General features: G+C 46.7%; 2 protein-coding genes across 4 annotated transcripts in view; both read left to right on the top strand.

Moving 5' to 3' along the window:
- prss12 (serine protease 12) overlaps nt 1-23,078 on the top strand; it is a 74,309-nt gene extending 51,231 nt beyond the window's left edge. Inside the window, exons 9-14 of one of the 2 annotated variants that reach the window (XM_071408499.1) lie at nt 1,428-1,633; nt 6,040-6,130; nt 7,590-7,712; nt 14,814-14,841; nt 16,178-16,445; nt 22,549-23,078. In XM_071408499.1, the coding sequence (XP_071264600.1) occupies nt 1,428-1,633; nt 6,040-6,130; nt 7,590-7,712; nt 14,814-14,841; nt 16,178-16,445; nt 22,549-22,859 (1,027 nt within the window). In that variant the 3' untranslated portion in view covers nt 22,860-23,078. Of the gene's footprint in view, nt 1-1,427; nt 1,634-6,039; nt 6,131-7,589; nt 7,713-14,813; nt 14,842-16,149; nt 16,446-22,548 lie in introns of both variants that reach the window. The other variant, XM_071408498.1, reaches the window with a different exon arrangement.
- A 14,383-nt stretch (nt 23,079-37,461) lies between these two features.
- mettl14 (methyltransferase 14, N6-adenosine-methyltransferase non-catalytic subunit) lies at nt 37,462-62,337 on the top strand. Of its 2 annotated transcripts, none has more exons than XM_071408496.1 (12): nt 37,462-37,671; nt 41,218-41,306; nt 41,576-41,663; nt 45,059-45,136; nt 45,266-45,353; nt 45,765-45,855; nt 49,949-50,090; nt 51,842-51,934; nt 56,956-57,072; nt 60,162-60,372; nt 61,106-61,198; nt 61,763-62,337. In XM_071408496.1, the coding sequence occupies exons 1-12, from the start codon at nt 37,606-37,608 to the stop codon at nt 61,972-61,974; spliced, it is 1,368 nt and encodes a 455-aa protein (XP_071264597.1). In that variant the 5' UTR covers nt 37,462-37,605; the 3' UTR covers nt 61,975-62,337. The 2 variants fall into 2 exon arrangements, with proteins under 2 accessions (XP_071264597.1, XP_071264598.1); XM_071408497.1 differs by lacking the exon at nt 37,462-37,671 and adding an exon at nt 37,792-37,831.
- The last annotated feature ends 9,486 nt before the right edge of the window (nt 62,338-71,823 follow it).

Below are 71,823 nucleotides of genomic sequence, written 5' to 3'. Positions count from 1 at the left end.
AGTCTGTCTCTCTGATCTGTGATGGCTGATAGGGAGCCCTAGTCTGTCTCTCTGATCTGTGATGGCTGATAGGGAGCCCTAGTCTGTCTCTCTGATCTGGGCTGGCTGATAGGGAGCTCTAGTCTGTCTCTCTGATCTGTGATGGCTGATAGGGAGCCCTAGTCTGTCTCTCTGATCTGGGCTGGCTGATAGGGAGCCCTAGTCTGTCTCTCTGATCTGGGCTGGCTGATAGGGAGCCCTAGTCTGTCTCTCTGATCTGTGATGGCTGATAGGGAGCCCTAGTCTGTCTCTCTGATCTGTGATGGCTGATAGGGAGCCCTAGTCTGTCTCTCTGATCTGGGCTGGCTGATAGGGAGCCCTAGTCTGTCTCTCTGATCTGGGCTGGCTGATAGGGAGCCCTAGTCTGTCTCTCTGATCTGTGATGGCCTATAGGGAGTCCTAGTCTGTCTCTCTGATCTGGGCTGGCTGATAGGGAGTCCTAGTCTGTCTCTCTGATCTGGGATGGCTGATAGGGAGCCCTAGTCTGTCTCTCTGATCTGGGATGGCTGATAGGGAGTCCTAGTCTGTCTCTCTGATCTGGGCTGGCTGATAGGGAGCCCTAGTCTGTCTCTCTGATCTGGGCTGGCTGATAGGAAGTCCTAGTCTGTCTCTCTGATCTGGGCTGGCTGATAGGGAGCCCTAGTCTGTCTCTCTGATCTGGGCTGGCTGATAGGGAGCCCTAGTCTGTCTCTCTGATCTGTGATGGCTGATAGGGAGCCCTAGTCTGTCTCTCTGATCTGTGATGGCCTATAGGGAGTCCTAGTCTGTCTCTCTGATCTGTGATGGCTGATAGGGAGCCCTAGTCTAAAGATGTAGACACTCGTATTATAGTTGATTCAACCGTACCATAGTTGATTCATTGGTATCGTAGTTGATTCATTGGTTTCGTAGTTGATTCATTGGTTTCGTAGTTGATTCATTGGTTTCGTAGTTGATTCATTGGTTTCGTAGTTGATTCATTGGTTTCGTAGTTGATTCATTGGTTTCGTAGTTGATTCATTGGTATCGTAGTTGATTCATTGGTTTCGTAGTTGATTCATTGGTTTCGTAGTTGATTCATTGGTTTCGTAGTTGATTCATTGGTTTCGTAGTTGATTCATTGGTTTCGTAGTTGATTCATTGGGATCGTAGTTGATTCATTGGTATCATAGTTGATTCATTGGTTTCGTAGTTGATTCATTGGTATCGTAGTTCAACCGTATCATAGTTGATTCAACCGTATCATAGTTGATTCAACCGTATCATAGTTGATTCAACCGTATCATAGTTGATTCAACCGTATCATAGTTGATTCATTGGTATCTTCAGTGTTTAAGTGTAGCTCTGTTGTGTGGAAGTGTATTTTACGCTCATCCAGTCTGTCTGCGATGTTTGTGTCTATTCTTCAGTGGAGTGGCGAAGGCTCGTGTGATGGCGTATTTTGGCGAGGGGGAGGGGCCTATCCATGTGGACAACGTGAAGTGTTCTGGCGAGGAGCGTTCATTGGTCGACTGCCTCAAACAGCCGACCGGGACGCATAACTGTCGCCATAGCGAAGACGCCGGGGTCATCTGTGACTACGGCCAATCACAGTTCAGCGACACAGAGGGCAAAGGTCAGTGGTGATGTCACAAACATATTTATCTTCCGTCAATCTGTTCCAGGGGAAATCAACCATGAATTAGGGATTGAGCGATTCACATCGCACTCCGGTTCAAATGTTAAAGATACGACTCTATCGGTCCGTGGACCCCCAACCCAGCCAAATGTAGCACGCATCGATCAGGAAATACGACTGTATCGGTCCGTGGACCACCAACCTGTGTCCTGTCCACTAGACTGACTGTGTCCTGTCCACTAGACTGACTGTGTCCTGTCCGCTAGACTGACTGTCCTGCCCGCTAGACTGTGTCCTGTCCACTAGACTGACTGCGTCCTGTCCACTAGACTGACTGTCCTGTCCTGTTCGCTAGACTGTGTCCTGTCCACTAGACTGACTGTCCTGTCCGCTAGACTGACTGTGTCCTGTCCACTAGACTGACTGTGTCCTGTCCACTAGACTGACTGCGTCCTGTCCACTAGACTGACTGTCCTGTCCGCTAAACTGACTGTGTCCTGTCCACTAGACTGACTGCGTCCTGTCCACTAGACTGACTGTGTCCTGTCCACTAGACTGACTGCGTCCTGTCCACTAGACTGACTGCGTCCTGTCCACTAGACTGACTGCGTCCTGTCCACTAGACTGACTGTCCTGTCCGCTAGACTGTGTCCTGTCCACTAGACTGACTGTGTCCTGTCCGCTAGACTGACTGTCCTGCCCGCTAGACTGACTGTCCTGCCCGCTAGACTGTGTCCTGTCCACTAGACTGACTGCGTCCTGTCCACTAGACTGACTGTCCTGTCCTGTTCGCTAGACTGTGTCCTGTCCACTAGACTGACTGTGTCCTGTCCGCTAGACTGACTGCGTCCTGTCCACTAGACTGACTGAGTCCTGTCCGCTAGACTGACTGTCCTGTCCGCTAGACTGACTGTGTCCTGTCCACTAGACTGCGTCCTGTCCACTAGACTGACTGCGTCCTGTCCACTAGACTGACTGTCCTGTCCTGTCCACTAGACTGCGTCCTGTCCGCTAGACTGACTGCGTCCTGTCCACTAGACTGACTGTCCTGTCCGCTAGACTGACTGTCCTGTCCACTAGACTGACTGTCCTGTCCACTAGACTGCGTCCTGTCCACTAGACTGACTGCGTCCTGTCTGCTAGACTGACTGCGTCCTGTCTGCTAGACTGACTGCGTCCTGTCCGCTAGACTGACTGTGTCCTGTCTGCTAGACTGACTGCGTCCTGTCCGCTAGACTGACTGTGTCCTGTCCTGGGTTAGGGTTAACATTAGGGTTAAGGTTTCTGTCTGTCTGTGTTAGATACTAAATTAACGTTCTTGTCTGTCTGTGTTAGATACTAAACTAACATTCCTGTCTGTGTTAGGTACTAAACTAACGTTCCTGTCTGTCTGTGTTAGATACGGTGGAGTCTGTGTTAGATACTAAACAAATTTTCCTGTCTGTCTGTGTTAGATACTAAACTAACGTTCCTGTCTGTCTGTGTTAGATATTAAACTAACGTTCCTGTCTGTCTGTGTTAGGTACTAAACTAACGTTCCTGTCTGTCTGTGTTAGATACTAAACTAACGTTCCTGTCTGTCTGTGTTAGATACTAAACTAACTTTCCTGTCTGTCTGTGTTAGATACTAAACTAACGTTCCTGTCTGTCTGTGTTAGATACTAAACTAACGTTCCTGTCTGTCTGTGTTAGATACTAAACTAACGTTCCTGTCTGTCTGTGTTAGATACTAAACTAACGTTCCTGTCTGTCTGTGTTTGGTACATAAAACTAACGTTCCTGTCTGTCTGTGTTTGGTACATAAAACTAACGTTCCTGTCTGTCTTTGTTAGGTACTAAACTAACGTTCCTGTCTGTCTGTGTTAGGTACTAAACTAACGTTCCTGTCTGTCTGTGTTATGTACTAAACTAACGTTCCTGTCTGTCTGTGTTAGATACTAAACTAACGTTCCTGTCTGTCTGTGTTAGGTACTAAACTAACGTTCCTGTCTGTCTGTGTTAGGTACTAAACTAACGTTCCTGTCTGTCTGTGTTAGATACTAAATTAACGTTCCTGTCTGTCTGTGTTAGATACTAAACTAACGTTCCTGTCTGTCTGTGTTAGGTACTAAACTAACGTTCCTGTCTGTCTGTGTTAGGTACTAAACTAACGTTCCTGTCTGTCTGTGTTATGTACTAAACTAACGTTCCTGTCTGTCTGTGTTAGATACTAAACTAACGTTCCTGTCTGTCTGTGTTAGATACTAAACTAACGTTCCTGTCTGTCTGTGTTAGGTACTAAACTAACGTTCCTGTCTGTCTGTGTTAAGTACTAAACTAATGTTCCTGTCTGTCTGTGTTAGGTACTAAACTAACGTTCCTGTCTGTCTGTGTTAGATACTAAACTAACGTTCCTGTCTGTCTGTGGTAGGTACTAAACTAACGTTCCTGTCTGTCTGTGTTAGATACTAAACTAACGTTCCTGTCTGTCTGTGTTAGATACTAAACTAACGTTCCTGTCTGTCTGTGTTAGATACTAAACTAAAGTTCCTGTCTGTCTGTGTTAGATACTAAACTAACGGTCCTGTCTGTCTGTGTTAGATACTAAACTAACGTTCCTGTCTGTCTGTGTTAGATACTAAACTAACGTTCCTGTCTGTCTGTGTTAGATACTAAACTAACGTTCCTGTCTGTCTGTGTTAGATACTAAACTAACGGTCCTGTCTGTCTGTGTTAGATACTAAACTAACGTTCCTGTCTGTCTGTGTTAGATACTAAACTAACGTTCCTGTCTGTCTGTGTTAGATACTAAACTAACGTTCCTGTCTGTCTGTGTTAGGTACTAAACTAACGTTCCTGTCTGTGTTAGATACTAAACTAACGTTCCTATCTGTCTGTGTTAGATACTAAACTAACGTTCCTGTCTGTCTGTGTTAGGTACTAAACTAACGTTCCTGTCTGTCTGTGTTAGGTACTAAACTAACATTCCTGTCTGTCTGTGTTAGGTACTAAACTAACGTTCCTGTCTGTCTGTGTTAGGTACTAAACTAACGTTCCTGTCTGTCTGTGTTAGATCTAAACTAACGTTCCTGTCTGTCTGTGTTAGATACTAAACTAACGTTCCTGTCTGTCTGTGTTAGGTACTAAACTAACGTTCCTGTCTGTCTGTGTTACATACTAAACTAACGTTCCTGTCTGTCTGTGTTAGATACTAAACTAACGTTCCTGTCTGTCTGTGTTAGGTACTAAACTAACGTTCCTGTCTGTCTGTGTTACATACTAAACTAACGTTCCTGTCTGTCTGTGTTAGATACTAAACTAACGTTCCTTTCTGTCTGTGTTAGGTACTAAACTAACGTTCCTGTCTGTCTGTGTTAGGTACTAAACTAACGTTCCTGTCTGTCTGTGTTAGATGCTAAACTAACGTTCCTGTCTGTCTGTGTTAGATACTAAACTAACGTTCCTGTCTGTCTGTGTTATGTACTAAACTAATGTTCCTGTCTGTCTGTGTTACATACTAAACTAACGTTCCTGTCTGTCTGTGTTAGGTACTAAACTAACGTTCCTGTCTGTCTGTGTTAGATACTAAACTAACGTTCCTGTCTGTGTTAGGTACTAAACTAACGTTCCTGTCTGTCTGTGTTAGGTACTAAACTAACGTTCCTGTCTGTCTGTGTTAGATACCAAACTAACGTTCCTGTCTGTCTGTGTTAGGTACTAAACTAACGTTCCTGTCTGTCTGTGTTAGATACTAAACTAACGTTCCTGTCTGTCTGTGTTAGATACTAAACTAACGTTCCTGTCTGTCTGTGTTAGGTACTAAACTAACGTTCCTGTCTGTCTGTGTTACATACTAAACTAACGTTCCTGTCTGTCTGTGTTAGGTACTAAACTAACGTTCCTGTCTGTCTGTGTTAGGTACTAAACTAACGTTCCTGTCTGTCTGTGTTAGATACTAAACTAACGTTCCTGTCTGTCTGTGTTAGATACTAAACTAACGTTCCTGTCTGTTTGTGTTAGATACTAAACTAACGTTCCTGTCTGTCTGTGTTAGATACTAAACTAACGTTCCTGTCTGTCTGTGTTAGATACTAAACTAACGTTCCTGTCTGTCTGTGTTAGATACTAAACTAACGTTCCTGTCTGTCTGTGTTAGGTACTAAGCTAACGTTCCTGTCTGTCTGTGTTAGATACTAAACTAACGTTCCTGTCTGTCTGTGTTAGGTACTAAACTAACGTTCCTGTCTGTCTGTGTTAGGTACTAAACTAACGTTCCTGTCTGTCTGTGTTAGATACTAAACTAATGTTCCTGTCTGTCTGTGTTAGATACTAAACTAACGTTCCTGTCTGTCTGTGTTAGGTACTAAACTAATGTTCCTGTCTGTCTGTGTTAGATACTAAACTAACGTTCCTGTCTGTGTTAGGTATGGTGGAGTCTGTGTTAGATCATGTGTGTGGGTTGAGGCTGATACATACACGCCAACGCAGAATCATAGGAGGAGAAAACTCACTGAGGTAAGGATTTACATTTACATTTACATTTAAGTCATTTAGTAGACGCTCTTATCCAGAGCGACTTACAAATTGGTGCATTCACCTTATGATATCCAGTGGAACAACCACTTTACAATAGTGCATCTAACTCTTTTAAGGGGGGGGGGGGTTAGAAGGATTACTAAGGAGAGAGAGATATATTAATATATATATACTATATATATACATATACTGTATATATATATATATATAAATATATATACTGTATACTACTATGTGTACAAGTGTCTTCCTTTCATGTGACCAGGCTCGCTAAGGCAGCAGCACCATATCATGTGTGTGTAGTGACATGTGTTTGTGGTTCCTGTAGCAGCTAGTTGATCTGGTGGGTTGATGGGTGTTGTAGTTTAATATAATCCAGATGTGTTATATTATTAGGCATGGCGTGCTGATGGGTGTTGTAGTTCTATTATGAGGGTCTGATGGGTGTTGTAGTTCTAGTATGAGGGTCTGAAGGTGTTGTAGTTGTAGTATATGTGTGTGATGGGTGTTGTAGTCCTAGTATGAGTCTCTGAAGGGTGTTGTAGTTCTAGTATGAGGGTCTGGTGGGTGTTGTAGTTCTAGTATGAGGGTCTGAAGGGTGTTGTAGTTCGAGTATGAGGGTCTGAAGGGTGTTGTAGTTCTAGTATGAGGGTCTGAAGGGTGTTGTAGTTCTAGTATGAGGGTCTGAAGGGTGTTGTAGTTCTAGTATGAGGGTCTGAAGGTGTTGTAGTTGTAGTATATGTGTCTGATGGGTGTTGTAGTCCTAGTATGAGTCTCTGAAGGGTGTTGTAGTTCTAGTATGAGGGTCTGGTGGGTGTTGTAGTTCTAGTATGAGGGTCTGAAGGGTGTTGTAGTTCTAGTATGAGGGTCTGAAGGGTGTTGTAGTTCTAGTATGAGGGTCTGAAGGTGTTGTAGTTGTAGTATATGTGTCTGATGGGTGTTGTAGTTCTAGTATGAGTCTCTGAAGGGTGTTGTAGTTCTAGCATGAGGGTCTGGTGGGTGTTGTAGTTCTAGTATGAGGGTCTGAAGGGTGTTGTAGTTCTAGTATGAGGGTCTGAAGGGTGTTGTAGTTCTAGTATGAGGGTCTGAAGGGTGTTGTAGTTCTAGTATGAGGGTCTGTTGGGTGTTGTATTTCTAGTATGAGTCTATGAAGGGTGTTGTAGTTCTATTATGCCGGTCTGATGGGTGTTGTAGTTCTAGTATGAGGGTCTGATGGGTGTTGTAGTTCTAGTATGGGGGTCTGATGGGTGTTGTAGTTCTAGTATGCGTGTCTAACCCTCATCAGGTCTATTATTTCTTTATAACAGCTTGTGTGTGTGTGTGTGTGTGTGTGTGTGTGTGTGTGTGTGTGTGTGTGTGTGTGTGTGTGTGTGTGTGTGTGTGTGTGTGTGTGTGTGTGTGTGTGTGTGTGTGTGTGTGTGTGTGTGTGTGTGTGTAGGGGAGGCTGGCCATGGCAGGCAGCGGTGCGTCTCAGAGGCTCTCGGGGGGACGGAAGGTTGGTGTGTGGAGCGACTCTCATCAGCTCCTGTTGGATACTGACCTCAGCCCACTGCTTTAAGAGGTAACTCACCTCACTGCTTTAAGAGGTAACTCACCTCACTGCTTTAAGAGGTAACTCACCTCAGCTCACTGCTTTAAGAGGTAACTCACCTCACCTCACTGCTTTAAGAGGTAACTCACCTCACCTCACTGCTTTAAGAGGTAACTCACCTCACCTCACTGCTTTAAGAGGTAACTCACCTCACCTCACTGCTTTAAGAGGTAACTCCCCTCACCTCACCTCACTGCTTTAAGAGGTAACTCCCCTCACCTCACCCCACTGCTTTAAGAGGTAACTCACCTCACCTCACTGCTTTAAGAGGTAACTCCCCTCCCCTCACTGCTTTAAGAGGTAACTCACCTCACCTCACCTCACTGCTTTAAGAGGTAACTCACCTCACCTCACCTCACTGCTTTAAGAGGTAACTCACCTCACTGCTTTAAGAGGTAACTCACCTCACCTCACTGCTTTAAGAGGTAACACAAACCAGACAGTGGTTGAAAGACTGAATATTTGAATGTATCGTATTGTAAATCTGCCTGGAATATTCTGGAGTGGCAGATGGATGTAGTCTGAGTCTTCAGGCTCTTCCATTGGTCACGTATCATGTATAAATCCAGGAAGTAGGGGTGCTGCAGCACCCCCTGATAAAAATAAATAATAATGAGTGAACTAGGCCTTTATTAGTCCTGTATGAGCTGAGATAAGTACTAGTCAGCACCTCCGACAGAAACCACAACATCTAGTTTAGAGAGACAGACACCTCAACATTCATCTAGTTTAGAGAGACAGACACCTCAACATTCTTCTAGTTTAGAGAGACAGACACCTCAACATTCATCTAGTTTAGAGAGACAGACACCTCAACATTCATCTAGTTTAGAGAGACAGACACCACAACATTCATCTAGTTTAGAGAGACAGACACCTCAACATTCATCTAGTTTAGAGAGACAGACACCTCAACATTCATCTAGTTTAGAGAGACAGACACCACAACATTCATCTAGTTTAGAGAGACAGACACCTCAACATTCATCTAGTTTAGAGAGACAGACACCTCAACATTCATCTAGTTTAGAGAGACAGACACTTCAACATTCATCTACTTTAGAGAGACAGACACCTCAACATTCATCTAGTTTAGAGAGACAGACACCTCAACATTCATCTAGTTTAGAGAGACTGACACCTCAACATTCATCTAGTTTAGAGAGACAGACACCTCAACATTCATCTAGTTTAGAGAGACAGACACCTCAACATTCATCTAGTTTAGAGAGACAGACACCTCAACATTCATCTAGTTTAGAGAGACAGACACCACAACATTCATCTAGTTTAGAGAGACAGACACCTCAACATTCATCTAGTTTAGAGAGACAGACACCTCAACATTCATCTAGTTTAGAGAGACAGACACCTCAACATTCATCTAGTTTAGAGAGACAGACACCTCAACATTCATCTAGTTTAGAGAGACAGACACCTCAACATTCATCTAGTTTAGAGAGACACACACCTCAACATTCATCTAGTTTAGAGAGACAGACACCTCAACATTCATCTAGTTTAGAGAGACAGACACCTCAACATTCATCTAGTTTAGAGAGACAGACACCTCAACATTCATCTAGTTTAGAGAGACAGACACCTCAACATTCATCTAGTTTAGAGAGACAGACACCTCAACATTCATCTAGTTTAGAGAGACAGACACCTCAACATTCATCTAGTTTAGAGAGACAGACACCTCAACATTCATCTAGTTTAGAGAGACAGACACCTCAACATTCATCTAGTTTAGAGAGACAGACACCACAACATCTAGTTTAGAGAGACAGACACCTCAACATTCATCTAGTTTAGAGAGACAGACACCACAACATTCATCTAGTTTAGAGAGACAGACACCACAACATCTAGTTTAGAGAGACAGACACCTCAACATTCATCTAGTTTAGAGAGACAGACACCTCAACATTCATCTAGTTTAGAGAGACAGACACCTCAACATTCATCTAGTTTAGAGAGACAGACACCTCAACATTCATCTAGTTTAGAGAGACCGACACCTCAACATTCATCTAGTTTAGAGAGACAGACACCTCAACATTCATCTAGTTTAGAGAGACAGACACCTCAACATTCATCTAGTTTAGAGAGACAGACACCTCAACATTCATCTAGTGTGTGTGTGTGTGTGTGTGTGTGTGTGTGTGTGTGTGTGTGTGTGTGTGTGTGTGTGTGTGTGTGTGTGTGTGTGTGTGAGGTTACAGGAAGGTGAAGATGGGGGAGCCCATGTTGAGTGTGATGTATATCTCCAGGTTTCATATGATGTTCTGAGTTCGATGTAAAGACTGTGTCTCTCAGCGCCTCCACAGATCTTATCTGGGATATTTTCAAATGTTTGAGTTCGTTATGAAAACCAGAGACAGATCAGGTTACACACACCCTCCACTCACACACACACACATACACACACTCACACACACACACATACACTCACACCCTCCACTCACACACACACACACACACACACACACACACATACACACACTCACACACACACACACACACTCAAACACACACTCAAACACACACACACACACACACAAACTCACAATATATCTGGTTCTACAGTTGACTGATCAGGTTCTGATAATCCCTGGTTCTACAGTTGACTGATCAGGTTCTGATATTCCCTGGTTCTACAGTTGACTGATCGGGTTCTGATATACCCTGGTTCTACAGTTGACTGATCAGGTTCTGCTATTCCCTGGTTCTACAGTTGACTGATCAGGTTCTGATATTCCCTGGTTCTACAGTTGACTGATCGGGTTCTGATATTCCCTGGTTCTCCAGTTGACTGATCGGGTTCTGATATTCCCTGGTTCTACAGTTGACTGATCAGGTTCTGATATTCCCTGGTTCTACAGTTGACTGATCGGGTTCTGATATACCCTGGTTCTACAGTTGACTGATGAGGTTCTGATATTCCCTGGTTCTACAGTTGACTGATCAGGTTCTGATATTCCCTGGTTCTACAGTTGACTGATCCGGTTCTGATATTCCCTGGTTCTACAGTTGACTGATCAGGTTCTGATATTCCCTGGTTCTACAGTTGACTGATCGGGTTCTGATATTCCCTGGTTCTACAGTTGACTGATAAGGTTCTGATATTCCCTGGTTCTACAGTTGACTGATCAGGTTCTGATATTCCCTGGTTCTCCAGTTGACTGATCAGGTTCTGATATTCCCCGGTTCTCCAGTTGACTGATCAGGTTCTGATATACCCCGGGTTCTACAGTTGACTGATCGGGTTCTGATATTCCCTGGTTCTACAGTTGACTGATCGGGTTCTGGTATTCCCTGGTTCTACAGTTGACTGATCCGGTTCTGATATTCCCTGGTTCTACAGTTGACTGATCGGGTTCTGATATTCCCTGGTTCTACAGTTGACTGATCCATTTGTTGGACATTTTAATAGTGACAGGATTGTTTTTCTAATCCTAGATCGTCCCTTTAAACCAGTGCAGTTTAACAGGTCGTTATATCGCTGCAGGTCGACACTCGCTGTCTAAATTGGGGACTTCCGAATTTGAAGTGTCACCTTTCAATACTGCTGAAATAGAGATGGCATACACACATAGAAGCACACACACACACACACACACACACACACACACACACACACACACAGATGTAGACGCAGGAATAGATATTATATCAGATAGGAAAGCAAACGGTCTGTCCCCCAGAGTAGGAGAGACTATGTCCTGTTAAATGTGTTCTGCTGTGGACTGATCCCTGTGTCTGTGTGAGCTCTATCTGTGGGGTGATCCCTGTGTCTGTGTGAGCTCTATCTGTGGGGTGATCCCCGTGTGAGCTCTATCTGTGGGGTGATCCCTGTGTCTGTGTGAGCTCTATCTGTGTGGTGATCCCTGTGTCTGTGTGAGCTCTATCTGTGTGGTGATCCCTGTGTCTGTGTGAGCTCTATCTGTGGGGTGATCCCTGTGTGTCTGTGTGAGCTCTATCTGTGTGGTGATCCCTGTGTCTGTGTGAGCTCTATCTGTGTGGTGATCCCTGTGTCTGTGTGAGCTCTATCTGTGGGGTGATCCCTGTGTCTGTGTGAGCTCTATCTGTGGGGTGATCCCTGTGTCTGTGTGAGCTCTATCTGTGGGGTGATCCCTGTGTCTGTGTGAGCTCTATCTGTGGGGTGATCCCTGTGTCTGTGTGAGCTCTATCTGTGGGGTGATCCCTGTGTGTCTGTGTGAGCTCTATCTGTGGGGTGATCCCTGTGTCTGTGTGAGCTCTATCTGTGGGGTGATCCCTGTGTGTCTGTGTGAGCTCTATCTGTGGGGTGATCCCTGTGTCTGTGTGAGCTCTATCTGTGGGGTGATCCCTGTGTCTGTGTGAGCTCTATCTGTGGGGTGATCCCTGTGTGTCTGTGTGAGCTCTATCTGTGGGGTGATCCCTGTGTGTCTGTGTGAGCTCTATCTGTGGGGTGATCCCTGTGTCTGTGTGAGCTCTATCTGTGGGGTGATCCCCGTGTCTGTGTGAGCTCTATCTGTGGGGTGATCCCCGTGTCTGTGTGAGCTCTATCTGTGGGGTGATCCCTGTGTCTGTGTGAGCTCTATCTGTGTGGTGTTGTAGAAAGTTCTGCCAGGGAAGTGCGTCGGGTTCCCAGGTCAAGTTCTGTTTCCGGAACGATCTGTGTTTTTGTAACAGGAGACAGGGTTTGGCAGGAAGGCTCTTCCGCTCGTCTCTCCTCCTCTCTCCTCTCTTCTCTCTCCTCTCTCCTCTCTCCTCTCTTCTCTCCCCTGTCTTCTCTCTCCTCTCTCCTCTCTCCTCTCTCCTCTCTCCTCTCTCCTCTCTCCTCTCTCCTCTCTTCTCTCCCCTCTCTCTCTCCTCTCTCCTCTCTCCTCTCTCCTCTCTCCTCTCTCCTCTCTCCTCTCTCCTCTCTCCTCTCTCCTCTCTTCTCTCTCCTCTCTTCTCTCTCCTCTCTTCTCTCTCCTCTCTTCTCTTCTCTCTCTTCTCTCTCCTCTCTTCTCTCTCCTCTCTTCTCTCCTCTCCCTTCTCTTCTTCCTTCTCTCCTCTCCCTTCTCTTCTCTCCCTTCTCTCTCCTCTCTTCTCTCTCCTCTCTTCTCTCCTCTCCCTTCTCTTCTTCCTTCTCTCCTCTCCCCTCTCTTCTCTCCCTTCTCTCTCCTCTCTTCTCTCTCCGCTCGTCTCTCTCCGCTCGTCTCTTCTCCTCTCTCCTCTCTTCTCTCTTCTCTTCTCTCCTCCCCTCTCTTCTCTCTCCTCTCTCCTCTCTCCTCTCTTCTCTTCTCTCCTCTCCCTTAGTTTAGTTCAGTTTACAGGGAGCTAAACACACATCCCCCTTTCTCTCTCCTCCAGCCACATCTCCAGTTAAATCAGATAGCAGACGCTCTGATAGAGAGACAGGAACAGGAACCAGAGAATAGACACTCTGATAGAGAGACAGGAACAGGAACCAGAGACACTCTGATAGAGAGACAGGAACAGGAACCAGAGAATAGTGGTTCTGGTACTATCTCCAGATACATTCAGACACTCTGATAGAGAGACAGGAACAGGAACCAGAGAATAGACACTCTGATAGAGAGACAGGAACAGGAACCAGAGAATAGACACTCTGATAGAGAGACAGGAACAGGAACCAGAGACACTCTGATAGAGAGACAGGAACAGGAACCAGAGACACTCTGATAGAGAGACAGGAACAGGAACCAGAGAATAGTGGTTCTGTTACTATCTCCAGATACATTCAGACACTCTGATAGAGAGACAGGAACAGGAACCAGAGACACTCTGATAGAGAGACAGGAACAGGAACCAGAGAATAGTGGTTCTGTTACTATCTCCAGGTACATTCAGACACTCTGATAGAGAGACAGGAACAGGAACCAGAGAATAGTGGTTCTGTTACTATCTCCAGATACATTCAGACACTCTGATAGAGAGACAGGAACAGGAACCAGAGAATAGTGGTTCTGGTACTATCTCCAGGTACATTCAAACACTCTGATAGAGAGACAGGAACAGGAACCAGAGAATAGTGGTTCTGGTACTATCTCCAGATACATTCAGACACTCTGATAGAGAGACAGGAACAGGAACCAGAGAATAGTGGTTCTGGTACTATCTCCAGATACATTCAGACACTCTGATAGAGTGACAGGAACAGGAACCAGAGACACTCTGTTAGAGAGACAGGAACAGGATCATTTAAGGTTAAATGCCTTGCTCGAGGGCACATCGACAGATGTTTCACCTAGTCGTCTCGGAGATTCAAACTGGCCCAACGCTCTTAAAACCACCTAACCTGCCACCCCAAACTAAAACTCTGTACTTTACAGGTCTATCAAACTTTAAAACGACTTAACTCTCCTCTCTCTCCTCCAGGGATGGTAACAGGTACTAAACAGTACAAGGTGAGGGTAGGGGACTACCAATCTCTGGTTAACTCTCCCCTCTCTCCTCCAGGGATGGTAACAGCACTAAACAGTACAAGGTGAGGGTAGGGGACTACCATTCTCTGGTTAACTCTCCTCTCTCTCCTCCAGGGATGGTAACAGCACTAAACAGTACAAGGTGAGGGTAGGGGACTACCATTCTCTGGTTAACTCTCCTCTCTCTCCTCCAGGGATGGTAACAGCACTAAACAGTACAAGGTGAGGGTAGGGGACTACCATTCTCTGGTTAACTCTCCTCTCTCTCCTCCAGGGATGGTAACAGCACTAAACAGTACAAGGTGAGGGTAGGGGACTACCATTCTCTGGTTAACTCTCCTCTCTCTCCTCCAGGGATGGGTACTAAACAGTACAAGGTGAGGGTAGGGGACTACCATTCTCTGGTTAACTCTCCCCTCTCTCCTCCAGGGATGGTAACAGTACAAGGTGAGGGTAGGGGACTACCATTCTCTGGTTAACTCTCCCCTCTCTCCTCCAGGGATGGTAACAGTACAAGGTGAGGGTAGGGGACTACCATTCTCTGGTTAACTCTCCCCTCTCTCCTCCAGGGATGGTAACAGTACTAAACAGTACAAGGTGAGGGTAGGGGACTACCATTCTCTGGTTAACTCTCCCCTCTCTCCTCCAGGGATGGTAACACCACTAAACAGTACAAGGTGAGGGTAGGGGACTACCATTCTCTGGTTAACTCTCCCCTCTCTCCTCCAGGGATGGTAACACCACTAAACAGTACAAGGTGAGGGTAGGGGACTACCATTCTCTGGTTAACTCTCCTCTCTCTCCTCCAGGGATGGTAACAGTACTAAACAGTACAAGGTGAGGGTAGGGGACTACCATTCTCTGGTTAACTCTCCTCTCTCTCCTCCAGGGATGGTAACAGTACTAAACAGTACAAGGTGAGGCTAGGGGACTACCATTCTCTGGTTAACTCTCCTCTCTCTCCTCCAGGGATGGTAACAGCACTAAACAGTACAAGGTGAGGGTAGGGGACTACCATTCTCTGGTTAACTCTCCTCTCTCTCCTCCAGGGATGGTAACAGTACTAAACAGTACAAGGTGAGGGTAGGGGACTACCATTCTCTGGTTAACTCTCCTCTCTCACCTCCAGGGATGGTAACAGCACTAAACAGTACAAGGTGAGGGTAGGGGACTACCATTCTCTGGTTAACTCTCCCCTCTCTCCTCCAGGGATGGTAACAGCACTAAACAGTACAAGGTGAGGCTAGGGGACTACCATTCTCTGGTTAACTCTCCTCTCTCTCCTCCAGGGATGGTAACAGTACTAAACAGTACAAGGTGAGGGTAGGGGACTACCATTCTCTGGTTAACTCTCCCCTCTCTCCTCCAGGGATGGTAACAGCACTAAACAGTACAAGGTGAGGGTAGGGGACTACCATTCTCTGGTTAACTCTCCTCTCTCTCCTCCAGGGATGGTAACAGCACTAAACAGTACAAGGTGAGGGTAGGGGACTACCATTCTCTGGTTAACTCTCCTCTCTCTCCTCCAGGGATGGTAACACCACTAAACAGTACAAGGTGAGGGTAGGGGACTACCATTCTCTGGTTAACTCTCCTCTCTCTCCTCCAGGGATGGTAACAGCACTAAACAGTACAAGGTGAGGCTAGGGGACTACCATTCTCTGGTTAACTCTCCTCTCTCTCCTCCAGGGATGGTAACACCACTAAACAGTACAAGGTGAGGGTAGGGGACTACCATTCTCTGGTTAACTCTCCTCTCTCTCCTCCAGGGATGGTAACAGTACAAGGTGAGGGTAGGGGACTACCATTCTCTGGTTAACTCTCCTCTCTCCTCCAGGGATGGTAACAGTACAAGGTGAGGGTAGGGGACTACCATTCTCTGGTTAACTCTCCCCTCTCTCCTCCAGGGATGGTAACAGCACTAAACAGTACAAGGTGAGGGTAGGGGACTACCATTCTCTGGTTAACTCTCCTCTCTCCTCCAGGGATGGTAACAGCACTAAACAGTACAAGGTGAGGGTAGGGGACTACCATTCTCTGGTTCCCGAGGAGTTTGAGGAGGAGTACGCCGTCGATCAGATCGTCCTGCACCCTAGCTACCGTTCCCACAGCAACGACTACGACCTGGCCTTGGTGCGTCTGTCGCCGGGAGTGGCGGGGAAGGGCCGTGGTCGATGTGTGGCGTTCGGTCGGCACGTCCTGCCCGCCTGTCTGCCGCTACGCAAGGAGAGAGTCCTGAAACAGGCTTCCAACTGTCACATCACAGGCTGGGGGGACACGGGTGAGCTGGGGAAGGGTGTGTGGGGGGGGTGATTTAGTGTGGAAGACGAGGGGGATGTTAGTGTGATTTAGTGTGGAAGATGAGGGGGTGTTAGTGGGTGATTTAGTGTGGAAGACGAGGGGGATGTTAGTGGGTGATTTAGTGTGGAAGACGAGGGGGTGTTAGTGTGATTTAGTGTGGAAGACGAGGGGGATGTTAGTGGGCGATTTAGTGTGGAAGACGAGGGGGATGTTAGTGGGTGATTTAGTGTGGAAGACGAGGGGGATGTTAGTGGGTGATTTAGTGTTGAAGACGAGGGGATGTTAGTGTGATTTAGTGTGGAAGACGAGGGGGATGTTAGTGGGTGATTTAGTGTGGAAGACGAGGGGGGTGTTAGTGGGTGATTTAGTGTGGAAGACGAGGGGGATGTTAGTGTGATTTAGTGTGGAAGACGAGGGGATGTTAGTGGGTGATTTAGTGTGGAAGACGAGGGGGGTGTTAGTGGGTGATTTAGTATGGAAGACGAGGGGGGTGTTAGTGGGTGATTTAGTGTGGAAGACGAGGGGGGTGTTAGTGGGTGATTTAGTGTGGAAGACGAGGGGGGTGTTAGTGGGTGATTTAGTGTGGAAGACGAGGGGGGTGTTAGTGGGTGATTTAGTGTGGAAGACGAGGGGGATGTTAGTGGGTGATTTAGTGTGGAAGACGAGGGGGGTGTCAGTGGGTGATTTAGTGTGGAAGCCGAGGGGGTGTTATTGGGTGATTTAGTGTGGAAGACGAGGGGGATGTTAGTGGGTGATTTAGTGTGGAAGACGAGGGGATGTTAGTGGGTGATTTAGTGTGGAAGACGAGGGGGATGTTAGTGGGCGATTTAGTGTGGAAGACGAGGGGGATGTTAGTGGGTGATTTAGTGTGGAAGACAAGGGGTTGTTAGTGTGATTTAGTGTGGAAGACGAGGGGGGTGTTAGTGGGTGATTTAGTGTGGAAGACGAGGGGGGTGTTAGTGGGCGATTTAGTGTGGAAGACGAGGGGGATGTTAGTGTGATTTAGTGTGGAAGACGAGGGGGGTGTTAGGGTGATTTAGTGTTGAAGACGAGGGGGGTGTTAGTGTGATTTAGTGTGGAAGACGAGGGGGGTGTTAGTGGGTGATTTAGTGTGGAAGACGAGGGGGATGTTAGTGTGATTTAGTGTGGAAGACGAGGGGGATGTTAGTGGGTGATTTAGTGTGGAAGACGAGGGGGGTGTTAGTGGGTGATTTAGTGTGGAAGACGAGGGGGGTGTTAGTGGGTGATTTAGTGTGGAAGACGAGGGGGTGTTAGTGGGTGATTTAGTGTGGAAGACGAGGGGGGTGTTAGTGGGTGATTTAGTGTGGAAGACGAGGGGGGTGTTAGTGGGTGATTTAGTGTGGAAGACGAGGGGGGTGTTAGTGGGTGATTTAGTGTGGAAGATGAGGGGGGTGTTAATGGGTGATTTAGTGTGGAAGACGAGGGGGATGTTAGTGGGTGATTTATTGTGGAAGACGAGGGGGGTGTTAGCTGGTGATTTAGTGTGGAAGACGAGGGGGGTGTTAGCGGGTGATTTAGTGTGGAAGACGAGAGGGGGTGTTAGTGGGTGATTTAGTGTGGAAGACGAGGGGATGTTAGTGTGATTTAGTGTGGAAGACGAGGGGGGTGTTAGTGGGAGATTTAGTGTGGAAGACGAGGGGGGTGTTAGTGGGTAATTTAGTGTGGAAGACGAGGGGGGTGTTAGTGGGTGATTTAGTGTGGAAGACGAGGGGGGTGTTAGTGTGATTTAGTGTGGAAGACGAGGGGGATGTTAGTGGGTGATTTAGTGTGGAAGACGAGGGGGGTGTTAGTGGGTGATTTAGTGTGGAAGACGAGGGGGGTGTTAGTGGGTGATTTAGTGTGGAAGACGAGGGGGATGTTAGTGTGATTTAGTGTGGAAGACGAGGGGGGTGTTAGTGTGATTTAGTGTGGAAGACGAGGGGGATGTTAGAGGGTGATTTAGTCTGGAAGACGAGGGGGATGTTAGTGGGTGATTTAGTGTGGAAGACGAGGGGGATGTTAGTGGGTGATTTAGTGTGGAAGACGAGGGGGATGTTAGTGGGTGATTTAGTGTGGAAGACGAGGGGGGTGTTAGTGGGTGATTTAGTGTGGAAGACGAGGGGGATGTTAGTGGGTGATTTAGTGTGGAAGACGAGGGGGATGTTAGTGGGTGATTTAGTGTGGAAGACGAGGGGGGTGTTAGTGGGTGATTTAGTGTGGAAGACGAGGGGGGTGTTAGTGGGTGATTTAGTGTGGAAGACGAGGGGGGTGTTAGTGGGTGATTTAGTGTGGAAGACGAGGGGGATGTTAGGGTGATTTAGTGTTGAAGACGAGGGGGGTGTTAGTGTGATTTAGTGTGGAAGACGAGGGGGGTGTTAGTGGGTGATTTAGTGTGGAAGACGAGGGGGATGTTAGTGGATGATTTAGTGTCGAAGACGAGGGGGATGTTAGTGTGATTTAGTGTGGAAGACGAGGGGGATGTTAGGGTGATTTAGTGTTGAAGACGAGGGGGGTGTTAGTGTGATTTAGTGTGGAAGACGAGGGGTGTGTTAGTGAGTGATTTAGTGTGGAAGACGAGGGGGATGTTAGTGTGATTTAGTGTGGAAGACGAGGGGGGTGTTAGGGTGATTTAGTGTTGAAGACGAGGGGGGTGTTAGTGTGATTTAGTGTGGAAGACGAGGGGGGTGTTAGTGGGTGATTTAGTGTGGAAGACGAGGGGGGTGTTAGTGGGTGATTTAGTGTGGAAGACGAGGGGGATGTTAGTGGGTGATTTAATGTGGAAGACGAGGGGGGTGTTAGTGTGATTTAGTGTTGAAGACGAGGGGATGTTAGTGTGATTTAGTGTGGAAGACGAGGGGGGATGTTAGTGGGTGATTTAGTGTGGAAGACGAGGGGGATGTTAGTGGGTGATTTAGTGTGGAAGACGAGGGGGGTGTTAGTGGGTGATTTAGTGTGGAAGACGAGGGGGGTGTTAGTGGGTGATTTAGTGTGGAAGACGAGGGGGGTGTTAGTGGGTGATTTAGTGTGGAAGACGAGGGGGATGTTAGTGGGTGATTTAGTGTGGAAGACGAGGGGGGTGTTAGTGGGTGATTTAGTGTGGAAGACGAGGGGGTGTTAGTGGGTGATTTAGTGTGGAAGACGAGGGGGATGTTAGTGGGCGATTTAGTGTGGAAGACGAGGGGGATGTTAGTGGGTGATTTAGTGTGGAAGACGAGGGGGGTGTTAGTGGGTGATTTAGTGTGGAAGACGAGGGGGTGTTAGTGGGTGATTTAGTGTGGAAGACGAGGGGGGTGTTAGTGGGTGATTTAGTGTGGAAGACGAGGGGGTGTTAGTGGGTGATTTAGTGTGGAAGACGAGGGGGATGTTAGTGGGCGATTTAGTGTGGAAGACGAGGGGGATGTTAGTGGGTGATTTAGTGTGGAAGACAAGGGGTTGTTAGTGTGATTTAGTGTGGAAGACGAGGGGGGTGTTAGTGGGTGATTTAGTGTGGAAGACGAGGGGGTGTTAGTGGGTGATTTAGTGTGGAAGACGAGGGGGGTGTTAGTGGGTGATTTAGTGTGGAAGACGAGGGGGGTGTTAGTGGGTGATTTAGTGTGGAAGACGAGGGGGGTGTTAGTGGGTGATTTAGTGTGGAAGATGAGGGGGGTGTTAATGGGTGATTTAGTGTGGAAGACGAGGGGGATGTTAGTGGGTGATTTATTTTGGAAGACGAGGGGGGTGTTAGCTGGTGATTTAGTGTGGAAGACGAGGGGGGTGTTAGCGGGTGATTTAGTGTGGAAGACGAGAGGGGGTGTTAGTGGGTGATTTAGTGTGGAAGACGAGGGGATGTTAGTGTGATTTAGTGTGGAAGACGAGGGGGGTGTTAGTGGGAGATTTAGTGTGGAAGACGAGGGGGGTGTTAGTGGGTAATTTAGTGTGGAAGACGAGGGGGGTGTTAGTGGGTGATTTAGTGTGGAAGACGAGGGGGGTGTTAGTGTGATTTAGTGTGGAAGACGAGGGGGATGTTAGTGGGTGATTTAGTGTGGAAGACGAGGGGGGTGTTAGTGGGTGATTTAGTGTGGAAGACGAGGGGGGTGTTAGTGGGTGATTTAGTGTGGAAGACGAGGGGGATGTTAGTGTGATTTAGTGTGGAAGACGAGGGGGGTGTTAGTGTGATTTAGTGTGGAAGACGAGGGGGATGTTAGAGGGTGATTTAGTCTGGAAGACGAGGGGGATGTTAGTGGGTGATTTAGTGTGGAAGACGAGGGGGATGTTAGTGGGTGATTTAGTGTGGAAGACGAGGGGGATGTTAGTGGGTGATTTAGTGTGGAAGACGAGGGGGGTGTTAGTGGGTGATTTAGTGTGGAAGACGAGGGGGATGTTAGTGGGTGATTTAGTGTGGAAGACGAGGGGGATGTTAGTGGGTGATTTAGTGTGGAAGACGAGGGGGGTGTTAGTGGGTGATTTAGTGTGGAAGACGAGGGGGATGTTAGGGTGATTTAGTGTTGAAGACGAGGGGGGTGTTAGTGTGATTTAGTGTGGAAGACGAGGGGGGTGTTAGTGGGTGATTTAGTGTGGAAGACGAGGGGGATGTTAGTGGATGATTTAGTGTCGAAGACGAGGGGGATGTTAGTGTGATTTAGTGTGGAAGACGAGGGGGATGTTAGGGTGATTTAGTGTTGAAGACGAGGGGGGTGTTAGTGTGATTTAGTGTGGAAGACGAGGGGTGTGTTAGTGAGTGATTTAGTGTGGAAGACGAGGGGGATGTTAGTGTGATTTAGTGTGGAAGACGAGGGGGGTGTTAGTGGGTGATTTAGTGTGGAAGACGAGGGGGGTGTTAGTGGGTGATTTAGTGTGGAAGACGAGGGGGATGTTAGTGTGATTTAGTGTGGAAGACGAGGGGGGTGTTAGTGTGATTTAGTGTGGAAGACGAGGGGGATGTTAGAGGGTGATTTAGTCTGGAAGACGAGGGGGATGTTAGTGGGTGATTTAGTGTGGAAGACGAGGGGGATGTTAGTGGGTGATTTAGTGTGGAAGACGAGGGGGATGTTAGTGGGTGATTTAGTGTGGAAGACGAGGGGGGTGTTAGTGGGTGATTTAGTGTGGAAGACGAGGGGGATGTTAGTGGGTGATTTAGTGTGGAAGACGAGGGGGATGTTAGTGGGTGATTTAGTGTGGAAGACGAGGGGGGTGTTAGTGGGTGATTTAGTGTCGAAGACGAGGGGGATGTTAGTGTGATTTAGTGTGGAAGACGAGGGGGATGTTAGGGTGATTTAGTGTTGAAGACGAGGGGGGTGTTAGTGTGATTTAGTGTGGAAGACGAGGGGTGTGTTAGTGAGTGATTTAGTGTGGAAGACGAGGGGGATGTTAGTGTGATTTAGTGTGGAAGACGAGGGGGGTGTTAGGGTGATTTAGTGTTGAAGACGAGGGGGGTGTTAGTGTGATTTAGTGTGGAAGACGAGGGGGGTGTTAGTGTGATTTAGTGTGGAAGACGAGGGGGGTGTTAGTGGGTGATTTAGTGTGGAAGACGAGGGGGGTGTTAGTGTGATTTAGTGTGGAAGATGAGGGGGGATGTTAGTGTCCAGCTATTCCTCTGACATAGAGACAGACAGACATAATACTAGTTAGTCTAACTCACCATGAAGAAAGACACAGCACAGTGACAGACAGACAGGCAGACAGGCAGACAGGCAGGCAGACAGACAGACAGACAGACAGACAGACAGACAGACAGACAGACAGACAGACAGACAGACAGACAGACTTCGTGGGAAGCACCAGTTGAATGTTAATTGTCTGATTAAAACAGATTAAAGGACCAGTTGAATGTTAATTGTCTGATTAAACAGATTAAAGGACCAGTCGAATGTTAATTGTCTGATTAAACAGATTAAAGGACCAGTTGAATGTAAATTGTCTGATTAAACAGATTAAAGGACCAGTTGAATGTTAATCGTCTGATTAAACAGATTAAAGGACCAGTTGAATGTTATTTGTCTGATTAAACAGATTAAAGGACCATTTGAATGTAAATTGTCTGATTAAACAGATTAAAGGACCAGTTGAATGTAAATTGTGTCTCTGCGTACGTTTGTGTCCTCCAGGTCGGTCCTACTCTAAGACCCTCCAGCAGGCTCCTCTCTCCCTCCTCCCCCGTCGTCACTGCCAACAGCGTTACCATGGAGCCTTCACTAGCCGCATGCTCTGCGCCGGGACAGACAGCCAATCGGAGCGCCGCGTGGACAGTTGCCGCGGAGACAGCGGCGGCCCGTTGGTGTGTGAACGTCCGGGCGGAGGGTGGGTAGTGTACGGTGTGACGTCATGGGGTCACTCCTGTCGCACGCAACACTCGCCTGGCGTCTACACTAAAGTCTCCGCCTTCACACCCTGGATACGCAAGGTGATTGGACAATGAGAGGGATACAGGAACTGGATCTGCAAGGTGATTGGACAATGGGAAGAATACAGGAAGTGGATCTGCAAGGTGATTGGACATTGGGATAAGGGCATGAAGAGATGACAGCCAATGTGAGACAGTGGTAGATAATAGACTGGCCAATTGAGAAGAACTTTATTTGGAGCTTGTGATTTGATTGGTCAGTAAATAAATGGTTTCAAACCAGTTGAAAGGCTTGACCAATCTCACCCCTGTCTCTCTTTCATATCCACCCCCTCCCCCCTTTACCCTCCCTCTCTCTACCTCCCCCTTTACCCTCTCTCTCTTCCTCCTCGTTCCCTCTCTCTCTTCCTCCTCGTTCCCTCTCTCTCTTCCTCCTCGTTCCCTCTCTCTCTTCCTCCTCGTTCCCTCTCTCTCTCCCTCCTCGTTCCCTCTCTCTTCCTCCTCGTTCCCTCTCTCTCTTCCTCCTCGTACCCTCTCTCTTCCTCCTCGTTCCCTCTCTCTTCCTCCTCGTTCCCTCTCTCTCTCCCTCCTCGTTCCCTCTCTCTCTTCCTCCTCGTTCCCTCTCTCTCTTCCTCCTCGTTCCCTCTCTCTCTTCCTCCTCGTTCCCTCTCTCTCTCCCTCCTCGTTCCCTCTCTCTCCCTCCTCGTTCCCTCTCTCTTCATCCTCGTCCCCTCTCTCTCTCCCTCCTCGTTCCCTCTCTCTCTTCCTCCTCGTTCCCTCTCTCTCTTCCTCCTCGTTCCCTCTCTCTCTTCCTCCTCGTTCCCTCTCTCTCTCCCTCCTCGTTCCCTCTCTCTCTTCCTCCTCGTTCCCTCTCTCTCTTCCTCCTCGTTCCCTCTCTCTCTTCCTCCTCGTTCCCTCTCTCTCTTCCTCCTCGTTCCCTCTCTCTCTTCCTCCTCGTTCCCTCTCTCTCTTCCTCCTCGTTCCCTCTCTCTCTTCCTCCTCGTTCCCTCTCTCTCTCCCTCCTCGTTCCCTCTCTCTCCTTCCTCCTCGTTCCCTCTCTCTCTTCCTCCTCGTTCCCTCTCTCTCTTCCTCCTCGTTCCCTCTCTCTCTTCCTCCTCGTTCCCTCTCTCTCTTCCTCCTCGTTCCCTCTCTCTCTCCCTCCTCGTTCCCTCTCTCTCTTCCTCCTCGTTCCCTCTCTCTCTTCCTCCTCGTTCCCTCTCTCTCTTCCTCCTCGTTCCCTCTCTCTCTCCCTCCTCGTTCCCTCTCTCTCTCCCTCCTCGTTCCCTCTCTCTCTTCCTCCTCGTTCCCTCTCTCTCTTCCTCCTCGTTCCCTCTCTCTCTTCCTCCTCGTTCCCTCTCTCTCTTCCTTCTCATTCCCTCTCTCTCTCCCTCCTCGTTCCCTCTCTCTCTTCCTCCTGGTTCCCTCTCTCTCTTCCTCCTCGTTCCCTCTCTCTCTCCCTCCTCGTTCCCTCTCTCTCTTCCTCCTCGTTCCCTCTCTCTCTTCCTACTCGTTCCCTCTCTCTCCCTCCTCGTTCCCTCTCTCTCTTCCTCCTCGTTCCCTCTCTCTCTTCCTCCTCGTTCCCTCTCTCTTCCTCCTCGTACCCTCTCTCTTCCTCCTCGTACCCTCTCTCTTCCTCCTCGTTCCCTCTCTCTCTTCCTCCTCGTTCCCTCTCTCTCTCCCTCCTCGTTCCCTCTCTCTCTTCCTCCTCGTTCCCTCTCTCTCTCCCTCCTCGTTCCCTCTCTCTCTCCCTCCTCGTTCCCTCTCTCTCTCCCTCCTCGTTCCCTCTCTCTCTCCCTCCTCGTTCCCTCTCTCTCTTCCTCCTCGTTCCCTCTCTCTCTCCCTCCTCGTTCCCTCTCTCTTCCTCCTCGTTCCCTCTCTCTCTTCCTCCTCGTACCCTCTCTCTTCCTCCTCGTTCCCTCTCTCTTCCTCCTCGTTCCCTCTCTCTCTCCCTCCTCGTTCCCTCTCTCTCTTCCTCCTCGTTCCCTCTCTATCTTCCTCCTCGTTCCCTCTCTCTCTCCCTCCTCGTTCCCTCTCTCTCCCTCCTCGTTCCCTCTCTCTTCATCCTCGTCCCCTCTCTCTCTCCCTCCTCGTTCCCTCTCTCTCTTCCTCCTCGTTCCCTCTCTCTCTTCCTCCTCGTTCCCTCTCTCTCTTCCTCCTCGTTCCCTCTCTCTCTCCCTCCTCGTTCCCTCTCTCTCTTCCTCCTCGTTCCCTCTTTCTCTTCCTCCTCGTTCCCTCTCTCTCTTCCTCCTCGTTCCCTCTCTCTCTTCCTCCTCGTTCCCTCTCTCTCTTCCTCCTCGTTCCCTCTCTCTCTTCCTCCTCGTTCCCTCTCTCTCTTCCTCCTCGTTCCCTCTCTCTCTCCCTCCTCGTTCCCTCTCTCTCTTCCTCCTCGTTCCCTCTCTCTCTTCCTCCTCGTTCCCTCTCTCTCTTCCTCCTCGTTCCCTCTCTCTCCTCCTCCTCGTTCCCTCTCTCTCTTCCTCCTCGTTCCCTCTCTCTCTCCCTCCTCGTTCCCTCTCTCTCTCCCTCCTCGTTCCCTCTCTCTCTTCCTCCTCGTTCCCTCTCTCTCTTCCTCCTCGTTCCCTCTCTCTCTTCCTCCTCGTTCCCTCTCTCTCTTCCTTCTCGTTCCCTCTCTCTCTCCCTCCTCGTTCCCTCTCTCTCTTCCTCCTGGTTCCCTCTCTCTCTTCCTCCTCGTTCCCTCTCTCTCTCCCTCCTCGTTCCCTCTCTCTCTTCCTCCTCGTTCCCTCTCTCTCTTCCTACTCGTTCCCTCTCTCTCCCTCCTCGTTCCCTCTCTCTCTTCCTCCTCGTTCCCTCTCTCTCTTCCTCCTCGTTCCCTCTCTCTTCCTCCTCGTACCCTCTCTCTTCCTCCTCGTACCCTCTCTCTTCCTCCTGGTTCCCTCTCTCTCTTCCTCCTCGTTCCCTCTCTCTCTTCCTCCTCGTTCCCTCTCTCTCTTCCTCCTCGTTCCCTCTCTCTTCCTCCTCGTTCCCTCTCTCTTCCTCCTCGTTCCCTCTCTCTCTTCCTCCTCGTTCCCTCTCTCTTCCTCCTCGTTCCCTCTCTCCTCCTCCTCGTTCCCTCTCTCTCTTCCTCCTCGTTCCCTCTCTCTCTTCCTCCTCGTTCCCTCTCTCTCTCCCTCCTCGTTCCCTCTCTCTCTCCCTCCTCGTTCCCTCTCTCTCTTCCTCCTCGTTCCCTCTCTCTCTTCCTCCTCGTTCCCTCTCTCTTCCTCCTCGTTCCCTCTCTCTTCCTCCTTGTTCCCTCTCTCTCTTCCTCCTCGTTCCCTCTCTCTCTTCCTCCTCGTTCCCTCTCTCTCTCCCTCCTCGTTCCCTCTCTCTCTTCCTCCTCGTTCCCTCTCTCTCTTCCTCCTCGTTCCCTCTCTCTCTCCCTCCTCGTTCCCTCTCTCTCTTCCTCCTCGTTCCCTCTCTCTCTTCCTCCTCGTTCCCTCTCTCTTCCTCCTCGTTCCCTCTCTCTCTTCCTCCTCGTTCCCTCTCTCTCTCCCTCCTCGTTCCCTATCTCTCTCCCTCTTCGTTCCCTCTCTCTCTCCCTCCTCGTTCCCTATCTCTCTCCCTCTTCGTTCCCTATCTCTCTCCCTCTTCGTTCCCTATCTCTCCCTCCTCGTTCCCTCTCTCTCTTCCACCTCGTTCCCTCTCTCTCTTCCTCCTCGTTCCCTCTCTATCCCTCCTCGTTCCCTCTCTCTCTTCCTCCTCGTTCCCTCTCTCTCTTCCTCCTCGTTCCCCCTCTCTCTTCCTCCTCGTTCCCTCTCTCTCTTCCTCCTCGTTCCCTCTCTCTCTTGCTTCTCGTTCCCTCTCTCTCTTCCTCCTCGTTCCCTCTCTCTCTCCCTCCTCGTTCCCTCTCTCTCTCCCTCCTCGTTCCCTCTCTCTCTTCCTCCTCGTTCCCTCTCTCTTCCTCCTCGTTCCCTCTCTCTCTCCCTCCTCGTTCCCTCTCTCTCTCGCTTCTCGTTCCCTCTCTCACTCCCTCCTCGTTCCCTCTCTCTCTCCCTACTCGTTCCCTCTCTCTCTTCCTCCTCGTTCCCTCTCTCTCTTCCTCCTCGTTCCCTCTCTCTCTCCCTCCTCGTTCCCTCTCTCTTCCTCCTCGTTCCCTCTCTCTCTTCCTCCTCGTTCCCTCTCTCTCTCCCTCCTCGTTCCCTCTCTCTCTTCCTCCTCGTTCCCTCTCTCTCTTCCTCCTCGTTCCCTCTCTCTCTTCCTCCTCGTTCCCTCTCTCTCTTCCTCCTCGTTCCCTCTCTCTCTTCCTCCTCGTTCCCTCTCTCTCTTCCTCCTCGTTCCCTCTCTCTCTCCCTCCTCGTTCCCTCTCTCTCTTCCTCCTCGTTCCCTCTCTCTCTCCCTCCTCGTTCCCTCTCTCTCTCCCTCCTCGTTCCCTCTCTCTCTTCCTCCTCGTTCCCTCTCTCTCTTCCTCCTCGTTCCCTCTCTCTCTCCCTCCTCGTTCCCTCTCTCTCTCCCTCCTCGTTCCCTCTCTCTCTTCCTCCTCGTTCCCTCTCTCTCTCCCTCCTCGTTCCCTCTCTCTCTTCCTCCTCGTTCCCTCTCTCTTCCTCCTCGTTCCCTCTCTCTCTTCCTCCTCGTTCCCTCTCTCTCTTCCTCCTCGTTCCCTCTCTCTCTCCCTCCTCGTTCCCTCTCTCTCTTCCTCCTCGTTCCCTCTCTCTCTTCCTCCTCGTTCCCTCTCTCTCTTCCTCCTCGTTCCCTCTCTCTCTCCCTCCTCGTTCCCTCTCTCTCTCCCTCCTCATTCCCTCTCTCTCTTCCTCCTCGTTCCCTCTCTCTCTTCCTCCTCGTTCCCTCTCTCTCTTCCTCCTCGTTCCCTCTCTCTCTTCCTCCTCGTTCCCTCTCTCTATTAACTAGACTTAATCTGAGAATTGTTGTTGCTTTGCTACGGTGTGGACTAATGAACACACCCCAGACAACCGGTCTAAAATGTGATATATTGTTCTATGAACGACCTGATGAAAGCTACTACAGCTACAGCACATTGTTGTTGACATCTGACTCCGAGGGAACGACCACACACACACACACACACACACACACACACACACACACACACACACACACACACACACACACACACACACACACACACAACCGGTGTCTCAGTCACACACACACACACACACACACACACACACACACACACACACACACACACACACACACACAACCGGTGTCTCAGTCACACACACACACACACACACACACACAACCGGTGTCTCAGTCACACACACACACACACACACACACACACACACACACACAACCGGTGTCTCAGTCACACACACACACACACACACACACACACACACACACACACACAACCGGTGTCTCAGTCACACACACACACACACACACACACACACACACACACACACACACACGCAACCGGTGTCTCAGTCACACACACAAAAACACACACGACAACATTGCTGAGTACTATCTCTCTGTACTATAAAGGTGGAGATTTACACTAAAAACATGGAGGTACATTCTGTAAGTCAGTATTTCACTGTTATTCTACACCTGTTGTTTACCATGTGACTAATACAGTCTGACTGGGTTTGTTTTAATGGTCACCTGTTGTTTACCATGTGACTAATACAGTCTGACTGGGTTTGTTTTAATGGTCACCTGTTGTTTACCATGTGACTAATACAGTCTGACTGGGTTTGTTTTAATGTTCACCTGTTGTTTACCATGTGACTAATACAGTCTGACTGGGTTTGTTTTAATGGTCACCTGTTGTTTACCATGTGACTAATACAGTCTGACTGGGTTTGTTTTAATGGTCACCTGTTGTTTACCATGTGACTAATACAGTCTGACTGGGTTTGTTTTAATGTTCACCTGTTGTTTACCATGTGACTAATACAGTCTGATTGGGTTTGTTTTAATGGTCACCTGTTGTTTACCATGTGACTAATACAGTCTGACTGGGTTTGTTTTAATGGTCACCTGTTGTTTACCATGTGACTAATACAGTCTGACTGGGTTTGTTTTAATGGTCACCTGTTGTTTACCATGTGACTAATACAGTCTGACTGGGTTTGTTTTAATGGTCACCTGTTGTTTACCATGTGACTAATACAGTCTGACTGGGTTTGTTTTAATGGTCACCTGTTGTTTACCATGTGACTAATACAGTCTGACTGGGTTTGTTTTAATGGTCACCTGTTGTTTACCATGTGACTAATACAGTCTGACTGGGTTTGTTTTAATGTTCACCTGTTGTTTACCATGTGACTAATACAGTCTGATTGGGTTTGTTTTAATGGTCACCTGTTGTTTACCATGTGACTAATACAGTCTGACTGGGTTTGTTGATTGTAATACAATCTGTTTTAATGTTTGTTGTCATTTCCTCCGAGTCCCGACCGCTAAACTGTTTATCAAACTGATTCAGATGGCACCCTATTCCCTATGTAGTTCACTACTTTATAGCACTCTATTCCCTATGTAGTGCACTGCTTTATAGCACCCTATTCCCTATGTAGTGCACTACTTTATAGCACTATATTCCCAATGTAGTGCACTACTTTATAGCACCCTATTCCCTATGTAGTGCACTACTTTATAGCACTCTATTCCCTATGTAGTTCACTACTTTATAGCACCCTATTCCCTATATAGTGCACTACTTTATAGAACCCTATTCCCTATATAGTGCACTACCTTTATAGCACCCTATTCCCTATATAGTGCACTACTTTATAGCACCCTATTCCCTATATAGTGCACTACTTTAAAGCACCCTATTCCCTATGTAGTGCACTACTTTAAAGCACCCTATTCCCTATATATTGCACTACTTAATAGAACCATATTCTTTATACTTTGTCCTAGTTCTCTGCTTGTAAACTTTCATACTGTTAATATCGTGTTTTTAGTGGTAATCTTTCTCTGTCACTAGTATGTTGGGTCTTGGATTGTTTCTTAGTGGTAATCTTTCTCTGTCACTAGTATGTTGGGTCTTGGATTGTACCTTAGTGGTAATCTTTCTCTGTCACTAGTATGTTGGGTCTTGGATTGTTCCTTAGTGGTAATATTTCTCTGTCAGGTTTATAGGAACGACACACTAGTATGTAGGGTCTTGGATTGTTCCTTAGTGGTAATCTTTCTCTGTCAGGTTTATAGGAACAGCACACTAGTATGTTGGGTCTTGGATTGTTCCTTAGTGGTAATCTTCCTCTGTCACTAGTATGTTAGGTCTTGGATTGTTCCTTAGTGGTAATCTTTCTCTGTCACTAGTATGTTGGGTCTTGGATTGTTCCTTAGTGGTAATCTTTCTCTGTCACTAGTATGTTGGGTCTTGGATTGTTCCTTAGTGGTAATCTTTCTCTGTCACTAGTATGTTGGGTCTTGGATTGTACCTTAGTGGTAATCTTTCTCTGTCACTAGTATGTTGGGTCTTGGATTGTTCCTTAGTGGTAATCTTTCTCTGTCACTAGTATGTTGGGTCTTGGATTGTTCCTTAGTGGTAATCTTTCTCTGTCACTAGTATGTTGGGTCTTGGATTGTTCCTTAGTGGTAATATTTCTCTGTCAGGTTTATAGGAACGACACACTAGTATGTAGGGTCTTGGATTGTTCCTTAGTGGTAATCTTTCTCTGTCAGGTTTATAGGAACAGCACACTAGTATGTTGGGTCTTGGATTGTACCTTAGTGGTAATCTTTCTCTGTCACTAGTATGTTGGGTCTTGGATTGTTCCTTAGTGGTAATATTTCTCTGTCAGGTTTATAGGAACGACACACTAGTATGTAGGGTCTTGGATTGTTCCTTAGTGGTAATCTTTCTCTGTCAGGTTTATAGGAACAGCACACTAGTATGTTGGGTCTTGGATTGTACCTTAGCTGTAATCTTTCTCTGTCACTAGTATGTTGGGTCTTGGATTGTTCCTTAGTGGCAATCTTTCTCTGTCAGGTTTATAGGAACAGCACACTAGTATGTTGGGTCTTGGATTGTACCTTAGTGGTAATCTTTCTCTGTCACTAGTATGTTAGGTCTTGGATTGTTCCTTAGTGGTAATCTTCCTCTGTCACTAGTATGTTGGGTCTTGGATTGTTCCTTAGTGGTAATCTTTCTCTGTCACTAGTATGTTGGGTCTTGGATTGTTCCTTAGTGGTAATCTTACTCACTAGTATGTTAGGTCTTGGATTGTTCCTTAGTGGTAATCTTTCTCTGTCACTAGTATGTTAGGTCTTGGATTGTTCCGTGTCGTGTTATTTAAACTCATCCGGTGTTTGTGACTGTTACAGCGTTGCTATGGTGACGGATAGATCAGGTTTTCAAACCCCCCCCCCCCCCGGGGTCGTCCACGTATCGCCCACAGAGATAACATCCCTAGGCTTTAGTTCAGAGGACCTCGTCTTCAGGTGTTCTCGGGCAATGATACTCATCAAGGATACTCATCAAGGATACTCATCAAGGATACTCATCAAGGATACTCATCAAGGATACTCATCATGGATACTCATCAAGGATACTCATCAAGGATACTCATCAAGGATACTCATCAAGGATACTCATCAAGGATACTCATCATGGATACTCATCAAGGATACTCATCAAGGATACTCATCAAGGATACTCATCAATGATACTCATCAAGGATACTCATCAAGGATACTCATCAAGGATACTCATCAAGGATACTCATCAAGGATACTCATCAAGGTCGCTAAGTGGGAGGCCAGGGTTCAGATCCTATCCTGCTAGTGTACTACATCAGGACTAGGGGCCCATTTAGGATGCTAACCCTGTCTGTGTTGACTCTATGTACTGTTGTCTCATCAGGACTAGGGGCCCATTTAGGATGCTAACCCTGTCTGTGTTGACTCTATGTACTGTTGTCTCATCAGGACTAGGGGCCCATTTAGGATGCTAACCCTGTCTGTGTTAACTCTATGTACTGTTGCCTCATAAAACTAGGATTTTTTTAAAGAACTTTGTGTGTGTTTTTGATTGTCCAACAGTTATCTGATCTCTCATATCATTTAGGATCCAAACACTTCCTGTTTATATATACACGGCTGTTCAAGAGTTTGGGGTCTCTTAGACATTTCAGTGTTTTAGAAAGAAAAGCACATTTGAACCTTTATGTAACTAGGCAAATCAGTTAAGAACAAATTCTTATTTACAATGACGGCCTACGGGGGAACAGTGGGTTAACTGCCTTGTTCAGGGGCGGAACAACAGATTTTTACCTCGTCAGCTCGGGGGATTTGATCTTGCAACCTTTCGGTTACTGGTCCAACGCTCTAACCACTAGGCTACCTGCCGCCCCGAAAGGGTTTTCTAATGATCAATTAGCCTTTTAAAATGATAAACTTGGATTAGCTCACACAATGTGCCATTGGAACACAGGAGTGATGGTTGCTGATAATGGGCCTCTGTACGCCAATGTAGATATTCCATTAAAAATCAGCCGTTTCCAGCTACAATAGTCATTTACAACATTAACAATGTCTACACTGTATTTCTGATCAATTTGATAATATTTGAATGGACAAAAAAATAGCTTTTAGGATCCTAACACTTCCTGTTATATACATCATTTAGGATCCTAACACTTCATGTTATATATATCATTTAGATTCCTAACACATCCAAACACTTCCTGTTATATCATTTAGGATCCTAACACATCCAAACACTTCCTGTTATATCATTTAGGATCCTAACACATCCAAACACTTCCTGTTATATATATCATTTAGGATCCTAACACTTCCTGTTATATATATCATTTAGATTCCTAACACATCCAAACACTTCCTGTTATATTATTTAGGATCCTAACACATCCAAACACTTCCTGTTATATCATTTAGGATCCTAACACATCCAAACACTTCCTGTTATATCATTTAGGATCCTAACACATCCAAACACTTCCTGTTATATCATTTAGGATCCTAACACATCCAAACACTTCCTGTTATATCATTTAGGATCCTAACACATCCAAACACTACCTGTTATATCATTTAGGATCCTAACACATCCAAACACTTCCTGTTATATCATTTAGGATCCTAACACATCCAAACACTTCCTGTTACATCATTTAGGATCCTAACACATCCAAACACTTCCTGTTATATCATTTAGGATCCTAACACATCCAAACACTTCCTGTTATATAATTTAGGATCCTAACACATCCAAACACTTCCTGTTATATAATTTAGGATCCTAACACATCCAAACACTTCCTGTTATATCATTTAGGATCCTAACACATCCAAACACTTCCTGTTATATCATTTAGGATCCTAACACATCCAAACACTTCCTGTCAGAATACAAGCTACTCCTCTCTTCCTGTTGTTAAGTCTCTCTCTCTCTCATTTGCTGTCTCTCGTTCTCTCTCTTTCTTGTTCTCTCTCTGTCTTTCTCTGTCTCTTTGTCGCTTTCACTCTCTTAACCCCCCCCTCCATCTCTCTCTCTAGATCTCTCTCTCTCTCTCCCCGTCTTTCCCAGATATGCTGTAGTTTAGTACCAAATCTTAGTCTGAACAACAAACCTATCTTAGTTCTCTCTCTAACACAGCACTGCCCTGTCAAACAATGTCTACAGGAATGACCACACACACACTGCACTTAACACTGCCCTGTCAAACAATGTCTACAGGAATGACCACACACACACAGCACTGCCCTGTCAAACAATGTCTACAGGAATGACCACACACACACTGCACTGCCCTGTCAAACAATGTCTACAGGAATGACCACACACACACTGCACTTAGCACTGCCCTGTCAAACAATGCCTTGTGGAATGACAGTGTGTGTGTGTGTGTGTGTGTGTGTGTGTGTGTGTGTGTGTGTGTGTGTGTGTGTGTGTGTGTGTGTGTGTGTGTGTGTGTGTGTGTGTGTGTGTGTGTGTGTGTGTGTGTGTGTGTGTGTGTGTGTGTGTGTGTGTGTGTGTGTGTGTGTGTGTGTGTGTGTTTCCTGAATAAGCAGACATGTTGACATGACACACAGTTCAGAGCTGTGGCTGGGACAATGCAGGCCTTTATGTTAGACACACCCCTCACTAGGGTGTGATAGACAGGCCCCTCACTAGGGTGTGATAGACAGGCCACTGTTCACAGAAGTGTTACGGAAAGAACATTTTAAAAACATCCTTCCATCTCTCCCTTCATCTCTCCATCTAACCCTCTAACCCTCTATCTCTCCATCTATCCCTCTATCCCTCTTTCCCTCCATCTATCCCTCCATCTCTCCCTCTTTCCCTCCCTCTAACCCTCTCTCTCCATCTCTCCATCTATCCCTCTATCTCTCCCTCTATCCCTCCATCTCTCCCTCCATCTCTCCCTCTTTCCCTCCCTCTATCCCTCTATCCCTCCATCTATCCCTCTTTCCCTCCATCTAACCCTCTATCCCTCCATATCTCCCTCTTTCCCTCCATCTCTCCATCTCTCCCTTCATCTCTCCCTCCATCTCTCCCTCTTTCCCTCCATCTCTCCATCTCTCCATCTAACCCTCTATATCTAACCCTCTATTTCTCCATCTCTCCATCTCTCCATCTAACCCTCTATCTCTCCATCTCTCCATCTAACCCTATATCTCTCCATCTCTCCATCTATCCCTCTATCTCTCCATCTATCCCTCTATCCCTCTTTCCCTCCATCTATCCCTCTTTCCCTCCATCTATCCCTCCATCTCTCCCTCCATCTCTCCCTCTTTCCCTCCCTATATCCCTCTATCCCTCCAGCTATCCCTCTTTCCCTCCATCTAACCCTCTATCCCTCCATCTCTCCCTCCATCTCTCCATCTCTCCCTTCATCTCTCCCTCCATCTCTCCCTCTTTCCCTCCATCTCTCCATCTAACCCTCTATATCGAACCCTCTATCTCTCCATCTCTCCATCTCTCCATCTTTCCATCTCTCCATCTAACCCTCTATCCCTCTATCTCTCCATCTCTCCATCTATCCCTCTATCTCTCCATCTATCCCTCTATCCCTCCATCTATCCCTCTTTCCCTCCATCTAACCCTCTATCCCTCTATCTCTCCAACTATCCCTCTATCTCTCCACCTCTCCCTCTTTTCCTCCATCTCTCCCTCCATCTCTCCATCTCTCCATCTAACCCTCCATCTCTCCATCTCTCCCTCCATCTCTCCATCTAACCCTCTATCCCTCTTTCCCTCCATCTCTCCCTCCATCTCTCCATCTAACCCTCCATCCCTCCATCTCTCCCTCCATCTCTCATCTAACCCTCCATCCCTCCATCTAACCCTCTATCCCTCTTTTCCTCCATCTCTCCATCCATCTCTCCATCCCTCCATCTAACCCTCTATCCCTCTTTCCCTCCATCTCTCCCTCCATCTCTCCCTCTTTCCCTCCTCTCCTCTATCCCTCTATCCCTCCATCTATCCCTCTATCCCTCTATCTCTCCATCTCTCCCTCTTTCCCTCCATCTCTCCCTCCATCCCTCCATCTAACCCTCTATCCCTCTTTCCCTCCATCTCTCCATCCCTCCATCTCTCCATCTAACCCTCCATCTCTCCATCTCTCCATCTCTCCATCTATCCCTCTATCCCTCCATCTCTCTCTCTTACCTTAAAAACCTTTTAATGACCTTAGATCAGTGTAATGGATGCAGCATGACTGTAAGTCGCTTTGGAAAGAAGCTTCTGCTAAATGGCCTATTATTGTTATTATGATACAGTATATTATCAGTGTCTGGGGTCAAAGTTCATCCTATGTAAAGCAGTAGCTGGGTCGTTCCATCAAATGACTGCCTTTTGTCCCTTTGATATTTTAGGTAGAAATTGTGCACCAATATTGAATTTAAAAGCCTGTTATATTCAACGCAATGTCCTTTTAATATAGACCACATGGAGAATTCAATATCAGATTTTTAATAGCAATAAAGACAAGCTAAGTTTTGTGTATATCATTTAGGATCCTAACACTTCCTGTTTTGTGTTTATCATTTAGGATCCTAACACTTCCTGTTTTGTGTATATCATTTAGGATCCTAACACTTCCTGTTTTGTGTATATCATTTAGGATCCTAACACTTCCTGTTTTGTGTATATCATTTAGGATCCTAACACGTCCTGTTTTGTGTATATCATTTAGGATCCCAACACTTCCTGTTTTGTGTATATCATTTAGGATCCTAACACTTCCTGTTTTGTGTATATCATTTAGGATCCTAACACTTCCTGTTTTGTGTATATCATTTAGGATCCTAACACTTCCTGTTTTGTGTATATCATTTAGGATCCTAACACTTCCTGTTTTGTATATATCATTTAGGATCCTAACACTTCCTGTTTTGTGTATATCATTTAGGATCCTAACACTTCCTGTTTTGTATATATCATTTAGGAACCTAACACTTCCTGTTTTGTGTATATCATTTAGGATCCTAACACTTCCTGTTTTGTGTATATCATTTAGGATCCTAACACTTCCTGTTTTGTATATATCATTTAGGATCCTAACACTTCCTGTTTTGTGTATATCATTTAGGAACCTAACACTTCCTGTTTTGTATATATCATTTAGGATCCTAACACTTCCTGTTTTGTATATATCATTTAGGAACCTAACACTTCCAAGCACGTCACTGTAGAGTTTACACCTGTTGTATTCGGCGCATGTAACCAATAAAAATTGATTTGAAAAACTTTCATAAAAATAAAAATAAAATATATATATATATATATATATACAAATGTCCCTTATTTTAAGGTCAACCCTGTTATGTGAAATGAACTCTCATTTTAATATTAATAGTTGTAATATTGAACCTAATCACAGAGTGGAAGCAGGGGAACTGGTTCTAATGTTTTCTGACATGTTCTGGTGTTTGGTGGTGGGAAACTGAGTGGTTCGAGTGGAACGACAGGCTAGACATGTTTTAACAGTTTCATTATGTTTTGGGGGGTGTAACTGGGATTCAATTGCCCCTCCCTGTTGCACACAACAAGCTTCCATTTCCCCTGTCACAAGGAGGTATGGATGATTTAAGATGAAATCGTCAACCCTGTTACGGTCATCCCTGTTCCAGTCAACCCTGCTACTAGAATTGGTGGAACAACCCTGCTACTAGAATTGGTGGAACAACCCTGCTACTGGAATTGGTGGAACAACCCTGATACTGGAATTGGTGGAACAACCCTGATACTGGAATTGGTGGAACAACCCTGCTACTGGAACAACCCTGCTACTGGAATTGGTGGAACAACCCTGCTACTAGAATTGGTGGAACAACCCTGCTACTGGAACAACCCTGCTACTGGAACAACCCTGCTACTGGAACAACCCTGCTACTGGAACAACCCTGCTACTGGAACAACCCTGCTACTAGAACAACCCTGCTACTAGAATTGGTGGAACAACCCTGCTACTGGAATTGGTGGAACAACCCTGATACTAGAATTGGTGGAACAACCCTGCTACTATAATTGGGTTTGGTAGAGGCATGGGCTAGCTAGATGAAGTTAACGCCGCTCTTCCAGCACACTTTGGGCGGAAGTAGAGAGAATTGGTGACAAACGGCCTTTCTGATGATCATTGTTTACAGTTTGTTCACGGTGGAGTAACGTGATACAACATCACCACAGTGTGGCCGCATCTACTCATTGCACCAGCAGAAAGACAGGGACGCGATGTCTTCTGTCGTCGGAGGAAAAAAACAATGACGCAAATCACAGGCGCAGCAGTTGAACCGGAACGACGTCATCAGAACCCGACTAACGTTCATTGTTTTCGAGGGTAGTAAAAGCTTTTCGACCCCCCGCCAGAGAAAACAGTTTTAAGCATTTTGTGAACTAACGAAATACTTTATTAAACTAATCACCGATAAAGAAATGAATAGTCGCCTACAGGAGATACGGGAAAAGCAGAAGCTGCGACGCCAGCTTCTAGCTCAACAGGTAGCTAGCTAAAGCTAAGTTAGTATCCTAGCTAGCGAGCTAACATGCGTTGTCTTCTTGTTTACATGCTAGCTCAACAGGTAGCTAGCTAAAGCTAAGTTAGTATCCTAGCTAGCGAGCTAACATGCGTTGTCTTCTTGTTTACATGCTAGCTCAACAGGTAGCTAGCTAAAGCTAAGTTAGTATACTAGCTAGCGAGCTAACATGCGTTGTCTACCTTGTTTACATGCTAGCCCTCTAAAGTGAGCCTTTAGCCTGGGGGAAGAGCTATGTATCTAGCTACATAACTACCATACCTTGTTAGTTAACTAACATTCGTAGCTAATGTAAACATCTAACGTTAGCTATGTGTTTGACTTAACCGAATAGGATTAGGTCAACAGGTAACGTTAGCTATTAGCATGACTAACATATCATTACCTAGCACATCTTCTAAAGTGAGCCTCTAGTTAGCTAATAACTTGTTAGCTAACAATCGTAATTACTGTACATATTATTGTTATTTTGGCTTATTTTGTCGCCGTGGAGCGAGGCCAATTGATCTTGATTGAGTTGAGTGGAAAAAGTTAACCAGCGCATGATAGTTGACAAAGTATCTTTTAACAACTAATAATAGTTGCGTTAGCTAGCTATTGTTCGTCCTAGACATTAGTTACTGTTATGACGTGAGAGCATTTGTGCCTATGATTGTAGCTAGCTAAGAGACTGATCGCTTCTAGCTGAATCATTATCTCTGTGCATTAGACCAAGAAAGCTCAGATTCAAACTCCCATTATTAACCAGCTCTGCAACCGTTAATGTCAAAGTACGTTTGTTTATCACCAAATTTGTTTATCACTGTCTTCATTTACTCCCGTTATGCCGGTATATAGACACTGGACAAGAATATAAATGCAACATGTAAAGTTTCATGAGCTGAAATGTTCCAGACGCACAAAAAGCATATTTCGCTCTAATTTGTTTACATCCCATGTTAGTGAGCGTTTCTCCTTTACCAAGAGATTCCATTCACCTGACAGATGTGGCATATCAAGAAGCTGATTAAACAGCGCGATCATTACACAGGTGCACCTTGTGCTGGGGGACAATAAAAAGACACTAAAATGCACAGTTTTGTCACAACACAATGCCACAGGTGATTGGCTGGACCTGGCTCCCAAGTGGGTGGTCCTGGCTCCCAATTGGGTGGTCCTATGCCCTCCCAGGCCCAACCATGGCCATTCATGTGAAATCCATAGATTAGGGCCTAAGGAATTGATTGATTTCCATTATCTTCTTTGGCACCTCATGTAAACCTCATTGCTGCCATGCAGGTTGGTAGTCTACTACATCTAATTTATTTAGCCCTGTTTTGGAGGTACATACCGGCCATAACGGGAGTAAATTAAGGTAGTTGCTCAGCGAATATCCACATTTGGTGAATCAACTAATATATTTTGACATAACGCCTGCAGAGCTGGTGAATGGGAGTGTTAGTCTGAGCTTTATTGTTTTGTTTTACATACCGCACAGATACTGGTTCAGCTTGTAGCTAATCTTCATATCTAACTGACTTGTTTGGTCCTGTCCTAGTTGGGAGCAGAGAGTGATAGCTTTTAGCTAGTTAACTAACTTGTTCGTTCCTCTCCTAGTTGGGAGCAGAGAGTGATAGCTTTTAGCTAGTTAACTAACTTGTTCGTTCCTCTCCTAGTTGGGAGCAGAGAGTGATAGCTTTTAGCTAGTTAACTAACTTGTTCGTTCCTCTACTAGTTGGGAGCAGAGAGTGATAGCTTTTAGCTAGTTAACTAACTTGTTCGTTCCTCTACTAGTTGGGAGCAGAGAGTGATAGCTTTTAGCTAGTTAACTAACTTGTTCGTTCCTCTACTAGTTGGGAGCAGAGAGTGATAGCTTTTAGCTAGTTAACTAACTTGTTCGTTCCTCTCCTAGTTGGGAGCAGAGAGTGATAGCTTTTAGCTAGTTAACTAACTTGTTCGTTCCTCTACTAGTTGGGAGCAGAGAGTGATAGCTTTTAGCTAGTTAACTAACTTGTTCGTTCCTCTACTAGTTGGGAGCAGAGAGTGATAGCTTTTAGCTAGTTAACTAACTTGTTCGTTCCTCTCCTAGTTGGGAGCAGAGAGTGATAGCTTTTAGCTAGTTAACTAACTTGTTCGTTCCTCTCCTAGTTGGGAGCAGAGAGTGATAGCTTTTAGCTAGTTAACTAACTTGTTCGTTCCTCTACTAGTTGGGAGCAGAGAGTGATAGCTTTTAGCTAGTTAACTAACTTGTTCGTTCCTCTACTAGTTGGGAGCAGAGAGTGATAGCTTTTAGCTAGTTAACTAACTTGTTCGTTCCTCTACTAGTTGGGAGCAGAGAGTGATAGCTTTTAGCTAGTTAACTAACTTGTTCGTTCCTCTCCTAGTTGGGAGCAGAGAGTGATAGCTTTTAGCTAGTTAACTAACTTGTTCGTTCCTCTACTAGTTGGGAGCAGAGAGTGATAGCTTTTAGCTAACATTACTAGTTAACTAACTTGTTCGTTCCTCTCCTATTTGGGAACAAAGAGTGATAGCTTTTAGCTAACAGTACTAGTTAACTAACTTGTTCGTTCCTCTCCTAGTTGGGAACAAAGAGTGATAGCTTTTAGCTAACATTACTAGTTAACTAACTTGTTCGTTCCTCTCCTAGTTGGGAGCAGAGAGTGATAGCTTTTAGCTAACAGTACTAGTTAACTAACTTGTTCGTTCCTCTCCTAGTTGGGAACAAAGAGTGATAGCTTTTAGCTAACATTACTAGTTAACTAACTTGTTCGTTCCTCTCCTAGTTGGGAGCAGAGAGTGATAGCTTTTAGCTAACATTACTAGTTAACTAACTTGTTCGTTCCTCTCCTAGTTGGGAGCAGAGAGTGATAGCTTTTAGCTAACAGTACTAGTTAACTAACTTGTTCGTTCCTGTCTTAGCTAACATCTTTAGAAATGGACATATTTAAAAGAGATCTTAAAACACACCCTCTGCTTTCCCTCAGGGTGCTTTTTAGTCATTCGGTTTTTATTATTATATTAGGTTTTTTTAATCTTCATATGTTTTTGTGTACTAAATGTCTGTTTTTATTTTCATTGTTTTTTAAATAATTTTTCTGTGAAGCACGTTTCGTTGCATTGCATGTCTGCTGTATACATTAAGCTTGATTTTATTTGAGCAGAGAGTGATAGCTTTTAGCTAAGATTAGTAGCTAGCTAACTAGCTTGTCCGTTCCTGTCCTAGTTGAGAGCAGAGATTGATAGCTTTTAGCTAAGATTAGTAGCTAGCTAACTAGCTTGTCCGTTCCTGTCCTAGCTAACATTAGTAGCTAACTAGCTTGTCCGTTCCTGTCCTAGTTGAGAGCAGAGATTGATAGCTTTTAGCTAAGATTAGTAGCTAGCTAACTAGCTTGTCCGTTCCTGTCCTAGCTAACATCCATAGCTAACTAACTTGTCTGTTCCTGTCGTAGCTAACATTAATAGCTAACTGACTTGTCCGATCCTGTCTTAGCTAATTATTAATAGCTAGCTAACTTGTCCGTTCCTCCCCTAGTTGGGAGCAGAGAGTGCGGACAGTATTGGCGCCGTTCTGAACAGCAAAGACGAACTGAAGGAGATTGAGGAGACCAGAGAGACATGCAGGTATGACACACACACACACACACACACACAGACACTGTCACAGGTATACACTCACACACACACAGAGACTACTGTCACAGGTACACACACACACACAGACACTGTCACAGGTGTACACTCACACACACAGAGACTACTGTCACAGGTACTCACACACTTCCAGCAATCAGTATTTCTCAATTCCTTGGGGACCCCCAGAGTGTGCACATTTTTGTTCCAGTCCAGCCCTATCACTTGGTTTAACTATTCAACAAGTTGTGTATGTGTAGGGCATCGTTCGATACTGCCGGGCCGAGCTCCAAGAGGAAGCTTCAGGTGGAGGGAGAGGACACAGAGGAGGACGTTGAGGAGCAGAAGGTAGGAAAACACAAACAGGTCACTGAGAGAAACGTCTCTGTGATAGACTGGATCACTGAGAGGAAAGACTGGATCACTGAGAGGAACGTATCTGTAATAGACTGGATCACTGAGAGGAACGTATCTGTAATAGACTGGATCACTGAGAGGAACGTATCTGTAATAGACTAGATCACTGAGAGGAACGTATCTGTAATAGACTGGATCACTGAGAGGAACGTATCTGTAATAGACTAGATCACTGAGCGGATAGACTGGATCACTGAGAGGAATGTATCTGTAATAGACTAGATCACTGAGAGGAACGTCTCTGTAATAGACTGGATCACTGAGAGGAACGTCTCCGTAATAGACTGGATCACTGAGAGGAACGTCTCTGTAATAGACTGGATCACTGAGAGGAATGTATCTGTAATAGACTAGATCACTGGGAGGAATGTATCTGTAATAGACTAGATCACTGAGAGGAACGTCTCTGTAATAGACTGGATCACTGAGAGGAACGTATCTGTAATAGACTGGATCACTGAGAGGAACGTATCTGTAATAGACTAGATCACTGAGCGGATAGACTGGATCACTGAGAGGAATGTATCTGTAATAGACTAGATCACTGAGCGGATAGACTGGATCACTGAGAGGAACGTATCTGTAATAGACTGGATCACTGAGAGGAACGTATCTGTAATAGACTAGATCACTGAGAGGAACGTATCTGTAATAGACTAGATCACTGAGCGGATAGACTGGATCACTGAGAGGAACGTATCTGTAATAGACTGGATCACTGAGAGGAACGTCTCTGTAATAGACTGGATCACTGAGAGGAACGTATCTGTAATAGACTAGATCACTGAGAGGAACGTCTCTGTAATAGACTGGATCACTGAGAGGAACGTCTCCGTAATAGACTGGATCACTGAGAGGAACGTCTCCGTAATAGACTGGATCACTGAGAGGAACGTATCTGTAATAGACTGGATCACTGAGAGGAACGTATCTGTAATAGACTGGATCACTGAGAGGATAGACTGGATCACTGAGAGGAACGTATTGTAGGAACGTATTGTAGGAACCAGCCGGTCCAGATTGTAGGAACCAGCCTGTCCAGAAACCAGTCGGTCCAGATTGTAGGAACCAGTCGGTCCAGATTGTAGGAACCAGTCGGTCCAGATTGTAGGAACCAGTCGGTCCAGATTGTAGGAACCAGTCGGTCCAGATTGTAGGAACCAGCCGGTCCAGATTGTAGGAACCAGTCGGTCCAGGAACCAGCCGGTCCAGATTGTAGGAACCAGCCGGTCCAGATTGTAGGAACCAGTCGGTCCAGGAACCAGTCGGTCCAGATTGTAGGAACCAGCCGGTCCAGATTGTAGGAACCAGCCGGTCCAGATTGTAGGAACCAGCCGGCCCAGATTGTAGGGACCAGCCGGTCCAGATTGTAGGGACCAGCCGGTCCAGATTGTAGGAACCAGTCTGTCCAGAATGTAGGAACCAGTCGGTCCAGATTGTAGGAACCAGCCGGTCCAGGAACCAGTCGGTCCAGATTGTAGGAACCAGCCGGTCCAGATTGTAGGAACCAGCCGGTCCAGATTGTAGGAACCAGTCGGTCCAGATTGTAGGAACCAGTCGGTCCAGATTGTAGGAACCAGTCGGTCCAGATTGTAGGAACCAGTCGGTCCAGATTGTAGGAACCAGTCGGTCCAGATTGTAGGAACCAGTCGGTCCGGATTGTAGGAACCAGCCGGTCCGGATTGTAGGAACCAGCCAATCCGGATTGTAGGAACCAGCCGGTCCAGATTGTAGGAACCAGTCGGTCCAGATTGTAGGAACCAGCCGGTCCAGATTGTAGGAACCAGCCGGTCCAGATTGTAGGAACCAGCCGGTCCAGATTGTAGGAACCAGTCGGTCCAGATTGTAGGAACCAGCCGGTCCAGATTGTAGGAACCAGCCGGTCCAGATTGTAGGAACCAGCCGGTCCAGATTGTAGGAACCAGTCGGTCCAGGAACCAGTCGGTCCAGATTGTAGGAACCAGCCGGTCCGGATTGTAGGAACCAGTCGGTACAGGAACCAGCCGGTACAGATTGTAGGAACCAGCCGGTCCAGATTGTAGGAACCAGTCGGTCCAGATTGTAGGAACCAGCCGGTCCGGATTGTAGGAACCAGTCGGTCCAGGAACCAGTCGATCCAGATTGTAGGAACCAGCCGGTCCAGATTGTAGGAACCAGCCGGTCCAGATTGTAGGAACCAGTCGGTCCAGATTGTAGGAACCAGTCGGTCCAGATTGTAGGAACCAGTCGGTCCAGATTGTAGGAACCAGCCGGTCCAGATTGTAGGAACCAGCCGGTCCAGATTATAGGAACCAGTCGGTCCAGATTGTAGGAACCAGCCGGTCCAGATTGTAGGAACCAGCCGTCCAGATTGTAGGAACCAGCCGGTCCAGATTGTAGGAACCAGTCGGTCCAGGAACCAGCCGGTCCAGATTGTAGGAACCAGCCGGTCCAGATTGTAGGGAACCAGCCGGTCCAGATTGTAGGGAACCAGCCGGTCCAGATTGTAGGAACCAGCCGGTCCAGATTGTAGGAACCAGCCGGTCCAGGAACCAGCCGGTCCAGATTGTAGGAACCAGCCGGTCCAGATTGTAGGAACCAGCCGGTCCAGATTGTAGGAAACCAGTCGGTCCAGATTGTAGGAACCAGTCGGTCCAGATTGTAGGAACCAGCCGGTCCAGGAACCAGCCGGTCCAGATTGTAGGAACCAGTCGGTCCAGATTGTAGGAACCATCCGGTCCAGATTGTAGGAACCAGTCGGTCCAGGAACCAGTCGGTCCAGATTGTAGGAACCAGCCGGTCCAGATTGCAGGAACCAGTCGGTCCAGATTGTAGGAACCAGCCGGTCCAGATTGCAGGAACCAGCCGGTCCAGATTGTAGGAACCAGTCGGTCCAGGAACCAGTCGGTCTGGATTGTAGGGAACCAGCCGGTCCAGATTGTAGGAACCAGTCGGTCCAGGAACCAGTCGGTCCAGGAACCAGTCGGTCCGGATTGTAGGGACCAGCCGGTCCAGATTGTAGGAACCAGCCGGTCCAGATTGTAGGAACCAGTCGGTCCGGATTGTAGGAACCTGCCGGTCCAGATTGTAGGAACCAGTCGTTCCGGATTGTAGGAACCTGCCGGTCCAGGAACCAGCCGGTCCAGATTGTAGGAACCAGCCGGTCCTGATTGTAGTAACCAGCCGGTCCAGATTGTAGGAACCAGCCGGTCCAGATTGTAGGAACCAGCCGGTCCAGATTGTAGGAACCAGCCGGTCCAGATTGTAGGAACCAGCCGGTCCGGATTGTAGGAACCAGTCAGTATGCGTTTCATTGTGTGTGTGTGTGTGTGTGTGTGTGTGTGTAGGAAGAGTTGGAGGTGCAGCCACCAGATGAGAGCAACCCTTATGAAGAGGTCTACAAGGACTCTACCACCTTCCTCAAGGTAACACACAAACACACAAACACACACCTCTCACCACACACACACACACACACACACACACACACACACACACACACACGACATACATGTCAACTCTGTTGTTATAGGTTAACTGTCTGTCTGTTTCAGGGTACCCAGAGTCTGAACCCCCATAATGATTACTGTCAACACTTTGTCGACACCGGACATCGACCACAGGACTTCATCAGAGACGTCGGTACGTGTGTGTGTGTGTGTGTAATCTCTGTGTGTGTGTGTAATCTCTGTGTGTGTATGTGTGTGTTTAATCTATGTGTGTAACCTGTGCGTGTGTAACCTGTGTGTGTGTTTAATCTGTGTGTGTAATCTGTGTGTTTAATCTGTGTGTAATCTGTGTGTGTGTAATCTGTGTGTGTGTGTGTGTAATCTGTGTGTGTGTAATCTGTGTGTGTGTGTATTCTGTATGTGTATTCTGTATGTGTAATCTGTATGTGTATTCTGTATGTGTAATCTGTGTGTGTAATCTGTATGTGTGTAATCTGTGTGTGTGTGTGTGTGTATTCTGTATGTGTAATCTGTATGTGTATTCTGTATGTGTAATCTGTGTGTGTAATCTGTATGTGTAATCTGTGTGTGTAATCTGTTTCAGGTCTGGCTGACAGGTTTGAAGAGTATCCTAAACTCAGAGAGCTGATCAGACTGAAGGATGAGCTGATCTCAACCACCAACACCCCCCCCATGTAGGTCCCAGTCATTACCCCCCCATGTAGGTCCCAGTCATTACCCCCCCATGTAGGTCCCAGTCATTATCCCCCCATGTAGGTACCAGTCATTACCCCCCCATGTAGGTCCCAGTCATTACCCCCCCCATGTAGGTCCCAGTCATTACCCCCCCCCATGTAGGTCCCAGTCATTACCCCCCCATGTAGGTCCCAGTCATTACCCCCCCCCATGTAGGTCCCAGTCATTACCCCCCCATGTAGGTCCCAGTCATTACCCGCCCATGTAGGTCAGAGTCATTACCCCCCCCTCCCATGTAGGTCCCAGTCATTACCCCCCCCCCCCTCCCATGTAGGTCCCAGTCATTACCCCCCCATGTAGGTCCCAGTCATTACCCCCCCATGTAGGTCCCAGTCATTACAATCAATCAATTTTATTTTATATAGCCCTTCGTACATCAGCTAATATCTCGAAGTGCTGTACAGACACCCAGCCTAAAACCCCAAACAGCTAGTAATGCAGGTGTAGAAGCACGGTGGCTAGGAAAAACTCCCTAGAAAGGCCAAAACCTAGGAAGAAACCTAGAGAGGAACCAGGCTATGAGGGGTGGCCAGTCCTCTTCTGGCTGTGCCGAGTGGAGATTATAACAGAACTATGCCAAGATGTTCAAAAATGTTCATAAGTGACCAGCATGGTCAAATAATAATCATGAATAATTTTCAGTTGGCTTTTCATAGCCGATCATCAAGAGTTGAAAAACAACAGGTCTGGGACAGGTAGGGGTTCCATAACCGCAGGCAGAACAGCTGAAACTGGAATAGCAGCAAGGCCAGGCGGACTGGGGACAGCAAGGAGTCACCACGGGCGGCAGTCCCGACGCATGGTCCTAGGGCTCAGGTCCTCCGAGAGAAAGAAATTACCCCCCCATGTAGGTCCCAGTCATTACCCCCCCATGTAGGTCCCAGTCATTACCCCCCCCTCCCATGTAGGTCCCAGTCATTACCCCCCCCATGTAGGTCCCAGTCATTACCCCCCCATGTAGGTCCCAGTCATTACCCCCCCATGTAGGTACCAGTCATTACCCCCCCATGTAGGTCCCAGTCATTACCCCCCCCCATGTAGGTCCCAGTCATTACCCCCCCCTATGTAGGTCCCAGTCATTACCCCCCCATGTAGGTCCCAGTCATTACCCCCCCATGTAGGTCCCAGTCATTACCCCCCATGTAGGTCCCAGTCATTACCCCCCCCATGTAGGTCCCAGTCATTACCCCCCCATGTAGGTCCCAGTCATTACCCCCCCATGTAGGTCCCAGTCATTACAATCAATCAATTTTATTTTATATAGCCCTTCGTACATCAGCTAATATCTCGAAGTGCTGTACAGACACCCAGCCTAAAACCCCAAACAGCTAGTAATGCAGGTGTAGAAGCACGGTGGCTAGGAAAAACTCCCTAGAAAGGCCAAAACCTAGGAAGAAACCTAGAGAGGAACCAGGCTATGAGGGGTGGCCAGTCCTCTTCTGGCTGTGCCGGGTGGAGATTATAACAGAACTTATGCCAAGATGTTCAAAAATGTTCATAAGTGACAAGCATGGTCAAATAATAATCATGAATAATTTTCAGTTGGCTTTTCATAGCCGATCATCAAGAGTTGAAAAACAACAGGTCTGGGACAGGTAGGGGTTCCATAACCGCAGGCAGAACAGCTGAAACTGGAATAGCAGCAAGGCCAGGCGGACTGGGGACAGCAAGGAGTCACCACGGGCGGCAGTCCCGACGCATGGTCCTAGGGCTCAGGTCCTCCGAGAGAAAGAAATTACCCCCCCATGTAGGTCCCAGTCATTACCCCCCCATGTAGGTCCCAGTCATTACCCCCCCCTCCCATGTAGGTCCCAGTCATTACCCCCCCCATGTAGGTCCCAGTCATTACCCCCCCCCCATGTAGGTCCCAGTCATTACACCCCCCATGTAGGTCCCAGTCATTACCCCCCCATATAGGTCCCAGTCATTACCCCCCCCCATGTAGGTCCCAGTCATTACCCCCCCATGTAGGTCCCAGTCATTACCCCCCCATGTAGGTCCCAGTCATTACCCCCCCATGTAGGTCCCAGTCATTACACCCCCCCATGTAGGTCCCAGTCATTACACCCCCCCATGTAGGTCCCAGTCATTACACCCCCCATGTAGGTCCCAGTCATTACCCCCCCATGTAGGTCCCAGTCATTACCCCCCCATGTAGGTCCCAGTCATTACCCCCCCATGTAGGTCCCAGTCATTACACCCCCCCATGTAGGTCCCAGTCATTACCCCCCCATGTAGGTCCCAGTCATTACACCCCTCCCATGTAGGTCCCAGTCATTACACCCCCCCATGTAGGTCCCAGTCATTACCCCCCCATGTAGGTCCCAGTCATTACACCCCCCCATGCCCCATGTAGGTCCCAGTCATTACCCCCCCATGTAGGTCCCAGTCATTACACACCCCCCATGTAGGTTCCAGTCATTGCACACCCCCCATGTAGGTCCCGGTCATTGCACACCCCCCATGTAGGTCCCGGTCATTACCCCCCCCCCCCCCATGTAGGTCCCAGTCATTACCCCCCCATGCCCCATGTAGGTCCCAGTCATTACACCCCCCCCCCCATGTAGGTCCCAGTCATTACCCCCCCCCCCCCATGTACGTACCAGTCATTACACCCCTCCCATGTAGGTCCCAGTCATTACCCCCCCATGTAGGTCCCAGTCATTACCCCCCCATGTAGGTCCCAGTCATTACACCCCCATGTAGGTCCCAGTCATTACCCTCCTCCCATGTAGGTCCCAGTCATTACCCCCCCTCCATTGTAGGTACCAGTCATTACCCCCCCATGTAGGTCCCAGTCATTACCCCCCCCCCCCATGTAGGTCCCAGTCATTACCCTCCTCCATTGTAGGTCCCAGTCATTACCCCCCCATGTAGGTCCCAGTCATTACACCTCCCCATGTAGGTCCCAGTCATTACACCCCTCCCATGTAGGTCCCAGTCATTACACCTCTCCATGTAGGTCCCAGTCATTACCCCCCCCCCATGTAGGTCCCAGTCATTACCCCCCCCATGTAGGTACCAGTCATTACACCCCCCATGTAGGTCCCAGTCATTACACCCCCCATGTAGGTCCCAGTCATTACACCCCCCATGTAGGTCCCAGTCATTACACCCCCCATGTAGGTCCCAGTCATTACACCCCCCATGTAGGTCCCAGTCATTACACCCCCCATGTAGGTCCCAGTCATTACACCCCCCATGTAGGTCCCAGTCATTACACCCCCCATGTAGGTCCCAGTCATTACCCCCCCCATGTAGGTCCCAGTCATTACACACACCCCATGTAGGTCCCAGTCATTACCCCCCTCCCATGTAGGTCCCAGTCAATACATCACCCCCATGTAGATCCCAGTCATTACACCCCCATGTAGGTCCCAGTCATTACACCCCCCCCCCCCCCCCCCCATGTAGGTCCCAGTCATTACCCTCCCCTCCCATGTAGGTCCCAGTCATTACCCCCCCCCCATGTAGGTCCCAGTCATTACCCCCCCATGTAGGTCCCAGTCATTAACCCCCCATGTAGGTCCCAGTCAATGATTCCGGATAGGAGAGTCTATTAAATGACTCTGGATAGGAGAGTCTGTTAAATGACTCTGAATCAGAGAGTCTGTTAAGTGACTCTGGATAGGAGAGTCTGTTAAATGACTCTGGATAGGAGAGTCTGTTAAATGACTCTGGATCGGAGAGTCTGTTAAATGACTCCCTACTGTAGTGACTCTGGATAGGAGAGTCTGTTAAATGACTCCCTACTGTAGTGACTCTGGATAGGATCCGTCTGCTAAATGACTCCCTACTGTAGTGACTCCGGATAGGAGCCGTCTGCTAAATGACTCCCTACTGTAGTGACTCTGGATAGGAGCCGTCTGTTAAATGACTCCCTACTGTAGTGACTCTGGATAGGAGCCGTCTGCTAAATGACTCCCTACTGTAGTGACTCTGGATAGGAGCCGTCTGTTAAATGACACCCTACTGTAGTGACTTTGGATAGGAGCCGTTTGCTAAATGACTCCCGTGTTAATGTGTGTCTAGGTATCTGCAGGCCGACCCAGAGCACTTTGACCTGCGTGACCTGAAGACTAAGTTTGATGTGATCCTGCTGGAGCCTCCGCTAGAGGAATACTACAGGGAGTCAGGAATACCCCACACAGAACGCTACTGGAACTGGGACGATGTGAGTTACTGTGGGGGGGGGGGTTAGAGGAGTACTACAGGGAGTCAGGAATACCTCACACAGAACGCTACTGGAACTGGGACGATGTGAGTTACTGTGGGGGGGGGGGGGGTTAGAGGAATACTACAGGGAGTCAGGAATACCTCACACAGAACACTACTGGAACTGGGACGATGTGAGTTACTGTGGGGGGGGGGGTTAGAGGAGTACTACAGATAGTCAGGAATACCTCACACAGAACACTACTGGAACTGGGACGATGTGAGTTACTGTGGGGGGGGGGGGGGTTAGAGGAATACTACAGAGAGTCAGGAATACCCCACACAGAACACTACTGGACCTGGGACGATGTGAGTTACTGTGGGGGGGGGGTTAGAGGAGTACTACAGATAGTCAGGAATACCTCACACAGAACGCTACTGGAACTGGGACGATGTGAGTTACTGTGGGGGGGGGGGGATTAGAGGAATACTACAGATAGTCAGGAATACCTCACACAGAACGCTACTGGAACTGGGACGATGTGAGTTACTGTGGGGGGGGGGGTTAGAGGAGTACTACAGGGAGTCAGGAATACCTCACACAGAACGCTACTGGAACTGGGACGATGTGAGTTACTGTGTAAAGAGTATGAAGATATTAAATAGAAGCTATGTTAAATATAAAATAATATATGTTTATTAAATAAAGCTTTCTGTTGATTTCTCTCATCTCTTTACTTTTTCTCTCCCCCTCCTCTTCTCTCTCCCTCTCCTCTTCTCTCTCCCCCTCCTCTTCCCTCTCCCCCTCTTCTTCTCTCCCCTCCTCTTCTCTTTCTCTCCCCCTCCTCTTCTCTCTCCCCCTCCTCTTCTCTCTCCCCTCTTCTCTCTCTCTCTCCCCTCTTCTCTCTCCCCTCCTCTTCTCTCTCTCTCTCCCCTCTTCTCTCTCCCCCTCCTCTTCTCTCTCTCCCTCTCCTCTTCTCTCTCTCTCCCCTCTTCTCTCTCCCCCTCCCCTTCTCTCTCCCCCTCCTCTTCTCTCTCTCCCCCTCTTATCTCTCTCCCCCTCCTCTTCTCTCTCTCTCTCTCTCTCTCTCTCTCTCTCTCTCTCTCCCCCTCCTCTTCTCTCTCTCTCTCCCCTCTTCTCTCTCCCCCTCCTCTTCTCTCTCTCTCCCCTCTTCTCTCTCTCTCCCCCCCCTCCTCGTCTCTCTCCCTCCTCTTCTCTCTCTCTCTCCCCCTCCTCTTCTCTCTCTCCCCTCCTCTTCTCTCTCTCTCTCCCCTCCTCTCTCTCCCCCTCCTCTTCTCCCTCCCTCCTCTCTCTCTCTCCCCTCTTCTCTCTCTCTCCCCTCTTCTCTCTCCCCCTCCTCTTCTCTCTCCCCCTCCTCTTCTCTCTCTCCCCTCTTCTCTCTCTCCCCCCCCTCCTCGTCTCTCTCCCTCCTCTTCTCTCTCTCTCTCCCCCTCCTCTTCTCTCTCCCCCTCCTCTTCTCTCTCTCCCCTCTTCTCTCTCTCCCCCTCCTCTTCTCTCTCTCTCTCCCCTCTTCTCTCCCCGTTCTCTCTCTCCCCTCTTCTCTCTCCCCCCCTCTTCTCTCTCCCCCTCCTCTTCTCTCTCCCCCTCTTCTCTCTCCCCCTCCTCTTCTCTCTCTCTCCCCCTCCTCTTCTCTCTCTCTCCCCCTCCCCTTCTCTCTCTCTCCCCCTCCTCTTCTCTCTCTCTCCCCCTCCTCTTCTCTCTCTCTCCTCCTCCTCCTCTTCTCTCTCCCCCCTCTTCTCTCCCTCTAGATAATGAAGCTGGAGATAGAGGAGATTTCGGCCCTGCGTTCCTTTGTCTTTCTCTGGTGTGGATCAGGAGAGGGACTGGACCTGGGGAGAATGGTATTACACACAGAGAGAGGGACTGGACCTGGGGAGAATGGTACTATACACAGAGAGGGACTGGACCTGGGGAGAATGGTATTACACACAGAGAGAGGGACTGGACCTGGGGAGAATGGTACTATACACAGAGAGAGGGACTGGACCTGGGGAGAATGGTATTACACACAGAGAGAGGGACTGGACCTGGGGAGAATGGTATTACACAGAGAGGGACTGGACCTGGGGAGAATGGTACTATACACACAGAGAGAGGGACTGGACCTGGGAAGAATGGTATTACACACAGAGAGGGACTGGACCTGGGGAGAATGGTACTATACACAGAGAGGGACTGGACCTGGGGAGAATGGTATTACACACAGAGAGAGAGACTGGACCTGGGGAGAATGGTATTACACAGAGAGGGACTGGACCTGGGGAGAATGGTATTACACAGAGAGGGACTGGACCTGGGGAGAATGGTATTATACACAGAGAGAGGGACTGGACCTGGGGAGAATGGTATTATACACAGAGAGAGGGACTGGACCTGGGGAGAATGGTATTATACACAGAGAGGGACTGGACCTGGGGAGAATGGTACTATACACAGAGAGGGACTGGACCTGGGGAGAATGGTACTACACACAGAGAGAGGGACTGGACCTGGGGAGAATGGTATTACACACAGAGAGGGACTGGACCTGGGGAGAATGGTACTACACACAGAGAGAGGGACTGGACCTGGGGAGAATGGTATTACACACAGAGAGGGACTGGACCTGGGGAGAATGGTATTACACACAGAGAGGGACTGGACCTGGGGAGAATGGTATTATACACAGAGAGGGACTGGACCTGGGGAGAATGGTACTATACACAGAGAGGGACTGGACCTGGGGAGAATGGTACTACACACAGAGAGAGGGACTGGACCTGGGGAGAATGGTATTACACACAGAGAGGGACTGGACCTGGGGAGAATGGTATTACACACAGAGAGGGACCTGGGGAGAATGGTATTACACACACAGAGAGAGGGACTGGACCTGGGGAGAATGGTATTATACACAGAGAGGGACTGGACCTGGGGAGAATGGTATTACACACAGAGAGGGACCTGGGGAGAATGGTATTACACACAGAGAGGGACTGGACCTGGGGAGAATGGTACTACACACAGAGAGAGGGACTGGACCTGGGGAGAATGGTATTATACACAGAGAGGGACTGGACCTGGGGAGAATGGTACTATACACAGAGAGGGACTGGACCTGGGGAGAATGGTATTACACACAGAGAGAGGGACTGGACCTGGGGAGAATGGTATTACACACACAGAGAGGGACTGGACCTGGGGAGAATGGTACTATACACAGAGAGGGACTGGACCTGGGGAGAATGGTATTACACACAGCGAGAGGGACTGGACCTGGGGAGAATGGTATTACACACAGAGAGGGGGACTGGACCTGGGGAGAATGGTATTATACACAGAGAGGGACTGGACCTGGGGAGAATGGTACTATACACAGAGAGGGACTGGACCTGGGGAGAATGGTATTATACACAGAGAGGGACTGGACCTGGGGAGAATGGTATTATACACAGAGAGGGACTGGACCTGGGGAGAATGGTATTATACACAGAGAGGGACTGGACCTGGGGAGAATGGTATTACACACAGAGAGGGACTGGACCTGGGGAGAATGGTATTACACACACAGAGAGGGACCTGGGGAGAATGGTACTATACACAGAGAGGGACTGGACCTGGGGAGAATGGTATTATACACAGAGAGGGACTGGACCTGGGGAGAATGGTATTATACACAGAGAGGGACTGGACCTGGGGAGAATGGTATTATACACAGAGAGGGACTGGACCTGGGGAGAATGGTATTACACACAGAGAGGGACTGGACCTGGGGAGAATGGTATTATACACAGAGAGGGACTGGACCTGGGGAGAATGGTATTACACACAGAGAGGGACTGGACCTGGGGAGAATGGTATTATACACAGAGAGGGACTGGACCTGGGGAGAATGGTATTATACACAGAGAGGGACTGGACCTGGGGAGAATGGTATTATACACACAGAGAGGGACTGGACCTGGGGAGAATGGTACTATACACAGAGAGGGACTGGACCTGGGGAGAATGGTATTATACACAGAGAGGGACTGGACCTGGGGAGAATGGTATTACACAGAGAGAGGGACTGGACCTGGGGAGAATGGTATTATACACAGAGAGAGGGACTGGACCTGGGGAGAATGGTATTATACACAGAGAGAGGGACTGGACCTGGGGAGAATGGTACTATACACAGAGAGGGACTGGACCTGGGGAGAATGGTATTACACACAGAGAGAGGGACTGGACCTGGGGAGAATGGTACTATACACAGAGAGGGACTGGACCTGGGGAGAATGGTATTACACACAGAGAGGGACTGGACCTGGGGAGAATGGTATTATACACAGAGAGGGACTGGACCTGGGGAGAATGGTATTACACACAGAGAGAGGTACTGGACCTGGGGAGAATGGTATTACACACACAGAGAGGGACTGGACCTGGGGAGAATGGTATTATACACAGAGAGGGACTGGACCTGGGGAGAATGGTATTATACACAGAGAGGGACTGGACCTGGGGAGAATGGTATTACACACACAGAGAGAGGGACTGGACCTGGGGAGAATGGTATTACACACACAGAGAGGGACTGGACCTGGGGAGAATGGTATTACACACACAGAGAGAGGGACTGGACCTGGGGAGAATGGTATTATACACAGAGAGGGACTGGACCAACTGGCTAGTGTAGTCAACTGGCTAAACTGGCTAGTGTAGTCAACTGGTTAGTGTAGTCAACTGGCTAGTGTAGTCAACTGGCTAGTGTAGTCAACTGGTTAGTGTAGTCAACTGGCTAGTGTAGTCAACTGGTTAGTGTAGTCAACTGGTTAGTGTAGTCAACTGGCTAGTGTAGTCAACTGGCTAGTGTAGTCAACTGGCTAGTGTAGTCAACTGGCTAGTGTAGTCAACTGGTTAGTGTAGTCAACTGGCTCGTGTAGTCAACTGGCTCGTAGTCAACTGGCTCGTGTAGTCAACTGGCTCGTGTAGTCAACTGGCTCGTGTAGTCAACTGGCTCGTAGTCAACTGGCTCGTAGTCAACTGGCTCGTGTAGTCAACTGGCTCGTGTAGTCACCTGGCTCGTAGTCAACTGGCTCGTGTAGTCAACTGGCTCGTGTAGTCAACTGGCTCGTAGTCAACCGGCTCGTGTAGTCAACCGGCTCGTGTAGTCAACCGGCTCGTAGTCAACTGGTTAGTGTAGTCAACTGGCTCGTGTAGTGAACTGGCTCGTAGTCAACTGGCTCGTGTAGTCAACTGGCTCGTGTAGTCAACTGGCTCGTAGTCAACTGGCTCGTGTAGTCAACTGGCTAGTGTAGTCAACTGGTTAGTGTAGTCAACTGGTTAGTGTAGTCAACTGGCTCGTAGTCAACTGGCTCGTGTAGTCAACTGGCTCGTAGTCAACCGGCTCGTGTAGTCAACCGGCTAGTGTAGTCAACTGGTTAGTGTAGTCAACTGGTTAGTGTAGTCAACTGGTTAGTGTAGTCAACTGGCTAAACTGGCTAGTGTAGTCAACTGGCTAGTGTAGTCAACTGGTTAGTGTAGTCAACTGGCTAGTGTAGTCAACTGGTTAGTGTAGTCAACTGGCTAGTGTAGTCAACTGGTTAGTGTAGTCAACTGGCTAGTGTAGTCAACTGGTTAGTGTAGTCAACTGGCTAGTGTAGTCAACTGGCTAGTGTAGTCAACTGTCAAGTGTAGTCAACCGGTTAGTGTAGTCAACCGGTTAGTGTAGTCAACCGGTTAGTGTAGTCAACCGGTTAGTGTAGTTAACCGGCTAGTGTAGTCAACCGGCTAGTGTAGTCAACTGGCTAGTGTAGTCAACTGGCTAGTGTAGTCAACTGGCTAGTGTAGTCAACTGGCTAGTGTAGTCAACTGGTTAGTGTAGTTAACAGTCATTTCACTACAGGTAGTGTAGTCAACTGGTTAGTGTAGTTAACTGGTTAGTGTAGTTAACAGGTTAGTGTAGTCAACTGGTTAGTGTAGTTAACTGGTTAGTGTAGTTAACTGGTTAGTGTAGTTAACAGTCATTTCACTACAGGTAGTGTAGTCAACTGGTTAGTGTAGTTAACTGGTTAGTGTAGTTAACTGGTTAGTGTAGTTAACTGGTTAGTGTAGTTAACTGGTTAGTGTAGTTAACAGTCAGTTTAGTTAACTGGTTAGTGTAGTTAACTGGTTAGTGTAGTTAACTGGTTAGTGTAGTTAACAGTCATTTCACTACAGGTAGTGTAGTTAACTGGTTAGTATAGTCAACTGGTTAGTATAGTCAACTGGTTACTGTAGTTAACTGGTTACTGTAGTTAACTGGTTAGTGTAGTTAACTGGTTAGTGTAGTTAACTGGTTAGTGTAGTTAACAGTCATTACACTACAGGTTTCCCCTTTAACTGTATATTTGTTTATGAATCTGGAGTTCAAGTGTGAAACACAAACACACAATCAACTCTCTCCTCCCTCCTCTCCCTCCTCACCCCTCTCTCTCCTCCCTCCACCCCTCTCTCTCCTCCCCCCTCTCTCCTCTTCCTCCACCCTCCTCTTCCTCTCCCTCCTCTCCCCCTATTCCCTCTTTCTCCCCTCCTCTCCTCCCCCTCTCCCTACACCCTCCTCATCCCCCACCCTCCTCCCTCCTCTCCTCCCCCTCTCCCTACACCCTCCTCATCCCCCACCCTCCTCCCTCCTCTTCCTCATCCCTCCTCTTCCTCCTCCCTTCTCTCCTCTTCCTTCTCCCTCCTCTCCTCCCCCTCTCCCTACACCCTCCTCATCCCCCACCCTCCTCCCTCCTCTTCCTCCTCCCTCCTCTTCCTCCTCCCTCCTCTCGCTCCTCCCTCCTCTTCCTCCTCTCCCTCCTCTTCCTCCTCCCTCCTCTCCGCTCCTCCCTCCTCAACCCTTCTCCCTCCTCCTCAGTGTCTGAGAAAGTGGGGTTTCAGACGTTGTGAGGATATCTGTTGGATCAAAACCAACAAGAACAACCCTGGAAAGACCAAAACCCTGGACCCTAAAGCTGTGTTTCAGAGAACCAAGGTAACACACACACCAAAACCCTGGACCCTAAAGCTGTGTTTCAGAGAACCAAGGTACCACACACACCAAAACCCTGGACCCTAAAGCTGTGTTTCAGAGAACCAAGGTAACACACCAAAACCCTGGACCCTAAAGCTGTGTTTCAGAGAACCAAGGTAACACACACACCAAAACCCTGGACCCTAAAGCTGTGTTTCAGAGAACCAAGGTACCACACACACCAAAACCCTGGACCCTAAAGCTGTGTTTCAGAGAACCAAGGTAACACACACACCAAAACCCTGGACCCTAAAGCTGTGTTTCAGAGAACCAAGGTAACACACACACCAAAACCCTGGACCCTAAAGCTGTGTTTCAGAGAACCAAGGTAACACACACACCAAAACCCTCGACCCTAAAGCTGTGTTTCAGAGAACCAAGGTAACACACACACCAAAACCCTCGACCCTAAAGCTGTGTTTCAGAGAACCAAGGTAACACACACACCAAAACCCTCGACCCTAAAGCTGTGTTTCAGAGAACCAAGGTAACACACACACCAAAACCCTGGACCCTAAAGCTGTGTTTCAGAGAACCAAGGTACCACACACACCAAAACCCTGGACCCTAAAGCTGTGTTTCAGAGAACCAAGGTAACACACCAAAACCCTGGACCCTAAAGCTGTGTTTCAGAGAACCAAGGTACCACACACACCAAAACCCTCGACCCTAAAGCTGTGTTTCAGAGAACCAAGGTACCACACACACCAAAACCCTGGACCCTAAAGCTGTGTTTCAGAGAACCAAGGTAACACACACACCAAAACCCTGGACCCTAAAGCTGTGTTTCAGAGAACCAAGGTACCACACACACACCAAAACCCTGGACCCTAAAGCTGTGTTTCAGAGAACCAAGGTACCACACACACCAAAACCCTCGACCCTAAAGCTGTGTTTCAGAGAACCAAGGTAACACACACACCAAAACCCTCGACCCTAAAGCTGTGTTTCAGAGAAACAAGGTACCACACACACCAAAACCCTCGACCCTAAAGCTGTGTTTCAGAGAACCAAGGTAACACACACACCAAAACCCTCGACCCTAAAGCTGTGTTTCAGAGAACCAAGGTACCACACCAAAACCCTGGACCCTAAAGCTGTGTTTCAGAGAACCAAGGTAACACACACACCAAAACCCTGGACCCTAAAGCTGTGTTTCAGAGAACCAAGGTAACACACCAAAACCCTGGACCCTAAAGCTGTGTTTCAGAGAACCAAGGTACCACACACACCAAAACCCTGGACCCTAAAGCTGTGTTTCAGAGAACCAAGGTACCACACCAAAACCCTGGACCCTAAAGCTGTGTTTCAGAGAACCAAGGTAACACACCAAAACCCTGGACCCTAAAGCTGTGTTTCAGAGAACCAAGGTAACACACCAAAACCCTGGACCCTAAAGCTGTGTTTCAGAGAACCAAGGTAACACACACACCAAAACCCTGGACCCTAAAGCTGTGTTTCAGAGAACCAAGGTAACACACACACCAAAACCCTGGACCCTAAAGCTGTGTTTCAGAGAACCAAGGTACCACACACACCAAAACCCTGGACCCTAAAGCTGTGTTTCAGAGAACCAAGGTACCACACCAAAACCCTGGACCCTAAAGCTGTGTTTCAGAGAACCAAGGTAACACACCAAAACCCTGGACCCTAAAGCTGTGTTTCAGAGAACCAAGGTACCACACACACCAAAACCCTGGACCCTAAAGCTGTGTTTCAGAGAACCAAGGTACCACACACACCAAAACCCTGGACCCTAAAGCTGTGTTTCAGAGAACCAAGGTACCACACACACACCAAAACCCTCGACCCTAAAGCTGTGTTTCAGAGAACCAAGGTACCACACACACACCAAAACCCTCGACCCTAAAGCTGTGTTTCAGAGAACCAAGGTACCACACACACCAAAACCCTGGACCCTAAAGCTGTGTTTCAGAGAACCAAGGTACCACACACACCAAAACCCTGGACCCTAAAGCTGTGTTTCAGAGAACCAAGGTACCACACCAAAACCCTGGACCCTAAAGCTGTGTTTCAGAGAACCAAGGTACCACACACACCAAAACCCTGGACCCTAAAGCTGTGTTTCAGAGAACCAAGGTAACACACACACCAAAACCCTGGACCCTAAAGCTGTGTTTCAGAGAACCAAGGTACCACACCAAAACCCTGGACCCTAAAGCTGTGTTTCAGAGAACCAAGGTACCACACACACCAAAACCCTGGACCCTAAAGCTGTGTTTCAGAGAACCAAGGTACCACACACACCAAAACCCTGGACCCTAAAGCTGTGTTTCAGAGAACCAAGGTACCACACACACCAAAACCCTGGACCCTAAAGCTGTGTTTCAGAGAACAAAGGTACCACACACCAAAATCCTGGACCCTAAAGCTGTGTTTCAGAGAACCAAGGTAACACACCAAAACCCTGGACCCTAAAGCTGTGTTTCAGAGAAACAAGGTAACACACCAAAACCCTGGACCCTAAAGCTGTGTTTCAGAGAAACAAGGTAACACACCAAAACCCTGGACCCTAAAGCTGTGTTTCAGAGAAACAAGGTAACACACACTGTCTGTCTCAATTTACAAAAATGTACCATGATTTCTCCCCCCTCCCTCCCTCTTCCCCTCCCTCCCCCATCTCTCCTCCACCCTCCCCCATCTCTCCTCCTCCCTCTCTTCTCCCCTCCCTCCCTCTCTCCTCCTCCCCCTCCCCTCTCTCCTCCCTCCCTCTCTCCTCCTCCCCCTCCCCTCTCTCCTCCCTCCCTCTCTCCTCCTCCCCCTCCCCTCTCTCCTCCCTCCCTCTCTCCTCCTCCCCCTCCCCTCTCTCCTCCCTCCCTCTCTCCTCCTCCCCCTCCCCTCTCTCCTCCCTCCCTCTCTCCTCCCCCCTCTCTTCTTTCTCCTCCTCCCTCTCTTCTCCCCTCCCTCCCCCCTCTCTCCTCTGTCCTCCTCCCCCCCCCCTCTCTCCCCCTCCCCCTCTCCTCCCCCCTCTCCTCCCCCTCCCTCCCCCCTCTCTCCTCCTCCTCCCCCCCCCTCCCTCCCCTCTCTAGGAACACTGTCTAATGGGTATTAAAGGAACAGTGCGACGGTCCACAGATGGGGATTTCATCCACGCCAACGTGGATATCGACCTGATTATCACCGAGGAACCTGAGATCGGGAACGTGGAGAAGCCGGTGGAGATATTCCACATTATAGAGCACTTCTGTCTGGGCAGACGTCGACTACACCTGTTTGGACGAGACTCTACTATCAGACCAGGTGGGTCAACTAGACTAGGTGGGTCATGAGACCAGGTGGGTCAACAGACCAGGTGGGTCATCAGACCAGGTGGGTCATCAGACCAGGTGGGTCAACAGACCAGGTGGGTCAACAGACCAGGTGGGTCAACAGACCAGGTGGGTCAACAGACCAGGTGGGTCATCAGACCAGGTGGGTCATCAGACCAGGTGGGTCAACAGACCAGGTGGGTCATCAGACCAGGTGGGTCATCAGACCAGGTGGGTCATCAGACCAGGTGGGTCATCAGACCAGGTGGGTCATCAGACCAGGTAGGTCATACCAATGACTGTATATGTGAAAAGACAAAGCCATGGATCACGTGACACCAGTCATTCCTATGTGAAGACTCGATACCACACTGAAACCAGTTAAGATGGCGTCTCATGGAGACATGACACGAACAGTTTGATCTACTCCAGGAAGTGACACTCTCTCTCTCCCCCTCCCTCTCTCCTCTCCTCTCTCCCCTCTCCCTGTCTTTCTCTCCCCTCTCCCCCTCTCTCTGTCTCTCTCTCCTCTCTCCCCTTCTCTCTCTCCCTCCTCTCTCTCTCCTCTCTCCTCCTCCCTCCCCTCCCCTCTCTCCCTGTCTTTCTCTCCCCTCTCTCCCCCCCTCTCTCTCCCTCCCCTCCTCTCTCTCTCTCCCCCTCTCTCTCTCTCCTCTCTCCCCCTCTCCCTCCCCTCCTCCTCCCTCCCCTCTCCTCTCTGTCTCCAGGGTGGTTGACAGTAGGTCCTACTCTGACCAACAGTAACTTCAACTCAGAGTCTTACTCCTCCCACTTCTCAATCACACAGTCTCACCTCTCAGGTAGGTCCTTAATCACACCACACACACACACACACACACACACACACACACACACACACACACACCTCAGGTAGGTCTTACACACATTCATCTGTCTTGTCTGTCCTCTCCCTCCTCCATCTAATCTCTCATCTCCTCTCTCTCTCTCCTCTCTCATCTCCTCTCTCTCTCCTCCATCTCTCATCTCCTCTCTCTCTCATCTCCTCTCTCTCTCCTCTCTCATCTCCTCTCTCTCTCTCTCTCATCTCCTCTCTCTCTCCTCCATCTCTCATCTCTCTCTCTCCTCCATCTCTCATCTCCTCTCTCTCTCCTCCATCTCTCATCTCCTCTCTCTCCTCCATCTCTCATCTCCTCTCTCTCTCCTCTCTCATCTCCTCTCTCTCTCTCTCTCTCATGTCCTCTCTCTCTCCATCTCTCATCTCCTCTCTCTCTCCATCTCATCTCCTCTCTCTCTCTCTCTAATCTCTCCTCTCTCTCCTCCATCTCCTCTCTCCTCCATCTCATCTCTCTCCTCCATCTCTTCTTCTCTGTCTAATCCCTGTTGTCTCTTGGTGTGTCCTCCAGGCTGTACGGAGGAGATAGAACGTCTGCGACCCAAGTCCCCTCCCTCCAAGCTGAAGTCAGACCGTGGAGGAGGGTCATCCCGTGGGGGGAGGGGGGGTCCTAACGCCGGCCGGGGGGGGGACAGGGGCCGGGAGAGGAACAGGTCCTTTAGAGGGGACAGGGGAGGGTTCAGAGGTCGGGGGGGTCCACACCGCGGGTTCCCACCTCGCTAGGACGGACGGACGGATCATACTGTTCTCTTGTCCACAGGGAGATGGCCGGACACTCAAATTCTATACCCTCGTCCAGAAGTGTCCTCTCCTTCTCTCCTAGTGATTGGGTTGGTGCATCCGCCCTTTTAAATCCACGAGGGGGAGTGAACGAGTGCACACTTCAGGAGAAGGATGGACAGGAGCCACTCCCACCTCTCTCTCTCACACACACACACACACACACACACACACACACACACACACACACACACACACGCGCCTATCTAGATGGTTGGAGAGTCTTCTGATCCATAGATTGATAATAAACATGTTTTTATGAATATTTTTTTGTACCTTCTAATAAAACATCATCAGAACCATTAATATGTCTGGAGTGGTTTAATCTACCAGAACATCATCAGAACCATTAATATGTCTGGAGTGGTTTAATCTACCAGAACATCATCAGAACCAGTAATATGTCTGGAGTGGTTTAATCTACCAGAACATCATCAGAACCATTAGATATGTCTGGAGTGGTTTAATCTACCAGAACATCATCAGAACCATTAATATGTCTGGAGTGGTTTAATCTACCAGAACATCATCAGAACCAGTAATATGTCTGGAGTGGTTTAATCTACCAGAACATCATCAGAACCATTAATATGTCTGGAGTGGTTTAATCTACCAGAACATCATCAGAACCATTAATATGTCTGGAGTGGTTTAATCTACCAGAACACCATCAGAACCATTAGATATGTCTGGAGTGGTTTAATCTACCAGAACATCATCAGAACCATTAATATGTCTGGAGTGGTTTAATCTACCAGAACATCATCAGAACCATTAGATATGTCTGGAGTGGTTTAATCTACCAGAACATCATCAGAACCAGTAATATGTCTGGAGTTGTTTAATCTACCAGAACATCATCAGAACCATTAGATATGTCTGGAGTGGTTTAATCTACCAGAACATCATCAGAACCATTAGATATGTCTGGAGTGGTTTAATCTACCAGAACATCATCAGAACCATTAATATGTCTGGAGTGGTTTAATCTACCAGAACATCATCAGAACCATTAGATATGTCTGGAGTGGTTTAATCTACCAGAACATCATCAGAACCATTAGATATGTCTGGAGTGGTTTAATCTACCAGAACATCATCAGAACCATTAATATGTCTGGAGTGGTTTAATCTACCAGAACATCATCAGAACCATTAATATGTCTGGAGTGGTTTAATCTACCAGAACATCATCAGAACCATTAGATATGTCTGGAGTGGTTTAATCTACCAGAACATCATCAGAACCATTAATATGTCTGGAGTGGTTTAATCTACCAGAACATCATCAGAACCATTAGATATGTCTGGAGTGGTTTAATCTACCAGAACATCATCAGAACCATTAATATGTCTGGAGTGGTTTAATCTACCAGAACATCATCAGAACCATTAATATGTCTGGAGTGGTTTAATCTACCAGAACATCATCAGAACCATTAATATGTCTGGAGTGGTTTAATCTACCAGAACATCATCAGAACCATTAATATGTCTGGAGTGGTTTAATCTACCAGAACATCATCAGAACCATTAATATGTCTGGAGTGGTTTAATCTACCAGAACATCATCAGAACCATTAATATGTCTGGAGTGGTTTAATATACCAGAACATCATCAGAACCATTAATATGTCTGGAGTGGTTTAATCTACCAGAACATCATCAGAACCAGTAATATGTCTGGAGTGGTTTAATCTACCAGAACATCATCAGAACCATTAATATGTCTGGAGTGGTTTAATCTACCAGAACATCATCAGAACCATTAGATATGTCTGGAGTGGTTTAATCTACCAGAACATCATCAGAACCATTAATATGTCTGGAGTGGTTTAATCTACCAGAACATCATCAGAACCATTAATATGTCTGGAGTGGTTTAATCTACCAGAACATCATCAGAACCATTAATATGTCTGGAGTGGTTTAATCTACCAGAACATCATCAGAACCAGTAATATGTCTGGAGTGGTTTAATCTACCAGAACATCATCAGAACCAGTAATATGTCTGGAGTGGTTTAATCTACCAGAACATCATCAGAACCATTAGATATGTCTGGAGTGGTTTAATCTACCAGAACATCATCAGAACCATTAATATGTCTGGAGTGGTTTAATCTACCAGAACATCATCAGAACCAGTAATATGTCTGGAGTGGTTTAATCTACCAGAACATCATCAGAACCATTAATATGTCTGGAGTGGTTTAATCTACCAGAACATCATCAGAACCATTAATATGTCTGGAGTGGTTTAATCTACCAGAACACCATCAGAACCATTAGATATGTCTGGAGTGGTTTAATCTACCAGAACATCATCAGAACCATTAATATGTCTGGAGTGGTTTAATCTACCAGAACATCATCAGAACCATTAGATATGTCTGGAGTGGTTTAATCTACCAGAACATCATCAGAACCAGTAATATGTCTGGAGTTGTTTAATCTACCAGAACATCATCAGAACCATTAGATATGTCTGGAGTGGTTTAATCTACCAGAACATCATCAGAACCATTAGATATGTCTGGAGTGGTTTAATCTACCAGAACATCATCAGAACCATTAATATGTCTGGAGTGGTTTAATCTACCAGAACATCATCAGAACCATTAATATGTCTGGAGTGGTTTAATCTACCAGAACATCATCAGAACCATTAGATATGTCTGGAGTGGTTTAATCTACCAGAACATCATCAGAACCATTAATATGTCTGGAGTGGTTTAATCTACCAGAACATCATCAGAACCATTAGATATGTCTGGAGTGGTTTAATCTACCAGAACATCATCAGAACCATTAATATGTCTGGAGTGGTTTAATCTACCAGAACATCATCAGAACCATTAATATGTCTGGAGTGGTTTAATCTACCAGAACATCATCAGAACCATTAATATGTCTGGAGTGGTTTAATCTACCAGAACATCATCAGAACCATTAATATGTCTGGAGTGGTTTAATCTACCAGAACATCATCAGAACCATTAATATGTCTGGAGTGGTTTAATCTACCAGAACATCATCAGAACCATTAATATGTCTGGAGTGGTTTAATATACCAGAACATCATCAGAACCATTAATATGTCTGGAGTGGTTTAATCTACCAGAACATCATCAGAACCAGTAATATGTCTGGAGTGGTTTAATCTACCAGAACATCATCAGAACCATTAATATGTCTGGAGTGGTTTAATCTACCAGAACATCATCAGAACCATTAGATATGTCTGGAGTGGTTTAATCTACCAGAACATCATCAGAACCATTAGATATGTCTGGAGTGGTTTAATCTACCAGAACATCATCAGAACCATCAATATGTCTGGAGTGGTTTAATCTACCAGAACATCATCAGAACCATTAATATGTCTGGAGTGGTTTAATCTACCAGAACATCATCAGAACCATTAATATGTCTGGAGTGGTTTAATCTACCAGAACATCATCAGAACCATTAATATGTCTGGAGTGGTTTAATCTACCAGAACATCATCAGAACCATTAGATATGTCTGGAGTGGTTTAATCTACCAGAACATCATCAGAACCATTAATATGTCTGGAGTGGTTTAATCTACCAGAACATCATCAGAACCATTAATATGTCTGGAGTGGTTTAATCTACCAGAACATCATCAGAACCATTAATATGTCTGGAGTGGTTTAATCTACCAGAACATCATCAGAACCATTAATATGTCTGGAGTGGTTTAATCTACCAGAACATCATCAGAACCAGTAATATGTCTGGAGTGGTTTAATCTACCAGAACATCATCAGAACCATTAATATGTCTGGAGTGGTTTAATCTACCAGAACATCATCAGAACCATTAATATGTCTGGAGTGGTTTAATCTACCAGAACACCATCAGAACCATTAGATATGTCTGGAGTGGTTTAATCTACCAGAACATCATCAGAACCATTAATATGTCTGGAGTGGTTTAATCTACCAGAACATCATCAGAACCATTAATATGTCTGGAGTGGTTTAATCTACCAGAACATCATCAGAACCAGTAATATGTCTGGAGTGGTTTAATCTACCAGAACATCATCAGAACCAGTAATATGTCTGGAGTGGTTTAATCTACCAGAACATCATCAGAACCATTAATATGTCTGGAGTGGTTTAATCTACCAGAACATCATCAGAACCATTAGATATGTCTGGAGTGGTTTAATCTACCAGAACATCATCAGAACCATTAGATATGTCTGGAGTGGTTTAATCTACCAGAACATCATCAGAACCATTAATATGTCTGGAGTGGTTTAATCTACCAGAACATCATCAGAACCATTAATATGTCTGGAGTGGTTTAATCTACCAGAACATCATCAGAACCATTAATATGTCTGGAGTGGTTTAATCTACCAGAACATCATCAGAACCATTAATATGTCTGGAGTGGTTTAATCTACCAGAACATCATCAGAACCATTAATATGTCTGGAGTGGTTTAATATACCAGAACATCATCAGAACCATTAATATGTCTGGAGTGGTTTAATCTACCAGAACATCATCAGAACCAGTAATATGTCTGGAGTGGTTTAATCTACCAGAACATCATCAGAACCATTAATATGTCTGGAGTGGTTTAATCTACCAGAACATCATCAGAACCATTAGATATGTCTGGAGTGGTTTAATCTACCAGAACATCATCAGAACCATTAGATATGTCTGGAGTGGTTTAATCTACCAGAACATCATCAGAACCATCAATATGTCTGGAGTGGTTTAATCTACCAGAACATCATCAGAACCATTAATATGTCTGGAGTGGTTTAATCTACCAGAACATCATCAGAACCATTAATATGTCTGGAGTGGTTTAATCTACCAGAACATCATCAGAACCATTAATATGTCTGGAGTGGTTTAATCTACCAGAACATCATCAGAACCATTAATATGTCTGGAGTGGTTTAATCTACCAGAACATCATCAGAACCATTAATATGTCTGGAGTGGTTTAATCTACCAGAACATCATCAGAACCAGTAATATGTCTGGAGTGGTTTAATCTACCAGAACATCATCAGAACCATTAATATGTCTGGAGTGGTTTAATCTACCAGAACATCATCAGAACCATTAATATGTCTGGAGTGGTTTAATCTACCAGAACACCATCAGAACCATTAGATATGTCTGGAGTGGTTTAATCTACCAGAACATCATCAGAACCATTAATATGTCTGGAGTGGTTTAATCTACCAGAACATCATCAGAACCATTAATATGTCTGGAGTGGTTTAATCTACCAGAACATCATCAGAACCAGTAATATGTCTGGAGTGGTTTAATCTACCAGAACATCATCAGAACCAGTAATATGTCTGGAGTGGTTTAATCTACCAGAACATCATCAGAACCATTAATATGTCTGGAGTGGTTTAATCTACCAGAACATCATCAGAACCATTAGATATGTCTGGAGTGGTTTAATCTACCAGAACATCATCAGAACCATTAGATATGTCTGGAGTGGTTTAATCTACCAGAACATCATCAGAACCATTAATATGTCTGGAGTGGTTTAATCTACCAGAACATCATCAGAACCATTAATATGTCTGGAGTGGTTTAATCTACCAGAACATCATCAGAACCATTAATATGTCTGGAGTGGTTTAATCTACCAGAACATCATCAGAACCAGTAATATGTCTGGAGTGGTTTAATCTACCAGAACATCATCAGAACCATTAATATGTCTGGAGTGGTTTAATCTACCAGAACATCATCAGAACCAGTAATATGTCTGGAGTGGTTTAATCTACCAGAACATCATCAGAACCATTAGATATGTCTGGAGTGGTTTAATCTACCAGAACATCATCAGAACCATTAGATATGTCTGGAGTGGTTTAATCTACCAGAACATCATCAGAACCATTAGATATGTCTGGAGTGGTTTAATCTACCAGAACATCATCAGAACCATTAATATGTCTGGAGTGGTTTAATCTACCAGAACATCATCAGAACCATTAATATGTCTGGAGTGGTTTAATCTACCAGAACATCATCAGAACCATTAATATGTCTGGAGTGGTTTAATCTACCAGAACATCATCAGAACCATTAATATGTCTGGAGTGGTTTAATCTACCAGAACATCATCAGAACCATTAATATGTCTGGAGTGGTTTAATCTACCAGAACATCATCAGAACCATTAGATATGTCTGGAGTGGTTTAATCTACCAGAACATCATCAGAACCATTAGATATGTCTGGAGTGGTTTAATCTACCAGAACATCATCAGAACCATTAGATATGTCTGGAGTGGTTTAATCTACCAGAACATCATCAGAACCATTAGATATGTCTGGAGTGGTTTAATCTACCAGAACATCATCAGAACCATCAATATGTCTGGAGTGGTTTAATCTACCAGAACATCATCAGAACCATTAGATATGTCTGGAGTGGTTTAATCTACCAGAACATCATCAGAACCATTAGATATGTCTGGAGTGGTTTAATCTACCAGAACATCATCAGAACCATCAATATGTCTGGAGTGGTTTAATCTACCAGAACATCATCAGAACCATTAGATATGTCTGGAGTGGTTTAATCTACCAGAACATCATCAGAACCATTAATATGTCTGGAGTGGTTTAATCTACCAGAACATCATCAGAACCATTAATATGTCTGGAGTGGTTTAATCTACCAGAACATCATCAGAACCATTAATATGTCTGGAGTGGTTTAATCTACCAGAACATCATCAGAACCATTAATATGTCTGGAGTGGTTTAATCTACCAGAACATCATCAGAACCATTAATATGTCTGGAGTGGTTTAATCTACCAGAACATCATCAGAACCATTAATATGTCTGGAGTGGTTTAATCTACCAGAACATCATCAGAACCATTAATATGTCTGGAGTGGTTTAATCTACCAGAACATCATCAGAACCATTAATATGTCTGGAGTGGTTTAATCTACCAGAACATCATCAGAACCATTAATATGTCTGGAGTGGTTTAATCTACCAGAACATCATCAGAACCATTAATATGTCTGGAGTGGTTTAATCTACCAGAACATCATCAGAACCATTAATATGTCTGGAGTGGTTTAATCTACCAGAACATCATCAGAACCATTAATATGTCTGGAGTGGTTTAATCTACCAGAACATCATCAGAACCATTAATATGTCTGGAGTGGTTTAATCTACCAGAACATCATCAGAACCATTAATATGTCTGGAGTGGTTTAATCTACCAGAACATCATCAGAACCATTAGATATGTCTGGAGTGGTTTAATCTACCAGAACATCATCAGAACCATTAATATGTCTGGAGTGGTTTAATCTACCAGAACATCATCAGAACCATTAATATGTCTGGAGTGGTTTAATCTACCAGAACATCATCAGAACCATTAATATGTCTGGAGTGGTTTAATCTACCAGAACATCATCAGAACCATTAGATATGTCTGGAGTGGTTTAATCTACCAGAACATCATCAGAACCATTAGATATGTCTGGAGTGGTTTAATCTACCAGAACATCATCAGAACCATTAATATGTCTGGAGTGGTTTAATCTACCAGAACATCATCAGAACCATTAATATGTCTGGAGTGGTTTAATCTACCAGAACATCATCAGAACCATTAATATGTCTGGAGTGGTTTAATCTACCAGAACATCATCAGAACCATTAATATGTCTGGAGTGGTTTAATCTACCAGAACATCATCAGAACCATTAATATGTCTGGAGTGGTTTAATCTACCAGAACATCATCAGAACCATTAATATGTCTGGAGTGGTTTAATCTACCAGAACATCATCAGAACCATTAGATATGTCTGGAGTGGTTTAATCTACCAGAACATCATCAGAACTAGTAATATGTCTGGAGTGGTTTAATCTACCAGAACATCATCAGAACCATTAATATGTCTGGAGTGGTTTAATCTACCAGAACATCATCAGAACCATTAGATATGTCTGGAGTGGTTTAATCTACCAGAACATCATCAGAACCATTAATATGTCTGGAGTGGTTTAATCTACCAGAACATCATCAGAACCATTAATATGTCTGGAGTGGTTTAATCTACCAGAACATCATCAGAACCATTAATATGTCTGGAGTGGTTTAATCTACCAGAACATCATCAGAACCATTAGATATGTCTGGAGTGGTTTAATCTACCAGAACATCATCAGAACCATTAATATGTCTGGAGTGGTTTAATCTACCAGAACATCATCAGAACCATTAGATATGTCTGGAGTGGTTTAATCTACCAGAACATCATCAGAACCATTAGATATGTCTGGAGTGGTTTAATCTACCAGAACATCATCAGAACCATTAGATATGTCTGGAGTGGTTTAATCTACCAGAACATCATCAGAACCATTAATATGTCTGGAGTGGTTTAATCTACCAGAACATCTTCAGAACCATTAATATGTCTGGAGTGGTTTAATCTACCAGAACATCATCAGAACCATTAATATGTCTGGAGTGGTTTAATCTACCAGAACATCATCAGAACCATTAGATATGTCTGGAGTGGTTTAATCTACCAGAACATCATCAGAACCAGTAATATGTCTGGAGTGGTTTAATCTACCAGAACATCATCAGAACCATTAATATGTCTGGAGTGGTTTAATCTACCAGAACATCATCAGAACCATTAATATGTCTGGAGTGGTTTAATCTACCAGAACATCATCAGAACCATTAATATGTCTGGAGTGGTTTAATCTACCAGAACATCATCAGAACCATTAGATATGTCTGGAGTGGTTTAATCTACCAGAACATCATCAGAACCATTAATATGTCTGGAGTGGTTTAATCTACCAGAACATCATCAGAACCATTAATATGTCTGGAGTGGTTTAATCTACCAGAACATCATCAGAACCATTAATATGTCTGGAGTGGTTTAATCTACCAGAACATCATCAGAACCATTAGATATGTCTGGAGTGGTTTAATCTACCAGAACATCATCAGAACCATTAGATATGTCTGGAGTGGTTTAATCTACCAGAACATCATCAGAACCATTAATATGTCTGGAGTGGTTTAATCTACCAGAACATCATCAGAACCATTAATATGTCTGGAGTGGTTTAATCTACCAGAACATCATCAGAACCATTAATATGTCTGGAGTGGTTTAATCTACCAGAACATCATCAGAACCATTAGATATGTCTGGAGTGGTTTAATCTACCAGAACATCATCAGAACCATTAATATGTCTGGAGTGGTTTAATCTACCAGAACATCATCAGAACCATTAATATGTCTGGAGTGGTTTAATCTACCAGAACATCATCAGAACCATTAATATGTCTGGAGTGGTTTAATCTACCAGAACATCATCAGAACCATTAGATATGTCTGGAGTGGTTTAATCTACCAGAACATCATCAGAACCAGTAATATGTCTGGAGTGGTTTAATCTACCAGAACATCATCAGAACCATTAGATATGTCTGGAGTGGTTTAATCTACCAGAACATCATCAGAACCTTTAGATATGTCTGGAGTGGTTTAATCTACCAGAACATCATCAGAACCAGTAATATGTCTGGAGTGGTTTAATCTACCAGAACATCATCAGAACCATTAATATGTCTGGAGTGGTTTAATCTACCAGAACATCATCAGAACCTTTAGATATGTCTGGAGTGGTTTAATCTACCAGAACATCATCAGAACCATTAATATGTCTGGAGTGGTTTAATCTACCAGAAC

Source organism: Salvelinus alpinus, chromosome 6, assembly GCF_045679555.1.
Source record: "Salvelinus alpinus chromosome 6, SLU_Salpinus.1, whole genome shotgun sequence".
NCBI lineage: Eukaryota > Metazoa > Chordata > Actinopteri > Salmoniformes > Salmonidae > Salvelinus > Salvelinus alpinus.
Note: the sequence above shows the minus strand (reverse complement) of the source record. Positions and strands in the feature narration are given on the sequence as shown.

What these genes read in the sequence shown, in the direction of transcription:
- mettl14 (XM_071408496.1), top strand. Translation starts at nt 37,606, where the DNA reads ATGAATAGTCGCCTACAGGAGATACGGGAAAAGCAGAAGCTGCGACGC. An exon ending in CTGTGTTTCAGAGAACCAAG is followed by an intron (nt 57,073 to 60,161) that starts GTAACACACACA and finishes TCCCCTCTCTAG; the next exon opens with GAACACTGTCTAATGGGTAT. An exon ending in CACACAGTCTCACCTCTCAG is followed by an intron (nt 61,199 to 61,762) that starts GTAGGTCCTTAA and finishes TGTGTCCTCCAG; the next exon opens with GCTGTACGGAGGAGATAGAA.